This window comes from Carassius carassius, chromosome 35, assembly GCF_963082965.1.
Source record: "Carassius carassius chromosome 35, fCarCar2.1, whole genome shotgun sequence".
In the NCBI taxonomy this organism is placed as follows: Eukaryota; Metazoa; Chordata; class Actinopteri; order Cypriniformes; family Cyprinidae; genus Carassius; species Carassius carassius.
In genome coordinates this window covers 22,480,445-22,535,763 of record NC_081789.1, presented here as the reverse complement: position 1 = coordinate 22,535,763, position 55,319 = coordinate 22,480,445, and the positions used below count along the sequence as shown (strand labels likewise).

The following is a 55,319-nucleotide window of genomic DNA, read 5'->3' as shown; positions in this document are numbered from 1 at the left end:
AGCACAGTTCTTATTTAATTATTGCAGATGTCAGAAAACATGCACGTATGATTGTGGCTTGTGGAGGTGTTAGGATAATCTTATTCAGACCACTATGCAAAGAGAGACCAGACCACACATGCAGCTTGTTGGATCTTAAATAATGTGGAGCTTCCTCTTCACTTTTCTCCCTGAATGATAAATGCATTTCAGATGTACAGTAACCCACAAGCTGGATTGAAATCTAATGTGCATGCAATTGCATGTGTGGGAACAGAAGGCCTCATTACAGAGATAATAATCTCCACGTCTGATCTTACTGAGCTTTGGTTAAAGGCACAGTGGTGGCAGTTCATAACTTGCTCTGTGGGAGTAAAACCAGCAGCCTTCTGGTTACCAGCCTTGAGCTTTAGCAGTTCTTATTAAATTAATGTTTTTATAAATAAAGATTTACTCACCCTCAGGCCATCCAAGATGCAGATGAGTTTGTATCTTAATCGGAACAGATTTGGAGAAATTTAGCATGACATCACTTGCTCACCAATGCTCTCCAGTGAATGGGTGCCATCAGAATGAGAGTCCAAACAGCTGATAAAAACATCACTATAATCCACAATAAAAATAAACCACATGACTCCAGTCTGTCAATTAATGTCTTGTGAAGTGAAAAGATGTGTGCTTTTCAGAAACAGAAGACATTTTTAATTTCAAACCTTTGCTTCCGGTCAAAATACGAGTCCATAATGCTTCCTCCAGTGGAAAAGTCTATCCCCTGTTGTCCTCACACATCAATTCACCAACATATTTGTTTAGTACTGTTTTGACTGTTCTGGCTTTTAAACAATGCTTGATCTGTGCATATTTTTCTCCTGATTCAGGCAAAATGACTTTCACCAGAGAAATCAATATTATGGATAGAGGACTCATATTTTAGCCGAAAAAAAAAAACAGTTTGAAGATAAAAAAAAAACTTTAATGATGAATTTCTTAACTTTATCGCTTCAGAAGATGTTATTTGGTGGACTGGTGTAATGTGGATTACTTGTGGATTATTGCGATGTTTTTATCAGCTGTTTAGACTCTCATTCTGACGGCACCCATTCAATGCAGGGAATCCATTATTGGTGAGCAAGTGATCCAACGCTAAATTTCTCCAAATCTGTTCTGATGAATAAACAAAATCATCTACACCTTGGATGTTATGAGGGCAAGTAAATTTACAGCAAATTTTTATTTTGGGTGAACTATTCCTTTAATCATCTGCTACTTCAAACAGTCATTAAAAGAACAGAGATCGAATTACTTTGAAGAACGTGTAGTGTATGGGCATGCATTATTACTTAAGGCTAGAATGGTGATAAATCAAAGCTTTTGTAGGGTTCAAAGTTGCTACCTTGATTTGCCGCCCTCGTTTGTGACCCAAATACTTTGTAAGAATTTACAAGATGACTAAGTCAATTCTCTGACTCATTACACGCTGATCTCTAGAAGGTTTCAGGATGTATCATGTTCACCTCCTAGAGATGAATAAACATGGAGTAACTCCTGAAACTCCAGGCATGCAGAGTAAGCAGGTCTGGAACACAAATTTCTGACCCAAGTGGTCCTCTGAGTCTCTTATTTTCTAAGTGGAAGCAGACGCCTTTCAACATGTGTTTCATGGCTTGCTGCCAAGATGTTATACAACGACTAAGAAGATGCCTTATTGCTATCTTTGTGAGATCTTTATGATAGGAATGTGGAGGTCGATTTGGAAATGTCGATTTTTTTTTATTATTTACATGAGAATCATTGTATATCCTAACCTTCAAAGTGGGAAAGAAACTATTTGTCAGTAAAAAGGTGTAAGTTAATAGTGTTCAGTCAAACAAAGAGCAATGTTTACATTTCCAGAAAAAAACCTGAGCATAAGAAACTGCAACTTTTTCAAGTTTTTCACGAACATGGGAAAATCTCATGATTTTTTTTTTTATGTCATGAATGTCACTTTAGGGGCTCTGCATGTGAGATGTGAAAGTATAATTTTGAGTCATCTAATTTATCTATTAATGGAAAAGCATTATCTGACTTTTATGTATTTATTTTTTGCAGTTTGATGTAATATAAATGATTTGATATAAATTATATTGTAAACTGTAGAAATACAGAAATGTCAACACAGTTAAGAAATAATAAACAAAAAAATGCAGTTTATGATTGAATAATGGCTTTTTATTAATAACATATATTGAAATCACTGAGCTTCAGTCTCACAATCACATAACTAATAATATAACATAATGTGCAATAAATTCCCATTGCGCTTGCATGGGCTTATTATTTAGTTTGTCGGATCATTTGTGAAATGATAGAACTTGCTGTTATGGGAAATTGATTCATATATGAAACCCAATCCAGAATGATACACTTTTTGACTGAATGTGTATAATGGAGAAAGAGATAGCTCTTTCTAAAACAATGGCTCTTGAACTTGTTGTGGATGTAGTTCATGGATTACGTAGTTATTGTTGCCCCACTAAGCGTCTGACTTCCTCTAATTGTTATTATGGAAATGACATTCCTTGTTACTGAACTCTTTTTCTTATCTTCTTATGAGTTATATGAAATTGTGATTTTGATAGGCCTAGTAATTTGGCAACAAGCCACTGCAATGATTATATTTTATCTGTTCTTAAATAAACTTTTATATTCAACTATAAAAATTAACAGGACTCGGCTTTAAAACAAGTAGCATATGGACAAGAAATATTGATATTGAGTCAGAATCATAATTTTACTTGAACATTATGTTTAAAATAGTTTTACAATAACAGTGCAACAATAATACAGTAATATTAATGAATTAAATCCTGAGGTTATTTCCTCTACAGTCAAGTGCCATTTGCGTTTGTTAAGTCTACAGTGTTATTCGAGACATGTGAAAGTCTAGTGCTGGTTAAATTTCCAGTCACATTTATTTGCAGTCACAATGAACTGATCATATCAATATTTATAGCGTTCCTTTGAAATTTCACCAAAGTTTAGCTATGTGCAAATGACTAATTCAATTGCATATAAAAAGGAGCATGTTTTACCAGCTAATTACAGGAACCAAAACTGGTGTTACCTCACTTAAACAGAATTTAATATTATCTATGCCCACAGGGAACTATGTGCACGTTAAAATAATCAAGACTCATTTTGACAGCTATGATGTATTGTGGCCTGTTTTAGACAATGCATGTTGGACTGTTTGTGAAATCTGAAAACACTTTTCCCTTTATTATATTTGGCTCAAATATGAAAGTTTATTTTTTGATAAGTTCAATAATAGAGTTGAAAGAGATTATCACAAGTATTTAATCATCAGGTTTACATATATATAAAAAATGGCAATAAATCAGTCTAAGCTTTGCATCAGTTCACAGTTTACAAAAGCCTTTTGAGATGAAAATATTCATCTAGCTTCTCATCTGGAAAAAAAAAAATCTTTGACAGTGACCTTCAGACCAAAGGTTCAGCTCTCTCCTGGGGTGAATGGTGTTCTATGAGTATTGAAGAGCTGTGGTGGTCCCTTTCGTAAGCCTTTAAAATGAGTGTGACCAGTTAATTACGGATCTTAGACATTTTCTATTTGAGGACATCAAAATACACAGAGCACAGAAAGCTGACTGCAACTGTAAGCAAACATAAAACACGTCAGTCTGAAATCATTCAACCAACATTTTAATAGTCTTTGTAATCAGAGCAGTATGTGTCTGGTTTGCTTATTAAATGAAAAGATTAGATGAACTCTAGTGGAAGATCCTCTTAGCGAGGGAACAATGCTGGGACTCACTGGGGCCTCAAAGGGACCAAATCCCTCCACTTCAGTTGTGAATTCCTCATGGAACTTGAGTTGTCATCTTCTTTTCAGACAGTGTTTCAGGACTCAAACAAACTATCAGACTTAAAGATCAGATATAAAAGATTTTTTTTTTTTTCAGTTTTCCAACCACATTCTGCTAACTTGTTACTTTGGTTAAGATGCTCTGAATGATTGATAGGTGGTTGCAAACGCTGTTCTAATCTCTAGATTTGACTCTAGAAATAACTTGATGAAAAACCTGGTGTACTAAAGGTTCTACATGCCTTCTGTCACCTGATCGATATTTCAGGCCTTTTAATAAAATTCTAATTATGTCTTTATGTTTTTGGAAGTAAAATATTTTATTATTATTTTTTTAATGTAAAATTAGCTTTTTTAATTATTATTAATATTTCACCATGAACATTTATGGACAGAAGCATCCTATGGAATTTTTACTTGATTATCCATATATCTTTTTTTTTTTTTAAATGTTAAAGGCTTTTGAAGAATGTTTATTATCAAAATTCATTGCATTATATATTTTGCCTTCATGATAGAGCTTTGATCATAAATCTAAACATTTAAATGTCTTAAGATATTATTGTGGGATATTGTGTGACAACTGATATTTTTAAGCATTTTATGTACGTCGTTTACTTTCCTTTACTATTATAAATATCTCATTCAAGATACAAGCTAAGAATTTAAACTTGAACATCATCTGCACAAAATTCCATATTTTACTCAGTTTGGGCCTCGGAATAAAACTAATATGTATTTTTTTTTACTCCTTAAGTGTATCAACTAGCAAAGCCTGTATCAATTATCATAAAACAAGTTTTTAGATTTTCTTTTATGTAAGGTTCAAGAAATTTTCAGTTTCTGAAAAACTGAGTATTATTTCATTTGTCATTTTTTACATATGGAACAGTATTGTAAGGTGTTACCCCAGGATTGCATTGCTTGATGCTATTTGTTTACAGTTAAAGGCTAAAAATAGTAATGGAACTCTATTGGAAATAAAAATATGAATTTGGTTTGAATATTCTGGGTGGCCAGCATTGATAATTCCCCTCACATCTGGGAAATTATTGAAAATAGTGTGCAGCGGTAAACCAGCTAACCATGCATCAGAAGTTCGCATAATTTCTGCGGTCCCTCGGTCTCTAGAGCTCATGTCTAAATCACTTCTGTCCGGCGTTCAGCTTTTTCTCACAGTACTTCAGACACTGGACTCCAAAGGCTGTCTAGTTTCCTCTGAAGGAGGCTCGGAGACCCTCATTTCAGCCAAATTCTGTCTGGGGCCTCAAGGGAAACGTTTTCAGGGAAATAAACTGGCCTTGTTTAGTTTCACAATGGATTAGATAAGGAAGAATCACTCAAACAACATCCTTGTATGGCAGGTAAGAGCCAAAGCTGACATCACAAACCCCGAATGGATTTGAGGAGTGACATCTTTATCAGGCGTGGACATAGATGGGGGCCTGACAGGGTCACTGCATTCCAGAGGCTTCTTCATCATGGCCGTCCACTCGGAGCTGCTGACAGGACATGACATCACTGTTCTGCTCACTGCAGCACTATTATAATGAGTTACCAAGGGGAGTCACTGCTTGCTCATGTGGTGCGTGTAGGATGGAGATGGCACAGTATGTTAATGTGTAGGAGCGACACTGAAGCATATTAAGATCACTCCTCTCTGTGTTACTAAGTTCATGTGAAGGTGCTTTTCTCACAGACCTTTGCTTATATTTTAAGATTTGATTCATGTCAAAATCAAATCTAAAAATATTAGACATCCTCCGCTAAATATTCAACAGTAGCCTACTGTAAATGAAACCAATGCTTCACCTGAGTTTTGAATTTGAGTTCAGAGTAGACTGTATATCATGTGCCACGAAATAATAGCAAAACATCTTTGCAATGAGTCATCCTCGCAGGCTTCAGTTATTCATGTATCGACTGAAAAACATGAGTGACCACTTTATTAAAAGAACCGCTTCATTCTCAAACAAACGACTCTTATAAAGCGGCTCTTTTTTATATGATCAAAACAGTGTAGCCCAACTCACGAAATATGACTCTTATGAAGTGGTTCACTTCTTTTTAGTGACTCAAAGACTTTTATGAGTTGCTTGTTTTAGTGAATCAAAAACTTACAGCGTACAGCAGGGTTCACAAATTGATTAAGGCTACTTATTGAGCCGGTTCTTTTAAGAGAATTAAAACCATAGGCCACAGCTCGACCGGTGTAACCCAGTTCATGAATAAATCTCTAATGAGGCTATTCTTTTGGTGAATAAAAAAATACAGCCTGATCATTGTAATCTGTTTCAATCTGTTTTTTTTATTTATTTCTTTTTTTGTTGTGTGACCAGTGTACTCCGAATCTCAAACAAATGACTCTCATGAAGCAGTTCTTTAAGTGAATCAAAAACATACAGCACAGTGAGTGTAGCCCAATTCCCGAACAAATTATTTGGTTTATTTAAGTGAACAAAAATGAGGCTACAGAGCATATGTGCAGCCTGATTCACATAAACATTTTTTTTTAAATGAATAAATAGACAACTAACCAGTTTAAAAAAAAAATGTTTGTCTACAAAACGATAAAAGTAAGTGTTCAGATTATTTTCAAATAGATTAAAACATCACAAAAGTTGTTTTATAATAAAACGGTTGTGGTGAGCACTGATTTACGATATCAGAAAACCATTTTTATTAGTTTTTAGTTTGCTTAGTAACAAATAATTTTTTTAAATATTTATTTTATTTGTCAAACTAGTTTTCAAAGACCTTCAGCAATTATTCTAATCATGAAGCTCACATCCTTGGTGCATGACCTACTCACCCCACATTCATTAAAGCACAACTAATTGCCTAAAAAGGGTTTATGGCAGAAGCGAAAGGACTAGGATGGGCATTATACCTCTCCCCTTTATCAGTGTGATACATCAATAAGCTGTCTCACAGCAGACAGCTGTGTCAACCTGAAAGTTGCTCCATCCAGCCTACTATAGCCAAAGCAACAGTCACATGAACAAAGCCGAAACAAATAAGCAAGGAAGTTGCCGAAATCTTGAGTGCCTATGTAACTAGCCATACTAAAATTTGTTCATGGTTACACATGCAAAAAACTTGTTGATTGCACTTTGCTTAGTAAAGTGGGTCAATAACAGCATTAAGGCACCTGATCCTCTCCTTTCACTGCTAAAACTGTAGATTATTTAGTGTCACTGCTTATTGCTCCCTGAGGGCTGGATACACCCTGGTGTTTTTGCCAGATCCATATTCAACAGGAGCTTTGTGCAAATACAATGTCGACCTGCAACAGGACTCTTGGCATGTCTTAATCCAGACAAACTGGATGGGTTTAGTGTTTGATCTGCCAGTCACAAGTGTTTGGATGATGTGGAGGTTGAACAAGTCGTTTTGAGAATTTAATTTCTAAACTGAGAAATGCTCCAAAGCGACTGAAAATAACTGTAAAATCTGTTACAGCTGAATCTTAATGCACTCCAATATGGTTTAATTATCATTATAAGTCCTAATTTAATATCATGCGTATAATGATGTTTGAAACTAAGAATGCTGGTAAGCAAAAAGGCCCTTTCTGAAGAGAAAATAAAAACACTATGGAAGTCAATGGAACCATCAACTTCTTGGTTTCCAACATTCTTCAAAATATCTTCTTCTGTGTTGAACAGAAGAAAGAAATTCATACAGGTTTGGAAAAACTTTGTGGAATAATAAATGATGGATTTTTCATTTTGGGTCAACTTTACTAGCTAAACATGCTATTGCTGTGCTGTTGGAAAGAAGGAAGAGGTTGTTACTGAGAAATGATTGACTGAAATCAGTGAGAGTTATGAAGTCAGTGATGTCTGTGTGAAATGGTCAACATTCATTTCCGGTTGCATGCGAAGGAAGTTGTAAGATGTCAACAGTAATTGTCTGGAATCTGGTCCAAAGGTCAAAAGTCTCTGTCCACAAACAACTTGTAAATTCTTGTGTTATTAATGTGAGACATTTTAAACAAGACATGGAAATCTTGTAACAGATGGTTTCTGGTGGGAGGAAGAGAGCAAGATATATGTGGTATATAAGATCTTTAACATCAAAGCAGTGCATGTTAACACTAATTATCATCAGACTCTATTTTTGTCGATGGCTTGTGTTGTGGAATTTGAACCACAATGCCCTGCACAGTCTGTCCCCTCGTGGTACTTTTAAGAATTATTACAGGCAAACATACCACACCTCATGGCCCGTGAATGAACCGTTTTTAAAAAGCCTATTTGGCTGCATTGCTGGGAATCTGGCTGTACTCAGATAAGGCATTAGATAAATAAAGTCTGAAATCTGATGACTGAAGGCTAACCTACATTGCGACAGAGTTATTAATCATAGCATTGTTGACCCTGGACCACAAAAGCAGTAACAAGTCGCTGGGATATATTTGTAGCAATAGCAAAAAATACATGGCCTGGGTCAATTGATTTTTCTTTTATGCCAAATCATTATGATATTAAGTAAAGATCCATGAAGATATTTTGTAAATTTCCCACTGTAAATAAATCAAAACGTGATGTTTGCTTAATATGCATTGCTAAGAGCTTCATTTGGATGACCTTAAAGGAGATTTTCTCAATTTTTTATATTTTTTTGCACCCTCAGATTCCAGATTTTCAAATTGTTGTATCTCTGCCAAATATTGTAGCCTACTATCAAGCCATATAACAGATACATCAATGGAAAGCTTATTTATTCAGATTATTTATTTAGAAAATCTACCATTATGACAGGTTTTGTGGTACAGGGTCTCTCTCTCTCTCTCTCTCTCTCTCTCACACACACACACACACACACACACACACACACACACACACATACACACACACAGTGTATTAGTGTAATATTGCTTAAATTCCAATATATATATATATATATATATATATATATATATATATATATATATATATATATATATATATATATATATATATATATATATAATTATTATTTATGGCTTTTAGAATATTAGTATAGTATTATAATTTTCTCAATATTTGAATCTTAAATTAAAGCTTAAATTCCAATTTTCATAATATGTATTGGGTGAACAAGGAAACACAATAATCTATCCTTTTGTGCATTTACTATTCTATTCCATTCCATTCCATTTATTATATTATATTATGTTTATTGGTAAATAATAACACCAAATAATTATGATGTTTTAATTAAGAACACTTATTATTTGTTTGTTATTATTATTTGCTTATTATTATCTTCTTCTTAACTCTTATTAAAGGAATGCATAAGAGATGTGAGAGCTGATTTTTATCCAGGAAACGCTAATATAATGTTTCCTGGCCCTGGTCCGGAAAGTATCCATCCTCTTCCTCTGAGCCACAGCCCATCAAACCAGCACAAACCACGTAAACTTGAAGAAACTGAAAAATGGGAGATCTTAACATCTTGAAAGCAGCCGTTGAACACAATGTCAGATGTTAACTGACAGTTTTCTCTATATAAATGCGGTCTCAGCTGCGGGTGGTCTGAGTGTGAGCTGTTGTGAAAGGTTTTTGTGTCTCATCTGATTACAGTAATGTAGCCCTGAAGAGCCATTACTATTACATAATATAAACTCATTATGACAAACACATCAAGAAATGTTGCAATCAGAGGTGGCAGAATAGGCCGCTAACTTGGCTGGAAGCAATCAGACAAATGTTTATAACAAACGAGCTTGTGACAATGAGTTTAAATCATATTCACTGTCTGTCTGCCAGTTTACAAGACACACAAGTGGAAAAGTTAAGTGTACAAGAGCAGCACTGCACCGGATCACCACAGACAAAACAACTGAGGACCATTTCCATGAGACAACAAACACAAGAATTTCCCATAGAGTATAAGAGAACTTTAAATAAATACACCGGAAAGATTCCATGCAGCGTGTTGTTTATATTTGGTTCTGAATTCAGGAAATGCCGTTCAAATTCACATCGTGGAATATCAGTTCAGTTTAGTCACATTAATTATAGGTGTTATATTTACTAAATCAATGATTTTAAAGCTAAATTGTTATTTAACATTATTAAAATGTGTTTGAACCATTTTATATCCTATATTTATATTGATTGAAAAGTCTAATCGCAAAAATGTGTTTAGTTCGAGGCAATTTGTTATTATGTACCGGGTTAAATGTAAACATTTTATTAGTTATATTTAAATTTCATTATGTAGATTTGTAACTTTTTGTGTGTTTCATAGCTGTTTACTGTTTAAATTTTACTAAAAACAAAAACAAAAAACGATTAAGCTCCATAGTGACAATTAACCCCATATTGTGTGACAACATGCCCCACTAATAGAGTGTGCTGAAAATAATATATATATATTTTTTTAAAAACATTAAAAACCCCGTTCCGATTAGGTTCGCTTTTAAAAGCTGCCAGTAGATGTCACTGTTTCTAAACTCCTGAGTAAAAGTGTGATATAAAGTTTGTCCTTTATGACTTTCCGTAGCGGCTGTACGTGTAATGATCATTCCATCCATTCTCCAAAAATACAGCACTTCTCCAGGTTTAGTTTATACAGTAGTTTAAATGATAAATCTGCGTTCGTTTTTGACAGACATGAGCCTACTAACATCTTGAGCCTTGGTTGTTAGAATCCCTGATAGAGTTTAGTTTGGTAACTGATGGCGTTGCTGTATGTTGTGGTGAGTCTAGTGTTATTAACAGTCATCATTTTACGATTATTTGGGATTTTGCGACATGGTTCTGAATATAAACCCGGACAGAAGGGCTCTGTGTCAGTCCTGGTGGTGGCAGGATCAGGTAAGAATCAGTCTCTTGCATTTATTTATTTATTATTATTGAATGTAAAACAAACCATAATGTGATTTATAATTGCAGAAGGAAAACGTCACCAACCATAACATGTAAAAATAGATATCCTGTCGTTTTTAGAAATGCAAACTGTCTGTGTTTTGCTTTCTTTCATTCATTCATTCATTCATAATAGTTTATCATTTAATCATTTTAATATTCCATTTAATCATACAATCATTTATAATAATAATTTAAGCCACTTATATATACATATATACACACGAAATAATATCTATCACTCTATCACTATTCTTGTTTTTACATAATAATCATCATTTAAACACATATACATATCTCATTGTTTTTTAATTTTATTTATTAGTCATTTAATATATATATATATTTTTATATTCGTTTTCATTGTTGTTTAGCTTTGATAAAAGGTTGATTATAAAGGTCATATCCATTTTATTTGCCAACTAGCAATTTACAAATTTTGAATTACCTATATTGCTAGTTGGTAATAATAATAATAATAATAATAATAATAGTTATTATCATTATTATAAATCTTTCTTTTCTGTTTCACCCAGGAGGACACACAACAGAAATCGTTCGTCTGATGGGGAGTTTATCTCAGTCGTATAACCCTCGACACTATGTGATCGCAGACACAGATAAAATGAGCGAAGAGAAGATCCGAGCATTTGAAGCGGAGCGGGAGAAAAGCGGTTTACCCTCGCAGGTTGATTGGTCTATCGTAAATTTATTTGTACACCACTAAGGGGTTTATTCACCAATAAATAACCATTCTGTCCTCATCCCAAACCCATATGATATCCTTTCTTCTGTGAAACTAATTGTGGGAAGTTTTAGTTTGTGTTTTGACACGTTTTGACCAGCAGATGGCAGCAGATCCTCTGTTTCTTTCTAGAATTTTCAAATGACTGTGGATTTGAAACGATAAATTGATATCAAGTCAGCCATATACCCTCATTTAATCAGGTGAACTGTATAATGTTCTTCTGCATATGTTCTCACTAAACACCCCCCGTTATATTTTCCTCTCTTTTCTAATCACAGTTCACCATTCTCCGGATTCCTCGCAGTCGGGAGGTGCGTCAGTCGTGGAGTTCCTCTGTTTTGAGTTCCCTCAGCGCTCTGATGTCTTCTGTCCCGCTGGTCTTTAGGCTTCAGCCGGATATGGTGGGCTCTCTCTCCTCTCAGTCATCCCACCATCATGTCCTATTAAGTATTAATTTCCTTTCTTCTGCAGGACGTTTGTGTAACGCCCCCCCCAGAAATAGCACATTCATAACATATTTATGAGATTATGCGTAAGGGCAGCCCAGCTGTGTTTTGAGGATGATAAAAGCATTTTATTGAAACTTAAATGGATATTTAAATATACAGTATGTTATGGATTTTAGATAACAATATACTTGGATGTCATTAATATTAGTTTGCATTATCGTATTCGCAAATGTTAAGTAGACAAGTGTAATTTATTTTTCTAGCACTTGCAGTGTGCAATTCAATACAGTGAAGACTGTAGTGTTATTATTTAGATCAGTTATTTCCGTTTCAGTTTAGTTCAGTAACTATGTCAATATTGCAAAGTTATTGCATATTTATCAATTATGAAACAAGTTAATTTAAGCTCTAGGCAGCTCTACAAATAGTGCAATTATCCGGCTCAAGTAACATGTACATGTATTATATTGTATTATAAATGTGCTGTATTGTTAATCTTTCTTTAATGCATTTCTAAAGTGAATATCTGTAGCCACATCAGTCCTTCAGATTAAAGCTGTGGCGTCTTTTGCCCAGTCCCTAACCTTGAGAATTCAAACATCCTGTGCACTGTTTTGTAAAACATAACTTTTTATAAATATCTCCACCCTCTATTATTTATAGTTCAGATCATCTGCAAAATCTAGTCCAAATTCTGTAGTTTTGCTTAAGGTTTAACCTGAGAAATGCAGTTATAGTGTTAGTGTTTTTAAGTCAGCACACACACTTTTTCTAGTTTCTATACTAACTGTGGAGGGAAATTCTTTGGAATGGATTTAAGTATGGTAGAATGTGTTTAATGCAAACTTATTGGTAGCTGAAAACATTACCAGATTAGCCAAAAATGTCTGCATAAAATGTGAACAGACTCTGTTTACAGTACGTTCGTATTGCGTGTTTCTGGTTTTTGTGAATGATCCATCAGTGCATGTTATGCCAAGGAAGCCAAATGTTTGTTTTGTAATGTTTCATTCTTCTGAATTAACTCCTTTTTTATCTGATGTCACCAAGCCCTCATTTTTCAACTGCTCAACACAGAGACCACTAGACTCCTGTTAGATAAAATCAAATCCTTCCCTACCTTATGATCATTGAATATTAAAGTTGCACTTTGAAATATGTCACATTTTAGAAGTAAAATTGGCTTCAAATACTATTGCATGTTGACTTTAAAACAGGGTAATGATGGGCCTTTCAGATCTGCAGGCACCGATTCTGTGTAGGCTTGATTAATAAGTGCATGAGAGAATGTTATGTTGAAATTGAAACATTCAAAGACGTGAGAAATGCTAATTAAACCGGGCTGAAATCCCTAATCAAGTTCACCCAAAAATCAACATTCGGTCACCATTGCCTCATCCTCATGTCATTGAAAACCTAAAATGGTGCAGTCAATGTGATCCCACATTTGGTTTTTGACCACTAAATATTGGTGATATTCAACAGTCTGAATATGGAGCCTCAGTGAGGTCACCATATCTCTAGGACTAAATGGTATTCGGCCTTAAAAGAAAAATGAAGATTCAAGAAGAAAAATTAATTAAGGACTAGAATTTAATCCTGTTGCGATATCTTAAACTCTACTTGAGTTATAGGCATGCAAAGTTCGGAAATCAATGCACTCAGACAGGTATGTTCAGTGTAGTTGTTTTTTGACAGAAGGAAATGAGATGCATGTCTAGTTTCAACATTATTTGTTTTTTAGACATTCCTTTTTAAAAGAAAAGAAGTATAATTTTTATGCAGAGTGACTCATATTTGGTTTTTGACCAAAGGAAATCTGTACAATTTAACAATTTACCCTTGACGCCATATTGAAAGTCCAGTATTTCTGGAAATGAACCATACGGGGCCTTACAAATGAAGATGCCAAAAGGAAAGTGTGTTAAGACGCAGTATCTCAAAGGGCAGAAAAATATATTTAATACTTCTTGAATTATAGGCATGCAAACTTGCTGCTCTTTCTCCATTTTTGAATGGTCACCTTTGGCACACAGACGCAACAAAGATGGCTGAAGGCAACAGATTTTTCTAACACACCTACCAATCTCTGTGTAAAAATAGCATAATGATGCTGCCTTCCTTCTGGAGTCATTTTAACCCCCTGTAATTTGGCTCTGAATCCCCTCTACAAGTTACTCAGTGAATTCATCAATGACATTTAATATTTTGTCTTTCATCATTTTACATGTTTATCTTTCTTAAGAAAAAAAATATTAGCAAAATCAAACATTTGAGCTGGGGAACTCTGGTCGAGTTGACACCGACTGACCCATTTTCCTTTTTTGTGGTTCATTTTTCTTCAGTTGACATTTATGTCAAGTATCGAAAATGTTTTTGGACCCCATCTGACTTTCAAAATAGTTTTTTTTGAAAGTCATACAGGTTTGGTAAATGCTGACCGAATGGTCATTTTGTGTGAACTAAACCCCGCTTAACACAAAAGCAGTTGTTGTTGTGCATGTCACGCAGCAGCACCGGGAATGTTTAAGCAGGAGATGAAGACATTTTTTTCCTTCAGCAGATGATAAGACTATCGCATTACTACTGGAAGACTATCTGCTGGATAAACAAACACTAGTCCTGCTGATTCTCTGCTTGTCTTCAGCAAGAAACAGAGAGAGAGAGAGAGAGAGAGTTGCTGGGAAAACTCTCAAAGACAGATAAAGGAGCGAGGTAGGGGGTTGATTTAGTAAAAGAGAGAGAGGGATGGGCAACCTTTAAGCCCTTTTTCAGGAATGGTCTGTAATCCAGGGCCTCTTTCTCTCTCTCCTCCTCCTCCTCCTGTGGTTGTGTAATGAAGGGTTGTGAGCGGAGCAGCCGAGGGGTCTTGTTCTCAGGATGAGGCGAGACCTGACTGGCTCCTCGACCCGGCTGCTTGACTCCTTTCCCCCTGGGGGCGGAGCCAAGCAGCATCGGGTTTCTGTGTTGCTGTGGCGACCCGGCCGAGAGGAGGCGGAGCATGACTAAGCGGCCGGCGCTGCAGTGCTCGAGCAGTAGAGCTCAAAGGTCAGAAAAAAACAATCTAATCTCTCACAGGCGACCACGCTATAGTATTCTCTTAATCTCATGCTGACGTCATTTCCCACTTTTCCAGTCAGCCGAGTTTATTTAATGGGAAAGATTTGTACAAACTTGTATCTGTTGTCACGTTAGTTTCATGGTAATAGAATTTAGATAAAATTACTTCATCTCATAAAGTAATGTCATATTTGACCCTGAAATCAAAAGAAAAACAAGATAAATATTTGTTTTATTTATTTAAATTAAATTGTATATGAATTTCTATGATCATATATTTAATCTTTTGTTATAAAAAAAAAATAATTATATTGTGTACATTGTGTTTATATTGTATGTGTTCGGTGTGTGTGTGTGTGTGTGTGTGTGTGTGTGTGTGTGTGTGTGTGTGTGTGTATGTGTGTATGTATGTATTAGGGCTGGAAGATTATGGCCTAAAATCAAAACCTTGATTGAACATTTTACCTCGATTATGATTAATGAACGATTATTTTGTTTCTGTTTTGTTTCTTTGCCCTCATAGTTCACTGACAAGGTTTGTTCTGTAAGCAGGGCGGTAGCTGGGGTCAGCGGGGCCAGGGTACCAGTGAGCCCTGTTTGAATGTTTAATTTGTATGTTCGTTCTGTTTATTTGTTTGTGCTATTTACACAGTGTTTAAGTTTTTTCAAGTTTGTAAGTGTGCAGGTACAGAAACCGAATAATTAAATGTAAAATAGCACTGTAAAAATTAAACATACAGTCAGATAAATATATTCAGACACCTTCAACATTTCTCACATTATCAGTTTATTTGCTATAGTTTAGAAAATGGTAATAAAATATGACAAGAACTCAAGAGTTAAACTGTCAGAACAAATTCATCTTGATAATATCAGATAACTTTGATAGAAAGATATGTAATGGATTACAATCAAACAAAACTTCAGACAACAGTGAATACTTTTTTGGCCAATGACCAAGCAATGATTAATTGTGTTCAGTCTGTGGTGTGTGAAAAGGTCGCATAAGCAATTCCGCAAACAAAAGGTCGGTTCAGTGTTACTGTCTGTGAGACGCGGCTCTCTCTCTGCGTGCGCACTGAGCACAGCCAGCTGCTCAGTTCAGCTTTTCTGCGTCTTGTGTTTGAATGTTTTAAAGTCTTTTGAATGGTTACATTTGCAAGTGGCAACCCTTAACACGTGAAAATGATATGCTTTCGTGTCGACATGCAGCAGCGTTCTGTCAATTAGTCTTGCGTGTGTGAATTAGTCTGGGGGTTGTAAATAGCATAGTTACTTAAAAATAGAAAAATATGCTATAATAAGTTTTGAGATTCTAAGCTACTTTAGTAATAAATCACAGGACTGCGCTGACAACTAGATTCTGCGTTCCTCTGTGTGCACGATCTTCATAGCTACTGTTTATATGAGTGTTCGTGCCACAATGCAGCTGCGCGAACATGGGAGCTCACTATAATAATACACATCTGATCATCTAATCGCTTGAATGTCCAAACCATAAAACAAATACAACTGACAAAATTTTGTGAAGACGCAAGGCTCACCGCTCGCGTGCCATCACTGTGTGTTGAACCGGCGTTCACCTCCGTGTTTTGCTTTTATGCCACTGACTGGACGGGGCAGAGTCATGTGGCTACACACACGGTAGTATGCTTTTAAGGGGGAATGATTAACAGGTTTAAAAAACCGAAATAACCGACATGGGAAAATTAAGTCGGTTAGAGGTTCTGAATTTCGGGTTCGATTACTTTTCGATTAATCATCCGGCCCTAGTATGTATACTATTATATATATATTTTATGTATAATTATATATTTACATACAATTTTACTACAATTTAATGCCACATTTCTAATTTTCATGTTTTCATCTAATATTTATATTTTATTTAAATTCAGTTTATATCAATTATCAAAAACTTTTTTTTTTTGCTTTGTTTACAGCACTGATTCATTCTTTACTCTTAGCTCATTTCTCATTAAAAATTTAATTTAATTTAAATTTATGCGTTTAGCAGACGCTTTTATCCAAAGCGACTTACATTGCATTCAGGCTTTCAGGGCTTGTACGGTGTGGTGTACCGAATGACCGAATGCAATATTTTGTGCGGAACATAGGTACATATTCGTGTTTCCACACGAACATATTACGTGGCGGAAGTCTCCGCGTTCAGCGCAAATCCCGTCCTGCAGCTGATTCTAATGTTTTCAAAAGGCATCACGTGAGTATGAACATCACTACAACTAGGAAAAAAATGATTGTAATTCAAACGCAGCTCCCGTCGGCATTTAAACAGACCTTTTCTCTTAATTCCGATCGGTCCAACGCAATACTGAAATCTGAGCAGGTCTAAAAACTGAAACTGTTGATGCTGCACTTCACACTTTGGAAAAGTTATATATATATATATATATATGTATGTATATATATAATTTTTTTTTTTTTTTTTAAATATGAGCAGGCCTACACTGTAATCATAGTTATTTATTTATATTTTATTATATTTTATTGTGATATTGGTTTGAGACTGAGAGTGTTTTATTTAGTGGAGAACTTTGCAGCAGTATTTTATTTCTTATTTTATTAATATTATATATTATTAAAAAGTGTTTAAAAAAAGTGTATAGTAATAAACATCCTGCAGTTTAATGTTTGCATTTCTTTCCCTTACTGTACCGAAAATGAACCGAATCGTGACTTTAAAACCGAGGTACGTACCGAACCGTGATTTTTGCATACCGTTACACCCCTAATATATATATATATATATATATATATATATATATATATATATATATATATGTGTGTATGTTTAAAAAAACGTTTTTGTTTTGTTTTGTTGTTTATTTGGAATGTGAAATTACAATATAAGTACCAGGTGGCCTTTGATCTGGCCCACTCTGACAGCAGGATTTCCTTTTTAGTCCCGCAGACGTTGTCTAAGATCTTCTTTAGGGGGTCCGGCACCCCTATTGTGTCTGCGTGGTGAGAGATGGTCCTTCAGCATGACTCAAATGTCAGCTGTTTGTTTTAACCAAACTTGAGCATGTCAGTGAGAGCTGGGGCCCATTCGTCCACATACCAGAGTGCAATGGGGGAAGTGGGGGGTCAGGTCTGAAATCCAGAGGTGAAGAGGAGGTGGACTCAGTCCTCTTATAGCCATAAAAGGAAATAAGTGCGTCACGGGTCCTCATGAGCTCCAGATGTGTCAACACAAGCCAAGTGTCTGGGCCTGGTTCTGCATGCCGCGAGGAGCAGTTAATAGTGAATACTCCTGTTCACTATTTACAGCTTATGTTAAAACGTCAGTCTAGACTCAAGTGTGTACATCTGTGTGACTTTAATAAATATTTGCTTTTGTTTGTTTACTTATCAGATTTGGCAATAATGTGGCAAAAGTCTGAATTAGTTTAAAACGTAATATAGTTGCATAATAACAACAGCTTATTTTTACTAAGACTGTAATCTAAAAAAAACGTTTATCAGATTGTTTTAATGATTTATTTTAAAATAGCAATAGAACTGATTACACTGTTTTTTTTTATATATTTAGCTTCTTTGCTTCAAATTAAACATAAAATGGTAATTTTTTAGGTTTGAGCAAGAATATTTTTGAGTAAAAAAACAAGCAATATCGAAAAGATGACTGGCTATTTTAATGGAGAGGTGGAACTTTTGTTCATGCGGCTACTGTAATGAGTGTCACAATTTCTGTCATTTTTTTTCTTATTGTTTTAAAACTGTCTGTCTGTCTGTCTGTCTGTCTGTCTGTCTGTCTGTCTGTCTGTCTGTCTGTCTGTCTGTCTGTCTGTCTGTCTGTCTGTCTGTCTGTCTGTCTGTCTGTCTGTCTGTCTGTCTGTCTGTCTGTCTGTCTATCTATCTATCTATCTATCTATCTATCTATCTATCTATCTATCTATCTATCTATCTATCTATCTATCTATCTATCTATCTATCTATCTATCTATCTATCTATCTATCTATCTATCTATCTATCTATCTATCTATCTATCTATCTATCTATCTATCTATCTATCTATCTATCTCCTCTCTCTTAGACTACCATTGACAAGTTTAAACTTGAATTGGTCCTTAATTTGTTTTTCGGTATCTTGATCAAATAAACTAATCTAAACAGAAATCTACCTTATGCAATCAGATTGTCAGAGAAATGCATTTAGTTTCTTATTTGATTCCAGTTGTGACGCGAATCCAAAAATGAGCAAGAATACGGGAAAACAGGAGATCCACAGATTTTGTGAGAGGGGGAGGAGGTTTGTACGATTAACAATAACAAATAACGAGGTCTGGACGTTTTGCGATGGACATCCCCTCACATTCCACACAGACTCCTCCCTGATCCTGAGGTTTTTATTTGACTGCATCTCCATCCATATGTTTCTTCTTAGCCTTATTTGGAAATGCAGCAGACAGAGCACTGTATGTTTTATTTATTTAATGTTCATAAACATACGTATGATAATTAGTGATGGATAGATCATAAAACAAGAACTGCATGTTAGAATATGTCAGGATATGCATAATGTTCATAAACAAGCAGTTAGTGTGTGTAGTCCTAATCACAAATCTAATGTCACATTATATAATATAAGCAATAATGTAAAAAAAGCCATGCTAGATTGTTAAAGAACTCAAACTTTTATACAACGTCTTTCTTTAAATAATTAAAAAGAATTACAATAAATTAATTGGAAATTAAACACAAACAAACATATATACCTGTATGTTTTTATATGTATTTATTATTTTACAATCAAATAATCTAATATATATATATATATATATATATATATATATATATATATATATATATATATATATATATGTATTATTTATTTTAACTCCCCAAATATATAATGTAATATATAATTTTTAATTTAAATGTAGTTTTCTATTTTTTCACAATTTTTTTTTTTTTTTTTTACAAATGCAAGTGTGTCTATACATTTTATGCTATTATATATATATATATATATATATATATATATATATATATATATATATATATACACGAGTACCCTCGTGATGTACTTATGTACTTATTATACATACTATATCCCCAAATTTACATCAGTGCATAATCCTAATCACACATTCCAATATACAAACTATTAAAAAAAGTATATAATAGGATGCTGCCATTAATGCAGTACACAGACAAGTAAAATAATGGTCCTCTATGGGCGTTTATGTGGTGTTGCTACTCTTAAGATACTGTATAGATGGCCTCAGAATGAACTCGTCCGTCATTTAGCCATGTCACCTGCAGTCTGGTCTGTGCTGACTCATCTGAAGCCTGAGAAGTTACAAAACCAGGTAACAGTTTAATCTCACCTGGAGCTACTCACTGTGTGATGTGGAGTAATAAAGTGGCCCCACCTCAATGACCTCATTTATAATTACTTCTCAGCACTTGTCTGTGCAGCTGTTATATGAACATGTCTCACAGAGGAACAATGATTCCATAAGACCTTTGATTTATGAAAATGTTTCAGCATTAGTGTATAATCCCCACTGGCTTTAGATAAGCAGCAGTTTAACATGCACTGGCCATCAACAGCTATTGATGAGAATTTCACTTTCCTTGTATAACTCACAACTGAGCACTGTGTTTTATGGTGCAGTAGAAAGGGTCGAACTAGTGCTTCTGGTTGTTGACACTTTTAATGTTGGCCAGGCTCTTTTATTTAATATATTTATATGGATTGCACTTTTGATATAGCTATTGCTATGTTTGCTCAGATATACATTTCAGTTTTTTTTTAAGAAGTCAAGGTTGGTGGAGCAGTATTTAGCTGTTGTGTTTTAGTTCTTCGCACCTTCACGATTACTAATGGCAAATGTTTTTTTTCTTTTGAGAAAATGCAGAAGAGCCTAAAAAGAGTGCGCCTCATATACAGCGTTCACTTTCAGTCTTTCTTCTCCTTAACACACAAAAAGAGAGAGACTTGTGAAAAACAAAGTTTTTTTTTTTTTTTGATGCGCATTCAGTGCCCCGCCGATCTGACAGCCCTGAAATTGTATTTTTCTGACACTTGATTTATGTCGTGTTGAAGTTTCACATAATGGCTATTTAAATTTGCACCACTCTGATGACAGACTCAAATAGCGCTCTGACAGCTTGGCTTGTGTCCATAGCAAACGCCCGCCAATCTCTGTACACAGTCCAGCAGCCTTCAGAGCTGAAGTCAGCGTCTCTCTGTTGGGTGACAGTAATCTCATTCCCCGAAGTGCACTCGCAGGTGTGTGTGAAATGTAAATATAGGCCGAGATGGATTGCCCACCTGGTGGTCTGTCCCTGCCCATCCCCATCGCTCATCTGCCTCCAGGTGCAGGATGGGAAATGGAGTGTTTTAGACTGGTTGGAAACTGGCAATAAACTCAATTTGAGCACCGGTGGGCCTTGAAGCAGACAGAAATGAATTGAAGCGTTTGTGGGTGGAAACCTCCCTCACCTCTGATGTTCTCACTTGGGTCGTTGTCTTCAGTTCCTGCCGCGTATCGGTTTCAGCTCTGAGCAGACAGAGGCTGGATTTTTCCAGTGTTAATGTGTCTGAGCAGTCGGTGTAAGATGATTTCTCCAGACCCCATGGCTCATCTCCACCAAAGTCTGACCGCCTTCCTGTGCCGCTCACTGTCTCCAGTTTTGAACCAGAAAGCTCATATTTCTCCAACTCAGAGGACTTTACCCTGGCGTATTTCTGATGTTGTGTCTTAGCCTATTTAAGTCAAATCCATTTATTTTTTATTTGTATAGCACTTTTCATTGTCCGAAAGTAGCTTTACAGAAAATCGTCAGTCAAAATATTTTTTTTTAAGTGTTTGTCCACAAGTTTACCTCATGTGGTGGTCTCAGAAAGTGAACTTATTTAAAGATAACATGTTGCATGTTGACTAATCATGGATTTGTAATTCTTAAAATCATAATTTTTATTTGTTCACTCTTAAATTCTTTATGGATTTTGAAGCTATTATTGTAAGAAGTGTTTTATGCTCACCAAGACTTATCAAAAATGCCATAAAAATTTTAATTTTGTACAATATTATTACAGTTAATATAATAATTTCAACTACCTGTTTCTATTCGAGAATATTGTAAAATATCATTTATTCCTGTAACGCAAAAAAAAAAAAAAACTTTATATATTACCGTATTAACGTTTTTTTGGTTGGGGGCGGGGTGGTGGGGGTCAATAAGGTAAGGTTAAATTAGTTAGTTAATGCATTACTATAGGTATTAACAATATTTTTACAGCATTAAGATTGTAATTATATGAATTAACATTAGTCAGTGTGTTATGAACAAACATGAATTAACAATGAGCAATAGTTTATATTTATAAATAAACAAATCTGGATTAACAAAAAAAAACATAAATGTGTTCATTGTTAGTTTATAATGCCTTAACTATAATGTTAATTCCTTTAATCTTGAATTGTAATATATATATATATATATATATATATATATATATATATATATATATATATATACAGTACAGACCAAAAGTTTGGACACACCTTCTCATTCAAAGAGTTTTCTTTATTTTCATGACTATGAAAATTGTAGAGTCACACTGAAGGCATCAAAACTATGAATTAACACATGTGGAATTATATATGGAATTATATACATAACAAAAAAGTGTGAAACAACTGAAAATATGTCATATTGTAGGTTCTTCAAAGTAGCCACCTTTTGCTTTGATTACTGCTTTGCACACTCTTGGCATTCTCTTGATGTGCTTCAAGAGGTAGTCTCCTGAAATGGTCTTCAACAGTCTTGAAGGAGTTCCCCGAGAGATGCTTAGCACTTGTTGGCCCTTTTGCCCTCAGTCTGCAGTCCAGCTCATCCCTAAACCATCTCGATTGGGTTCAGGTCCGGTGACTGTGGAGGACAGGTCATCTGGCGCAGCAGCCCATCACTCTCCTTCTTGGTCAAATAGCCCTTGATGCCTTCAGTGTGACTCTACAATTTTCATAGTCATGAAAATAAAGAAAACTCTTTGAATGAGAAGGTGTGTCCAAACTTATTTATTTATTTTTTTTCTATTATTTATTTTTTTATTGTGTGTTTGTTTGTGTTTCAGGTGCTGTGTAACGGTCCAGGAACGTGTGTCCCACTGTGTGCTGCTGGGCTGCTCCTGGGCATCCTGGGCCTAAAAAGAGTCTTGATCGTCTATGTGGAGAGCATCTGTCGTGTGGAGAAGCTGTCTCTATCTGGAAAGATCCTCTACTACTTTTCTGACTACTTTTTTGTGCAGTGGGCACCACTAAAAGACAAATACCCAAAGGCCATCTACTTGGGGAGACTGGTGTGATCCCTTTCTGTCGACTTTTTCACTTTTGAATTGAGAATTACTTTACATTTTGATACTGTTCTTCAAGTTTAATTCATTCCTATGCAGTCACTGAAGTGCTGAATACACAACTATGACAACTATCTCTTGAGTTTTGTTTTTTTAAGCCAAACAAACATGATAGGCTGATGAGATGTCCTGTTCTACCTTTTACACCTTTGAAGTCAACAATACTAAACCGAGAGAAGTTTTTACACATGCAGGTGCTTCTATTAGCATTCATAGTTTCATAGTTTTCTTCATGCACCACTTCATGGAAAACAGTATTTGGCTTTTGATCAAAGGTTTGTCCGTTTCAAGATTATACTGTCATTCAGATAAATAAAAGACTTGTCTTAAATCTAGATTGTGATACCTCATTCTTAAATGTGAATGCATTTTTTCTTAGTGTTGTTATGAAATATTTTCCAGCTCACTACGCATTTCAGTGGTACTTCATTGTCTTCCTGTGCTGGTATGTGATTCTAGAGGAAATGGTGTGAAAAAGAGACTAAACAGATTAAAAAGCTGCAATTCTTAGCAGTAGTGTTTATTTTATGTGTCTATAATATCCTGTTCTTCTTGTTTTTAGAGATGAGACGGCACTCTGATTCCTGCAGCATGAGGTAGAGCGTAACCTGGTGGTTTCTTTTGTCTTGCATAACAAGTTCATACAGGTAACTTAGTCATTTACTTCTTAGCATAAGGTTCTGCGACTGTGATGTTTCTGAACAGCTGCAAATGGATGATCCCATCAGACATGTCTGAAAGGTATGTGATGTCATGTGTAATTTGGTTATGAGCATAGATGATAACTGTAGCATTGCAGAAATAAAAATACCATTTATCCACAATGAAATAGATTTTTAAAGAAACAGTTCACCCAAAAATGCCAATTTGCTGAAAATGTACTCGCTCTCACGCCTTCCAAGATGTAGATGAGTTTGTTTCTTCATTGGAATAGATTTGCAGAAATGTAGCATTACATCACTTGCTCACCAACAATGAAAGCAGTGAATGGGTGCCATCAGAATGAGAGTCCAAACAGCTGAGAAAAACATCACAATAATCCACAAGTAATACACGCCACTCCAGTCTATCAATTAACATCTTGTAAAGCCAAAATCTGACCATTTATGGAACTTTTTGGGAGGAGGTACAGGCACCAAACACCAACGGCAAGAGTAATTCAGCATAAGAGTTATCAGGAAACACCTCACCCATTCATTTTTCACTGGGTGATACATCACCAATATCATCAATATGTTTATTTCAGATAAATCACACAACATTCTGGCATTTTGTTTATACTTATGTTATAAGAAATTTCCATGAAACGAAATCAACCTTAGAGAAAATGTCTTCCTTGTTGACACTGCACAGGTTGAGTGACAGTGAGAGATACTGATCTCCTCAGAAAACCGCCTCCATGATAGTTGTTTTTCCTCGTGTTGTTTTCTCTTCAACCTTTAAGACAAAAATAACCCTGACATTACAGCTCCACCCAGTACATCAAACTCAAAGCATCAACTGCTCATTTAAAGCTACTTGACAATACAAAAAATGGCAACACAGAAATTGGATGCATACACTTGGTGTCTTTTATGATAGACATGGTTTGATTTCTGTTGATAAATTGTGGTTACTGGCATTTTACCATACCATAGTTAGTATTACCGCAGTAATCTTATTTGATTTTCTATTCTTCTATTCACTGTGTGTGTGTGTGTGTTCACTGCTCTGTGTGTGTGCACTTTGGATGGGTTAAATGCAGAGCACGAATTCTGAGTATGGGTCACCATACTTGGCTGAATGTCACGTCACTTATCACTTATGTAATCTGTAAGCTTCATTTTTTTTAATTGCTCTGCATGCTATATGTGACCCTGGACCACAAAAGCAGTAATAAGTCATAAAAGCAAAGATCATGTTCCATGAAGATATTTTATAAATTTCTTACTGTAAATATATCACAACTTAATTTTTGTTTACTAATATGCATTGCTAAGGACTTAATTTGGACAACTTTATCCCCAAAAAGGGCAAACCCATAAAGAGACATCAGAAAATTAATTTAATGCTATTTTCATCTTATTGGGACCAATTTTTTTTTTTTTTTTACTTGATTCTTATATTTGATTTTAAGGTTTGTATCCCCCAGGATGTGTGGCTCCTTCCAACAAACAAATATTAAATTATTTAATGTTGAACAAATCATTAATGCACACTCAGAAATGTAGTAAAATTTTCATTTATTTCATTCAATTTCTTTTTAAGTTAATCAGTGCTTATTATTAAGATTCATAAGAACATTTTTTTAGATAATTCTTAATATATATATATATATTATATATATATATATATTATATATATAATATATAGTTTCGTTTTAATATATTATTTGGATGTAGCCTACTGCATTCTTATCTGTTAAGCAATAAGGTTTGTAAATTGACAAAAGTTAACCGTGAAACGTTTATCTTGTTATCAAACTAGCAAACATAAAAACTCGAAGAAGACAAAGAAAGTATTATTACTCCATATAACTGTAGAGATAAGCAGCAGCTCTCCAGTAAAGTGAAACTCGATTAATAGTTGTGCTAGGAGGTGATCTATTACTTTCGGCAGTGGCGCCAAGTAGAGCCAGAGAAACAATAGGCTGTTTAATATGCAGAATCGATGCTTCTGATTGGCTCTAGCGGCGCATAATTTAGCTCCACCCCAAATTCTCGATAGAGGATACAAGTTTTTGCGCGAGTCGCTGTTGTGGAAGAAACTCACTGAGCGCGGATTATTCAAGCACGCGGAGCGCCGAATCTTCTGTAAATTACTGTGATTTTACTGCAGCTTTAGGACTTAACTTCTCTCGTTCCCTGTTGGTCAGTACAGTGACTTTAAGATTTTTTTTTACAAAAGTGAATCATGACGCAGTTTAACAAGGGACCAGCCTACGGATTATCCGCGGAGGTGAAAAACAAGGTAAACTGAACTTTATTTCTTTGTTTTAAATATTCTTACATTTTTAGTATGTATGGTTTAGAATAGATGATCTCTGAGTTTTGGTTTGCATTATAGAAACAGTTATGAGTATTACTGTGCTTTAAAAAAGTAGGCTAGTTTATTTTGCATTATTCGCTACAAATGTTAGTTTGGCATTCTTGAATGGTTTTAGTTTAAATGTTTGGGGGTTTTTTTATATACGTGGTATTGATTATGTAATACTTGAAAACTTTAATAGGCACGACACAATTATAATTGGAGGTTGAATTCAAGTGGATTTGAATTAAAAGCACATTAATAATAATAATAATAATAAAAGTAAATTATGATTTAGATTCTTTTGTTTAGTATTGATTTTATTAAATGGAAAATTACTCTAACTGCAAGTTAGCATCCCTAGATACGTTTCTGATTTCGTATGGTTGTGTTAGAGTAATCATGAAGAAAAAAAAGAAGAAAAAAAAATTAAATGAAATCCTCAAATAGATCTTTGATTGTCCAGAGTTTATAGATGACCTGGTCAGAGATAATCAACATGTTTTTTTTATTTTTAATATGACTGTCATATAGGCTGGAAAGCTTATTACTTCTGGAATAAATATGTTGTTAAATTAAAGAAAATATTCTTATAAGGAGCAGGAGGGTCATTTTAAGGAAACGTTATGAAGCATGTCTAATCTTTAATATTTTAGCAGTGATAAGTATTCGTGATTTGTAAATCATGAGTCAAAATGATCAGACAGGATGTTGCATACAATAACATACGTAAACCAATGAATTAACTTAAAAAGACCTACCACACACAAACATACATGCATACAGAACAGATGTCTTAAGCATGACACCATCAGTGCTGAAGAGAGATTTTTGATTCAAGTAATCTTAGGTAAATTCAACTTTTTGTCACGCCTGAACAATCCTGGTAGGTTTCTGTGTCTTTCATCTAACCCCTTCGGAAGTAAGGATTTCATCTTGGAATTTTAAGCATTCCTAAAACGTGACGACAGTGCCGGAACAGCTGTGATGTGTATAATCCTGCTTCATTCAGAAGAGTTCAACTACTCGCTTTGATCTGTCAAAGGGTGTATTGCAATAATGTCATATTTAGCTCAATGAATGAATGTAACTTTTTTTAGCCAGATGCTTTACAAGAAATATTTCACCCTGAAATGTAAATTATGTGATTTATTTCCTCATGTTGTTTCAAACCCGTGTGACTTTTAGTAACACAAAGGGAGAAATACTGGTTGCTTATTGCAGTTGCAAAGAAGCTGGAGCCTTCAAGCTTTATAAAAGATGCAAAACACTAGTCGTTATTCTCTGATAATTTTCTCCCCTGGTGAGTGGTAAACTGATCATTAAGTTAGTGATTTGATAAACTGGATGAACTGATTCATCTCATAACAATTAATTCACAAATGTCTCTCATGAACTATGCATGATACTTTTATGATGCTTTCTTGTTTTATTTTGGAGCTTGACATTCAAATTGAGTTCAAATTAACTTTTTTCCATAGCAGAAAGAACGTCATACAGGTTTCAAAAAACATATGTCATGAGTATGACAGAATTTGAATTTTTTGGCGTTCTTTAAGCTTTTACAATGAAAAGCATGTGGCTAAAACTACAAATTTGATCTTGCTAGTGTAGTTCTAGGGACTAGTTCCATTACACCATTTCCTCTCTTTATCCATGACTTATTTTCCATTTTACCCTGCTGGACACTGAAAGACTGCGGAAAAAAGTGTTTGCTTTTTTGCATGCTTACAGTTTGAGGTCAGTAAGAGTTCTGAAGATTTTTCTCATGCTCATCAAGAATGTATATATTTGGTCCAAACTACAGTAAAACAGCAATATTTAAAATATTTTAAGTTAAAATAACTGTTTTGAATGTATTTTTCAAATCTACTTTTTCCTTTGATGGCAAAACTGAATTTTAAGCAGCTATTACTCCAGTCACCAGTGTCACATGATCATTGCTTAATATTATTTTAGTGCTGGGCAACAATTAATTGCGACTAATTAATTAACTAAAAGCCAAGAGCTGTTTTCTGCCTTTGGAAATGTGGGAAGTCAAAGCTCTTATGGTGAGATCTAGACACATCGGTACATCAGCCTGTAAATATCAACAAATCTCCTTGTCAAATAGAATTATTCCTTAAAATAAAACTCACAAATGACATAATGGGAAAGGATCTTTTCCCAATCAAATTAACGACCCTCTATGGTTATGTAATAGCAGACACAAGGGTCCGTTCATTACGGTCTTGTTGCCAAAGCATCATCCTCTGCTCAAGTCCAGCACAGTGGAGATATTGTTCAGACTGGTTTATTTTTACACATGGAAGAGATGTCAATTAGCAACCTATTTTTATAATGGCCATTCGTGTTGCATTATATTAATCATATCAGTTGTTTTTGCCATGTTGTTTTCCCCGGACAGTGGGTAGAGACGGACAGCGATTCCTGGATGAGAGCTTTTGCAAGCCATTGAGAATTTGGTAGCTCTGTTTAGTAGTTAAATACTTTCCCTTGTATGTTGAATCCACAAATTTTCCATTGTCAGAACTTTGAATATGGAGTTAGACATGCAGGAATTCCCCCTGAAATGTTTGGATGTGGTTCAACAGACACCTTGATTCTTTCAGGCATGGCAAAAGCGTTTTCAGACTGGAATAAATTCATATTATTCTTGGCTCTCATGCTCATCTCATTCTGCATCTATCTTAGCGTGCATGTCTGTGTTGCAGTCTTGGAAATATGCCAGTACTGGGCCCACAGCAGGTCCTGGGACAGGACGAATGTCAGAGCAAGGAGGTCACGGTGGTTTTTGGGTAAAACCTGACCAGGTTAACCTTAGGGCTTTAATCTGTCGCTCTCTAATACCACATTCCATGTTGATCCTCGGCGTAAAAACACTTTACTGCCATACTGTGAATGCTGATGGGTATGCGGCCCAGTGAGGGGCCATTACATTCCCTGCAATGTGCTGATCAGCAATATTTTCCAGGTTTGGTTAAGGCTCTGTGAAGTGTGGCCATGGTTGTTAACCCTGTGTTGCCATTTTAGGAACAACAGGAAAGCGTGTCTTCCTGAAGCTATTGTTTTGGGTCTATTGTTCAGCAGGATTTTATAACAGTGTAAACATAGACCAGACTTATTGAAACACTTATTTAAAAAGATTATCAATGTCTATTGAAGGTTTGAAAGCCTTTTGTCCAAAATGTGCCTGTGAACTGAACTACTTGCACTACTCCGCATTTAAAATCTTTGTGAAAAATGTGTCATTCTGTCATTGTTATTTTGAGTGGTGATTAAGTCAACAATCATCATCATTATTATATTTTTATACTTTGGTGGAAAACTTTAGTGACTAATCAGAACTCCCTAGCTATTACCTAGCAACCACCTAACAAAGCTGAAAAACTGTGGTTCCAAAGATCATGTGCATTTTCTTCACAAAATCAAGTTTGAATGGGCTCTTTTGACTTAGACACCTAGCAACCACTCCATACCAACTACTATACACCATAGCAACTACTTTGCAACCAATCAAAGCACCCTAACAATCACCTAACAATGCCCTAGAATTGTAGTTACAAATATTACACACATAAAAAAAAGTTAAAGACAAAGTTTGGATGTAAAAAAAAGCTTGTTTGACTAAGTAGCCGCCTAGAAACCACTCAGAACACCCTAGCGATCACCTAGAATTGTGGTTCCGAATATTACACACATTCTCTTAAAGTGCCGCTATTATGCATTTTTGACTATTACCTTTCATGCACTGTGTCATGTTGCTGTATGTAAACATAAACTATCAGCAGTTTAAGTTGTGAAGCTGACTAAAAGTTGTAAAGTTATTATCTGTCAAATAAAGAGTCTGCTCGCAATCGCCGAAACCATTCGTCAGGAATTTGAATCTCATTTTGTTATGGCTCTACACCAATCCAGAGCTGTAGAGAGCGCTCTCTATGGCTCTGGACCAATCACATAGAACTGCACCATCTGACTATTCACAGCATTGAGGGCTCACGGAAAGGAGGGGTTTAGAGAGACTGATTCTTTTAACTGCTTCGCCCGAGTCGTTTATGAATCATTTAGAAATTAGGTAAAATGAAATGTATTTTCTGAGAAAACTAACATGTTTTTTGACCTTGCATGCATGTAAGCCTGTTTTAGGAGACTCATATTAGCATATTAGCAACCTTAAAAATGGCATACAGTAATAGGGAAAAAGAAATGTTGAGAGGATGGGCTTGTTTGACTGAAGCTAGTAAGTAGCCACTCAGAACGCCCTAGCAATGCCCTAGCAACCAATCAGAACACCCTAAAATCACATGGCAATCATTAGAACAACTTTGAAATGTAAACATTGCTAACATGTTTTTTTTAGGATAAATGTCTGTCAGTTTGTGACTTAAAAAGTTCCTTTTCAGATCTGAAAAACAAGCTGATTTCACAGGTATAGTAGAGCAAATCTTTCCTCATTGTAGCTGGGGTATTTCCAGAGCACATAGTTAAATTTTTGCCTAATGCTGGCTGGACTAGTTGCTTGCATGCGATTAAACAGGCATGCTTGATTTCAGCACAGTACTCTGTATTAGTCAGAGAAAATAAAGTCAGAACATTTGCTCGTTTACCAAGTTTGTTTTTTGCTAAGTTAACTATTATGATGCCACAGTAAGTTATGCACACTTTTGAATAATTAATTATTTTACTAATAGAGAAGTGATGCTTAGTTTGTAAACAAATGGGATTTTTTTTTTTTGAGGATTGTAGATTTGACTGCATGTTGCTAAACTTTGTGTTTGTGTGTGTTTTTTAGTCTTTACACAAGGTGAAAAGGTCACCCCTCCCCTCCTCCGTTGTCACCACTGTTGACATCGATCTCTCAGGGACTGTTTGTCGAATCGATCGCGTCGCATCGCGAGTCCTTTCACTCCCTGCCCTTTTTTTAGTCTGATGTTTGCTCGCCTTTTGTGCTGTCATCAGTAAGCTCTCAGAATTATGAGTGGGGGAGGAGAGCTAGAGGTCGGTCTCTAGCGGGATCGGCCCACAACCTTCCAGAATGTTCTTCTTCCCCAAATGCCTCTAACATCTCCATCAAGGGGTCACTTTTCCATATTTTCCTCTCTATTTTTTCTACCACTGGCTGGTTTCCCAGTGGACTGGAAGGAAAGACAAGACAGACACATGGTTCTCCAATCTTTGCTCAGTTTCTCCATGGAGTTCTTCTGTTCTTTCCCCTTCTTTTGTCAGTCTTGATTTTTTCCAATCCGTGTCTAATATAAATCACCCTAGTCAATGGCTCATTATATCAGAGATATAACCTTCTTTGTCTCCCACTACGTCTGAAATCATCCAGTGCTCTTTTGAACTATTTGGAACATGCCAAAAGTCATGCAGTTCTTCAAAGATGAGAGATTGTGTACGGTTTAGCTTTTTGTCTGTCATTATAGGAGAAAAGTCATCTCGGCTGACCTCAAATTGCACAAGGGACCTGCCATAACACCCCACACACCATTTTTTTCTAGTGGTCTCACATTCTGACTCCTGGGCTGCAGTGTGGGAGGATATCTGATTGAACTTCAGCTTGCCGAAAGGCCTTCTATGGAAGTTTATCGGGCCCCTGAGCTATATCTTCAAATCCCTTAGGAGGAATAAAAATAGGCACAAATGAGACAATTGTATAAAGTATGTGGACATCATAGCTCAGATACTATGTTGGTAATAGATTTGCCAAGACACCAAAGTGATTTTATGCTTTTATCCAAAGCGACTTACAAATGAGTACAATGGAAGCAATCAGAATCAAAGAGCAATTATACGCAAGTGCTATAACAAGTCTCATTTAGCTTAATACAGTACATGTACAGTAGCAAGGATTTTTTTTATTTATCAAATAAATAAAAAGAAAACAAATAGAATAGAAAGTGATTTGAATATTATTATATTATATAATATTATGAATACCATAGTATTTTCATACCCTACGGAGCTATTTTTTAAAATTATTTTGAAAATTAAAAATGATATTGTTAATTGTTATTGTTGATATACTTGTTGATATTAATGTTATTTTGTTGAATAATAATCGGGTTCAGTAAGATTTTTTTAAATAAATTAATACTCTTATTTAGTGAGGATGCATTAAATGGACCCAAAATCACAGAAAAGACAATTATAATGTAAAAACAAATATATATATATTTATTTTTCAAATAAATGCTGTTATTTTGAACTCTTTATAGATCATTCAACACTGATGATAACAATAAATGTTTCTTGAGCAGCAAATAAGCATATTTGAATGATTTCTGAAGCATAGTGTGACTCTGAAGACTGTAAACGTTAAGTAGTGATGGTGAAAATTGCTTTACCATTGTAGGAATGAGTTACATGTTAACACAGAAAACAAGTACAACATTTAATTACATGCAATATTTCACAGTATTACTGTTTTACTGATTGCTCAAATAATGCAGCCTTAGTGTTCTTAAGATACCCCTTTAAAAAAAAAAACGTACTGACACATTACTTTTGGCCAGTAGTGCAAATAAAGCACATACCTGTATGTTACCTGATCAAATACTTTTCACAGTGTCTCCTAAACATTGTACTAGACCAAAAAACTCTGAATGCTAATATTTCCCTCCACTTCTGAGAAGAAGCAGATATTGCAATTAACCTAGAACCTGAAACATAAGCTAAACAGTAAGAGGACTCTAGCTAGATATCTCTGTGGAAACTCGAAAGGGTTAGGACTGTGTTTGTGCTGTAAATATGTTTTGAGATAGCAGACAGAAGGCCATGAGGAAAGCCTTTATCATGTTTTGGTGGGAAAGAGAGACATTTTCTGTCTTAAACACCTCATTCTGAGAATATCTTATCCACCCTTTTTCCCTGTAGGTCCTTTTGTCCCTTTCTCTCATGATCTGTATGATAGCCGCATTTAGCTTTGTCTTTGTACAGTCTGACCCTGAATCCTAAACTCGAAATGGAGTGATAGAAGCCATTTCCTGGAACTTGTATTGTTAGCTACTTTAAATCAGTTTAAACATGCTGTATTTAAATTTAATTATTTAATATCCCCCCAAAAATATGTAAACTATTTTTGAAGGCTTATACTTGAAGTTAAAGTAATAGTTAGGACTCATGAAGAAGAAAACAATTCTGTATTAATAAGAAGTGCTCAGTGAGGCATGTTTGACATCTACTATTACACATGCTTGATTTTAGAGATTTGAATAACTTCTTACTTTGATGCCTCAAATTACTTTACTAAGATTTACTTCATCACCTACTGCACAATAAACAGACTTAACATTGACATTTTGTTCAGGCATTTTGTAAAGATCTGCTGTTAGTCATACTGTATTTGTCCCTTCTGAGCACATTATTCAATGTCAGCTGGTCAACAGTGCTATTTACGGTCAGAAAAGTCCTGAGAAAGAGCGAAACGGCCAGAATAGATTCTTGCTGTGACTCTTTGTGGGAATTTTATGCACAATCGCACGTCGGTGTTGCCTCACATGCTTTGAACGCCATTCTATTCACAAAGGAGAAAGCCAAACAAAGCCAGATATGAGTTTTTATAGGCAATCCAATTTAATTAGGCTGCATTTGATGATTTTACATTAGCTCTTATCCAACATTTAAAATTCAAACAGGCCTTTTAAGTGTTTCAAACTATTGTTTTGGTGTGTTTTTCAGTTAAATATTCTGTGTGAGGATAAGCAAAAAGTGTATTGACATTACAAAAGTTTAGATAAGCATGTATGCTGACACATTACAGTAGAATCTAAAGGAAGATTGTCCAGGACACATATCTGTGATCCTGCAGAGCCGGTTTGACTCATAAATGACTGATGTGTGTTGGCTGACTCACTGATTGGGTTATTTCTTCTCACAGATCGCACAGAAATATGACCTACAGAAGGAGGAGGAACTTCGTTTCTGGATCGAGGAGGTGACGGGAATGCCGATCGGAGACAACTTTCAGAAAGGGCTCAAGGATGGCGTCATACTGTGCGAGTAAGTTGGTAAACATAAACATAAATTGGCCGTGCGGGCAAGGTTTCCCTGCTTAAAACAAAAAACAGTTTTAACAAGCCTAAGCTAGTTTGCTGGCCTTAGAGTTTCTCACAGGCTGGTCTGTTGGTCAGTTTTGGGAACATTTCAGTTGGTCAGACTGGAAGACTCCTTGTCTGACCAGCTAAACACTATTTGTGGCATTATTAAAGCTCGTTTGAGCATCTTGGCCAGACATAATGAAATGGCATACCAATGGCATACATTTGGGCTGAGACTATGTTTGGGTGACCAGTATGAAAACAATCATTATTTTGCCAATTCCATTGGGTGATGCTAGTAGAATCGAAATTACCTACTTTACTCCTCTATTGTGCCCATTGAAGATGCTTGCAAAAAGAAATTAATTGAAATCATTCATTGTTTTTATTCTTTTCAGATTGATAAACAAGCTTCAGCCTGGATCGATAAAGAAAATAAACCATTCACAGTTAAACTGGCATAAGGTAAATTTCTCAGAGTCTTCTACGGTCTTTGTTTTCATCCAGATTAGCCCGTTTGAGAAGTAAGAAGCACTTTCCTTTCAAAGTGACTTATAATACAGCATACAAAATCACATTGTTGGCAAATACGAAGAAAGGCAGATGCTGTTAACAACTGCAGAAACATATTTAGTGTATATAAGCTCTAGTATCAGAACTCTTTACATGCTGTAAAAATAAATGGACCCATTAATGCACTTTTTGACTCATCAACTAAAACTAACTCCTTTATCTAAAAAATGAGGTAACCAATGATGTTATGGAGAAATATACCCTTTCTGTTACCATTGTACCCTCAGCTAGAGAACCTTGGGAATTTCATCAAAGCCATTCTGGCCTATGGGCTGAAGCCCAATGACATCTTTGAAGCCAATGACCTCTTTGAAAATGGGAACATGACGCAAGTCCAGACCACACTTCTCGCTCTGGCCAGTATGGTACGTTCTCAGTTCTGCTCAACCTGTGTCTTACATTGAATATTTTGTAAAGGTCTTGTTGATAAAAATTAAAAAGTGATTTAAAGAAATATTAAAAATAAAGGGTTTCCTTGAGTAAATATAAATAGGTTTCATTAAAAAAAAAATATTGACAGCCTAAATTTTGCAACTATAAAATGTTTATTTCTTTTTCAACAGGCAAAGACCAAAGGCATGGAAACAAACTTTGACATAGGTGTGAAATATGCAGACAAGCAGCAGAGACAGTTTGATGAAGAGAAGATGAAGGCTGGCCAGTGTGTCATCGGACTTCAGGTTATAGACACTATTCCTGGAACTTGTTGAATGTTTCTGCATGAGTGGGTTTAAAGGAAGCCTAATTATTGAGAACTGGTCATTCAGCTGATCCTTTTACCAGAATGGTACTCAAGGATCATTCATTATGAGTTTTGAACCTACCTGTACCACATTTCGGTTAAAAGTCCAGATTAAAAACAGCAACTCAATCAATATCAGTGCAGACATGCTTCTGGGAAGGTTTTCTAAAGATAAGGGTTGATTGCAGGACCAGATTTTTTTGAGAAAATTCAAGTTAAATCATCTCCAGGGGTGTTTTTAACCCAGGTGTTTCTGACTTTTGTTTCAGATGGGAACCAACAAATGCGCAAGCCAGGCTGGTATGACCGCCTATGGGACTAGGAGACACCTTTACGACCCCAAGACACAGACAGAGAAACCCTATGACCAGACCACCATCAGTCTGCAAATGGGCACCAACAAAGGAGCTAGCCAGGTATACCAAAACGCAGACATGTATCAACAATATATCAAACAAAAATTATCAAAAATGACACATTTACCATGTGTCTGTCTCCAGGCTGGCATGTCTGCCCCAGGAACTAGGAGAGACATCTACGACCAGAAGGCAGCTCTGCAACCAGTGGACAACTCCACCATCTCATTGCAAATGGGAACCAATAAGGTAGCCTCTCAGAAGGGTATGAGCGTGTACGGCTTGGGACGGCAAGTTTACGACCCCAAGTATTGCGCCACCCCTACAGAGCCCATGATTCATGCAAACGGCAGCCAAGGCACCGGGACAAATGGCTCCGAAATCAGTGATAGTGACTATCAGGCAGAATATCAAGAGGAAGAGTACCAGGGTGAATACCACGACGAGTACAGAGGGCACTACAACGACCAGGGCATCGACTACTAGAGAACGCTGCTGCGCTGTTAGTCAAAGCAGTATTAACATGATGTATATCAACAGAGCAAGTCTTTTGCTATGCATTTTACTTCTCACAGTTACCCCTTCCCTCCCAGCGCATGTGTTTGGGTAAACAATCGTGAGTGGTGATATCTCAAATCTGCCATCTTTACAATGGTGAAATTGATCTTTTATAGTTTCTTTTATAAAGTGTTTTTTATGAAGTACGAAGAACTGTAAAGAGAATTTTCTAGTTTTGCAGTACGATTCTTTGTTTTACACCCTACGCCTTGTGTTTTGAGTTTATTTTGGCCTTGCATCTCAAGGTTAAAAATTATAGCTAGTTTTAAAGCTCATCCGCCATTGAAATCCCGCTCTGCTCCAACTGCTATAGACCGAAAGCCTTCCTGAAGACATTCCTTCCTAAGTCATTCAATTTGGAGTCATTCTGTTTAGAATTCCCAATGCCTGGTATTGTTACAACCTTACAAATGTTAACGTTTTAAAGATTAGCTCACTGGACGACCCAAAAAAATCCCCTATTGCTTAGTTTTTTGTGCCATAATGTTGGAAAATCTTTCCCATTGTATTTATTGTCCTGCTTTTCATTATAAATCTTCTGTCATGTGGTTCTCTTATGAATAAATTCTAAATTCTTATAAATAAAGTATTGAATGTCTACTATTATTTTGACCATTATTGCCTTTACATTTAATTATAGCTGCTCGGTTATCTATACATTTTAACTGATTTCAGTTTTATTAGGATTGAATAAAACATTTTCTCCTTTTTCCTTGTAGTCAGACTGGTTATCTGCTGTTGTCCTGGTGAGGTGTGGTGTGGTGTCGGCAATGGCTCTGATTTTGTTATTTGGTTTTTTGCTCTTGTATCTTTTATGAGGGTGAATTGAAGTGGCACAGGGCCTTAGATGTGCGCTGGCTCTGCCCAAGTATCACAACGCAGCCATAAATCATGTGTTTTTGAGGCTACCCTCAGAGGCGTTTGGAAGCTGCTCCTTGTGTCGATAGCCCAGAGTTTCTGGAAACAGTTATATAACCACAAAAAGCAGCGAAAAACAATCTAAAGTAGAGCAAGTCAGTGTTCAAGCACCAGTTCATAGAACGACTGCATTTTGTGCATATGTATATGTATGGGTTTTTAAACGAGTTATTGAAAAGCACCTTGTTTGTGTCCTGGGAAATAAAATAAAAAAAATCATCCTCTGCATCTTTTCTTCCTAAACCTTCAATTAAGTCAATGAAATGAACTTGATGACTTTACAGCTCAGCTGATGTCAATGGAGGGATTTGGAACGAGTTGCACACCACTGAATTGAATTACGCTTTCTGCATTCTTATTGGCCGCAGTGTCAACCAAAACGTGACGGAATGGTAAAATTGTGATGGAACGTTCCAGACGTATTGGACCAGTTTAAGTTGGGTTGAGGCTGCAGACTTGAATCGAGAGCAGAAGAGGAGAGAGCAGCAAATAACATGTTAGAGTTGCATGTTGCTTTCTGGGTCAAAACATTTGGTTTCCATAGTGATTTGAAGGCCAATAATATGTAAGAATTCTCTTCAATGCGTAGTCACTCCAGTGGTTGCAGTTGTAAATGATGAACCGAGAGTCCACTAATTTAAGTAACATGTTAGTGCTTAATCTGGGTATCAGTGAACTCGGTTGAACTGCTATTGTGTAAGTAGTGGGTCCACATATGAGGGGAGGACCACATAAAACTACCCATGTGTACAGGACAGTGACCAAACAGCCAATCGCCTTCATGAGAAAGCAATGGCATTCACTCCAGTGCTGCCCCTTGCCCCTCCCGACTTTGTTACGGCGGGATAATCAGCGCTTTGTGCTGGCTGCGGAATCTGGGACAAAAACACAAGACTCAATTAGAGAGAAGGTCCGAAAAAGACTGTTAGCGCAGAAACCTCTGAAAGCCTTTAAAGGCAGACGGGAATTCAACTGGTGTTGCAGCTTTTGTATGCTGCGTCACGCTGCTAACTGTGCCACCCTGGTGCCAGTATAGGGGCCGAGGGCCAAAACCTTGTGCAGTCTATGCCAGAACTTCAGAGAGGGTCATAAGGTAGTTGGTGGTGTCTGCTAAGGCAAGCATCACTATTATTACTGCTCATAGAAACCATAACACTAAGTTTTTAACTTCAGCATGTAATTCGTCCTGCACTGTTTGTGCTACAGACATAAATTATGCCTCAAATCATGCAGGAAGTTGTCGAAAGGTATGCAAGTACTTTTCTTCACTAGCAGATGTTAAAATAAACCAAAATTACCACGGATTTACACTAAAGGAGGCACCAGAACCAACCTGGCAACCTACCAGTACTACCAATAAAGATTCAGATGCCAATCATGATACCAATAATGATTCAAGCATAGCAAGTGTTGCAAAAATACAGTTTCTGATAGAAGAAACCAAAAGTGATGCAAGATATGAGCTATGCTGAAGCTTATGTTTCACAGAGATAAAAGTAGCTCCCAAAAAAAGAAATAGGCTATAAAAAATGTGGTCAGCTGTGTAGAGGCAAGCTGTGGACCTAAAAACAATGAAGAGTAAAAGATGTGTTGAACCAGCCTGGAGTTCATTAGCAGATCAGCTCAGTTCCTCAGGCTGAGCCTCACTGCAAAGGGCCTGGAATGAACAGAGCGGGGAGAGGATGGAAAACAAAGATACACTGATCCACAGACAAACACGCTCCGAGGAATTGTGACTGCTGATCACCATTAATTCATTACTCGCAGTTGAGAAAACAGGCCTGGTGAGAGAGCAGTGGGAGTATGTGGGTGAAGATTGTTTGTTTGTCTCTCCAGCCCAATATGAAATGCGTTCAAGCAGACAAAACTAAACAAGCTGCCCGTTTTCTGAAAATCTGGCTGCGTTTGCTTTAGGAATGCATTATATCCATATAGGATTGCCTCAGTTTTCTTTTAACCAAACCATTTAATCAATTTAGATTTATATTTCGCATTATTACGATCATTATAGTAGGTGAAAGATTGAGAAGTGGGCTTTAATGAGAACCACAGATGGTTTAAAGCTGCTCTCCCAGTTTAAATTTCCCTGCATACAAGCTGAAACCATGTGTCTGTGACATCTGAGACTTCCTCACATGCCTGTGGATATTTTGTTTTTTTAGCAGAACGCTCACTTTCCCTGGCCGCTCCGAGTCTCTGAATTTCAGAACGAGGAGTTCAGTATAGATTCTTCTCCTTTCAAATGCTACCAAGTGGCCTCTAGCCATCTCCATTTATCCCCCAGATACTTAACTCTAAAAGGAATGGATCTTTTCTCGACGGAGAGGAGGAAAACCATGCTGTATGTTGAAATGCCAAAGGTTTACTTTATTAATTAAAAGGAGTTTCTGTTATAGTACCTCCTGTTAATCTAAAGCAGCTGGATTTGAGTTGGGAATTATATGTTATCTTCAGAAAGCCCCAAAATAACTTACTAAAGCCCAGGTAGACAAAGGCGCATTTACAGCAAGGTGAGCACGTTTCTGGACTATCTGTAAACAATGCCACATATTTTATGACATAAGGTGAACAATACAGGCCACATTTCTCCAGCATGATGTGAACCCTCTCATATTTAGTCAGCTTATTAAAAGAAGGTACGACTTCCTCTGTTTTACAAGCAATTAGTTAACTAGTTCTATTTACAAGCGGAAAACAGCACAGGCCTGAATTATAATCGTCCCAGAGTTCATCAGGGGCCACACAGTGGAAACCACACATGGGAAATATTACCCATTTATAAAAGATTTCTAAATAAGTATTTAATATCAAATATATAAATATTTATAGAAACTTATATTCAGAACAGAATAAAAAAAAGCTAATTGCACCTTTATACTTTTATACTTTATACTTTATAGTTATACTTTTTTAATTTAAATAATAATATTTTTTAAATTCCATGGCAGGAATAAGCTTCCATAGATATTTAACTCAACGTGAAATCTAAATTGATGCTATTTACTTTCTAAACACACTTTACTGGACATATTACTAACTAACCAACTAACTAATTCAACTTTTCATTGAAGGCCTAAATGGTTCTTTAGAGATTAAAAATACTCTTGACTTTATTTTAAATCAGGATATTGGTTGCTGCGTTCTTTAAAATTCCACCACATGGATTGTTTTTCTAAAGAACTGGACTGTAAAAATTCTTTGTAGAACTTAAAAGAACTCTAATGCCTGCAAAACTGGTTTTGGTTCTATTAGGAACCTTAAAGAGTGTAGATGTAATGCATTGGTGGATGTCATATGAAAGCAATGGAAGCACATTGCAGATGCATTAACTTTAGATTTACAACAACAGCAACACAGGCATTTACAGCCCCGGGGATTATGACATGCTCACAATTTCCATAAAAGTGCTGCAAGATGAATTGCCAACCAGAGAGGAATGTCTTCGCACATTGAGGAAAGAGTAGCACACATGTGAACAAAATCTGAGACAAAGTGGTAAAAAGGAAATAGGCGCTCACTTTGGCAGTGAATCCACTGGAAGAAAAACAGACCTTCTTACTGTACCTTTTTTTTTTGGTGTGACTGGCTGGCATTGTGCCACAAAGTCCAGTCTGTTGCATGAGCCATTTTGAACGGCTTTGTTAAAGAGGAATTCAGCTGAAGATCCCAGACCTCACAAGTAATGCAAAGGTTCTGGAACATTACATAACCTAGCTATGAATGCATAAACCACTGCTCTTATACTCTCTCTCTCTCTCTCTCTCTCTCTCTCTCTCTCTCTCTCTCTCTCTCTCTCTCTCTCTCTCTCTCTCACACACACACACACACACACACATCAGTATTTTTTCAGACTGCTGGACTGAGGTGGAGTTGATCCAAACAGAGGGTTGTCTGTAACTCTGAGCCTGTTTTCCTTTAAGGCAGGAATGTTCCTCTGGTCAAACAATCAAGTTTTTGCTTAGGTTGTCGTGAATGAACAGAACTACTTTGGATTAGTTAGTGGTTCTTGCTAAAGGTTTATATATATATATATATATATATATATATATATATATATGGTATGTATTTGTAATGAATTTATATAGTCATACATACATTTAAGCTAATTTTAAATATCTAAACAAATGTAAATATGTCGACTGATATGTATACGATGCCTGATTGATCTTTCGCCAGTGGTCTGACAGAGCAAATCTTTATCCCCCCTCGGATCTACTCTGATTTCTCCATTTCAGCCATATTGGCATCATAACTCGATGTGTTTTGCTGTAGCCTCTGTCTAAAGTTGGTAAAATTATCTTTGTTGTGTACTATATATGTATTATATATAGAAACTTAAGTATATATATATATATATATATATATATATATATATATATATATATATATATATATATATATATATTAGTGCTGTTAAACGATTAATTGATTAATCACATCCAAAATATTTTATTTGCATAATATATGAGTGTGTACTGTATAATTATTATTATATATATATATAAATACCAAAACATGCATGTATTTATGTAAGAAAAATATGTTCTTTATACATTAAACTATAATAAAATAAATAACTAAATATAATAATATAAATGTATATACATGTAAATATTTTCAATATATTAAACTATAACAAAATAAATATAATGATGTAAATGTATAAATGTATATACATGTAATATATTGTATGTGTTTTTATTTATATATAAATAATACATCAACACAGTACAAATACATATAGTATGCAAACAAAAACTTTTATTTTGGATGTGATTAATTGCGATTAATCATTTGACAGCACTAATTTATATATATTTATATGACAAAAACAAGAAAAAATATGTGAAAAAAAAAAATGAATATAAATTCACCGTTTAATGATTACTATACACATAAGTTAACTTTTAAGGAAAAATTGTTTATAAATAAACTTAATAATGTTTAAATACTTATATTAAAATGTCCAAGCTAATTAGCTACATGTCAAATAAATATGTTTTGGAACAACATATTTTGTAAAAAGCACTTTCTAAATCTTTTTTTCAATTAGAATTATTTGTATTTTACAATTAGTTTAATATAATTATGAATTATTATTTTATCCACAGTGATGCAAGTGCTGGCTAAACTTAAAATAGAGCCTGATTTATGCAACAACATATCCACTCCTAATGATTTCCTCCTGAGGCCCCAAAATTGATTCCAGATAACTTGACACTCATAAATGTCTTCAGGCAGTTGGAGTTCAAGAAACTGCATATTGTACATTGGCAGGCAGCACAGAGACTATTAATAAAAAATAAGCTCAAAGCAGCTTTTACTCAAGTCAGGCCTATTTCATTGTTCCTGTATGTGTTAGTTAAGTCAGCCCGCTCTCTGTTTCCTCAGGAAAAGCCTCGGAGGATGGAATCCTTTCCTCATGGAGCCTGATAAAGTGGAGGGTGGAGTGTGACACAGATGGAGGAAAATCATGTCACTGGTGATGGATTTCATTTACACAGGATTTGGCATTTGGGAAGTGAACGATCTGGAACCATGTTGGGTTGTGAAAGTCAATGCTAAAATTAAAGGTACTTTATTAATCGGATTACAGTAATTACTAAAGACGTCTCATTTGGGATGTGGGAAGTGAAAACTCTTTATCAAATCTGTGCTAGTATTGCCCCTGTTCAAAATCACAATCACACCACTAGGGGTGAACTGTGTAGATTGACTGCTCTCTGGTGGTGAGTAGAAAAAAAATTCATTTTTATAATTTGTAAAAAATAATGTGTTGTAACCTCTTGGCACCTGTACAGATGCTGAATCATACTTTGTCCTGCCCTTATAAAAGTTTGGCACCTGCCTGTGTGTGGACCACAGGCTGTGGTGCGAATTTATCATGCATTTTTGGAAATATACTGCCAAACGTGTTCTAGTTTAAAGCCCTAGTTTATTCACCACAGGGGGTCAACATTTGAACAGCCCACCTGTTTGTTCGGTCAATATAATGTGAACTTTGTGTGTAGGCTATATACCAAACATCAGGTTAAATTATAATCCAAATTTCTGAAAAGTAGCTTTAAAAGTTGCAGTTGTCTTTTGTAAAGTGGCCTGGTGTGGGAAAATAACTATAGGGCTTTTTAAAATCACCAAATATAGCTACAATTATTTTCCAATTTTAAAAGAAACTTTCATCTCTGACAAAGCTTGGATCATCCGTGGGAAACCCCTTTTACCTGTTGTCCAGCATATTCATGAATGGGGGGAAAATAGAAAAATAGAAAAATGGATGGTGCTTCATTGAATAGTTTGCCATTTGGTTGGAGTGCAGTGGTGTGTGGTTCTGACCTATATCTATTTTTAGCTGTGTGGGACAAAAATAAAAATGGCTCAAATTTTTCCAGATGATCATCTAAATCTGTCCTGCTTATGGCAGAAAAAAGAGAAAAACAAAAATGACCAAGAGGAACCTTTATACTTGGGGGGGTTCCGCATGAAATCAAAATAGCACATTGCTAGTCTTGATGTAACCAATTGATCCGTGCAAGTTAATCCTCTGAAGAAAAAGACTGCTATGAGTGAGAGCTAGAGAGGAGGAGCGCAAACATAAAACCATGCCCTCTATTCAATATTCCATTTCAGATGGAAATACGTCACTACACTGAAATAAAGTTGGGACCACTTTGAAATTTCAGTGCTTAGCTACATTTACGAACAGCAAAAATCAAAGAAAGGTCTCATCGAGTGTCGTGAACGAAAAGGTTGTCTAATTAATCTTTTAGGTGAGCAAATTGTTCTCGACTCTTAAAGGGATAGTTTACCCCAAAATGAGAACATAATTTAATTAAGAATTGTTAATGTAGAATTGTTGAATAAATTATTTTCTTTTTAATTTGTGCACAAAAAGTAATCTGGACTCGTAGCTTCGTATAATTGAAGTTGAGCCACTGATGTCACATGAGCACCTTTCACGCTGCCATTCCGGAAAATACATTTGTAATATGTCCCGGCAATTGTTCCTGGGTCACTAGATTTTGCCCCTTTCACACTGCCAGTGATTACCCGGAATATGTGCGTGCATTCACTCTGTGTTTCACACACAACCCGTAAAGGTCCCGTAATGACACGTGACATCAGGATGTGAAAGTTAACGCTAGGAACGTTAACTTTCACTTAAGCTGGCTAAGGATCTCAGATTCAGCACGGATAACTGATCTCTGCTTTATTACAGTTTGCACATATTTTTTTAGTTGCGAACATTGATCTGCCTTCAAAACACCCGCTAAAAGTGTCTTCACTACGTCATACCCTTTACAGCATTGGTTCTGGCTTTTGTTCACACAGAGCTCATTCTGGGACTGAACCCGGCAATGTTACTAGGTCCCCGACCCAGTAATTTTCCGGGTCCAACGTGCAGTGTGAAAGGGGCTATGGACTGTTTTACCGATGTCCTTGCTATGTTTCTGGAACTGGGAACATTGCTGTCTATCATAGAGCTCTCAGATTTCATTAAAAATATCTTAATTTGAGTTCGGAACATGAACATGAGGATGAATAATTAATGACAGAATTTTCAATTTGGGGTGAACTAACCCTTTAACCCTTTAACTTTTTTGTTCACTTAGGCACTGAATCTTTTCCTGACTCACGAGCCAAAAGTGGACTGTAGGAAAGCATCACATTGGTTGGATCTACTAAACGAATCCACCCCTTCAGTGTACCTGACTTCGAAAACACCAAATGAAACATCTCGTTCGTAAACGAACACAGTTATTATATAAATCATAATTTACTAGAATGAACTAGACTCTCATTCAAGAAGAGGAAGAGGAAGAGGAAGAAGAATTAATGTTAGTGTTCCTGTAGCTCAATTGGTAGAGCTTTGCGATATCAAGCGCAAGGTTGGGGGTTCGGTTCCCCGGGAACACATGATAGGTAAAAATTGATAGCCTGAATGCAGTTTAAGTCGCTTTGGATAAAAGCGTCTGCTAAATGCATACATTTAATTTTAATTTAATTTAATTTTAAATTTAATGAACGTGTACAAATGACAAATGACATAGGCCTAAAAATGTATTATTTTAGCTCGATGAAACCCGGCAGCGGACTAATGGAGGAGAGTTTTTCTTTGCAGGGAAAACTCTTATTACATTTCCTGACAACTCATTTTTTTGAACGAATTAGTTGAGAGAATGATTCAGTCACTCAGGGGTTATTTTTTTTTGCCACCTATTGTTACGGGTGTAACGATAACCTGCAGAAACGGCCCCTGAATGAATCTTGTTAGTGAATACATTTAAAAGACTCGACTCGCTGATGAATCAAACTTCCCACCACAAAAGATGACAATATCCGTGTGTGAATATCTCTTTAAGAATGAAGCTGAAATTGGATCCTCTCGTGCCCTTACTTCCACCACCACATACAGCAATCATTCTCAACATGCTCTCAACGACGCGCGCTTATAAAACCCACTCGGATCGCAGATTGAGATTATTATAAGGACCACCCGTTTCTCTGTTTGATATGAAATCATGCATTTCATTTCGCCGTGGAGGGAGGAAAATCATGCATGTGTCTAATTGACGAAAAACAAGGATTTATTATCAGCCCATGTTTTCAGACACCATGCACAACTAGCCAGCAGATACCATTGATGATCGATAAGAGGTAAACATATGGTTAACGCATGTATTTCGTTATATTAGATCATATTTTAATGCACAAGCGTTGTGTTTTCAGCCAGCATTGCGTTATGATTTGGGCTAAAGAAAGCAGCAGGCATGTTGATAACAACACGAGTCAATATCCGTCCATCGCAATGTTTTTTACATAGCTTTAGTAGAGATGTGATTCAGGATTTGTGTTAACAGGCTGTCAGTGCTGAATTGCGGTTTTTGATTTATATTCAGCAAGCAATCATCTTAATAAAATGTTCATCTAAGCACAAATGTACATGTATATGTGTGGATGTGTTACACAAGCAATGCGGTTCAATGCTGCACACCAGCTGGAGTTAAATGACAGAGTTTATTGACAAACGTAGGCTACAATATCATCTAAAAGCCAAACTCTTGAGTTAATATTTGAAAATTCATATTCATGCGTGCGAGTCTACGGTGAAAATACATGTCAGTATGAAGGGAAACATTTGTTCAGGTTTGCGAATAGAAAACATTAATTTTCTCTGTATTTAATGTACATGCTATATGCAGAGTTTTTAACGAATTCTGCATTTTTCTTGAAAAAAAAAGAAGAAAAGTTTCTGACTTCTAAAAACTAATTTTCTGCGGAGGTCTTTTATTCTGCTCTTCCTTATTTTGGTTTACTTTCAGTTTTGAGAGCTGTAATGTGTGTACAGTATATACAGATACCAAATGAAAATGATTTATTTTTGTTCTTTTATAAATCTAGTTTAAAATGTGTAATGTTCTTAGAAATGTAATATTTGTAGTCATGCATTGTTTTGGAAAACATTGATGCTATTTTTTTTTAAAGGTTTGATTTGATTGGCTCTTAAATGTCATGTGGTACAACTCAAGCAATGTTAAAAATTCCTTTGCTGACAAAAACTAAGACAAAAACAAATTTGTAATTAATAGATCTGCAATCCATTGATCATTGTACTTTCATAAAATGGGTATTGACATCAGATACTATCATTATACCATGGTATCTGCCATAAAGCATTTAGGCCAATATTTGATAGTTTATTTTTATTTTTAAGTAAAAAACAAAAAGAAAAAATTCTAAATCGTGGTTTTTCAGGCCTTTAAAAAAAAAGAAAAAAAAAACTTTTTTTTTTCTGTATACATATGTTTGCTTGTGTACTTGGTCGATTGTGTCTGGCTGCTTTTGCACTGCAGTTTCCTCATGGGTTTAATAAAGCATCCATTTAGCTATCCATCCATTATGAGCCTTTCTTTGCGCAGCAGATCTTTCATTCATAAGGCAGCACTGCTTCTCTTAATATATGATGCATTTACTCAATGCACTAAACTAAAGCATGCCAGCAGTGCAGCTTTGTCAATGCTGTGATCTGCCACCCACATGACAAACCTGTGCACCAGTAAGGACAGCATGTTAATCTACTCGGTCATACATTTTTTAAAAAGTTTTTATTAGTGGCTTATTGTTACTTAAACTGCATGTTCACAAATGAGATGCATGCATATGCAGCAGAAATCCTGTGATCACCCTTAACTGCTGAACTTCCTGTTACTATTGCTTTATGACCTCTTTGGACGTCTGCCCTTCACCCATATAGGAACTTTAAATACACCCACCCTCACCCCTCCTCTATATGTGCATGTTGCCTATTGCTACATAAAGAACATCTAAATTTAGAAACCGCATGTTTTTTGACTCCTATCGGCACATGAGGAGATGTGCTGATGTCAAAGTCTCTTAGTTTAGTTGTTTGACCATGTCTGAAATAATGTTGACTGCGACTCAATTGATTATGTCCGCTTTAATTCTTGTTATGCATTCATTAGATAAGTTTGCAGATTTTCCACCAGCTTTGTTACAGTAATAATTTGTTACAGCAAAATATTGTAACTTGATAAACTTCTTGATTCTGTAATCCACCTATAGTATTTTTCACATATAAAGAAATCGTTAAAAAATATAAAATAAAAAGGAAGTAAATGCTAACTAACAGTGCACTCTGTAATCTTGTAATGTTTTGCACATTCGGAATCATTTTCTTAAAGACCGGGCAATGCAAATTTTACATTAACTACACATCATAAATTGAAGTTAATGAATATAGCACGGTATAGTTTGTTTGTAATCAATGATTTATAGATTATGCTCATGTCTACAATCAGAACAAACAGGACAACTTCTCTGCAAAAAAAAAAAAAAGACAAATATTAGTCAATATATCAGTGTACCACTAGTTTCCTGCACCGTGATTCCTGTTTATTGGTCAGTAAAAATCTGCTGGATCATGCAAAACGCAATATTTTGCATTATCCGGAAATCTTTGGACGGCTTCAGGGCTTTTCTTTCTCTAGTTTGTCTAGTCATGTAGCAGCAATTAAAAAAATAATTTTGTGTTTCTAGTGCATAGACACAGCCAAGTTTCATTAAAAACCTGTCTTGCCAGCGGTGAATTCTCTCTTTAACTAACCCAATATAGACACATTTGATGAACCAGTGGTATATTTTGGGGTGGAACCGCTTTTTTTGTCCAGTCATTGGGAGACTAGTGTTGGGAAACCTACAGTTTGTTACCACTAGTGGTGAAGAAATGACACAATTCACCTTTTGGGATATTGATTTTAGGGAGGTGGGATTGGCTATTGTTTGTTGTAGCAATAAGAGCAAGTTAAGGCATGTGAGGATGTGTGAATGACCTCCTGCGTGAAATTTGTTTCATTTGCATCTCTGCTGATATGCAGATCTCCTTTCGTGACCGTTGGAAGTCTGCAGTTGTTGACATGTAAAAACATTAGAGACCGTGTATGTAAGCTGCAGATGACGGTTTAACGGCTACATCTGCCATTGATGTGTCAATGTTGAGTGGACATTCATTAGTTGTTTTTTGTCTTTATTGCTTCTCTGCTGAAAGTTTATAGTGTAGATGACCTTAAAGCAAGTAAACAGATTAAAAGCCACAAAAATCCAATTTCCTGGTTTTCAAAAGTGTGTCAGTTTCTTCTCACTACACTCTCAGTGCAATGGGTTCATGTTTTGTGTTTTTCTCTCGTGCTTTGAACACTTTTAGCCTCAGGTAAGAGTGCGATTCATGTTTTCCATTAGCTGTTATGGGCCAGAGGTCTTGAAAGTAGATCAGCAGGAGATTTTATGAGCACTTAGATGCCTTGTGGAAGATGTAAAACGCTTCTTCCTTGAGGTTTCTTGAATTTCCCGGTATCAAGGATATATATGTACTGATATTAGTAATATTGTGAAATATTATATAAATTATATATATTGTTATTATTATTTTATTATTTTAATGTGTTGTAGTGCCAATTATTGAATAATACAGTGAATTAAATGCTTGTGTAACTTCTAACTAGATTTAGTCCAGCTAACCATTTAAACATTAACCCAGTGCCTTTTTCTCAGATGATTAACCATATACACTTGCAGGAAAAAAGGTACAAAAGTTGCCACTGGGATGCTACCTTTTCAGAAGGTACACCTTTGTACCTGATTTACCCCTAAAGGATGCAAGATGTTAACTTAAAGATGCATATAGTATTACCTAAATGGTACATATCTGTACTTAAATGGTGTACATTAGTAGTTACTGCTCCAGTTACGAATTTTGTACCTTTTTTTCCTGAGTGTATGAAAGACACTTTGTACAGGAAGTGAGAAAAGCGCAGGCGAGCATGAATTCGATCTACTGTATGTCTTTTGCTCTTTGTGCTGAATGATTGAAACGCTGTGATTATTTTGGCCCAAGGTTTATCATTATGGATCACTGCTTCCTAACTTTGTGCCTCAAAGGGGACATGTTTTTCATGGCACCAGACTGCAAGAGAAACTGTTTGAAAACATGACGAGGACAAGGTTGACATTTAGAGCTAATCTCAATATGATTTGTACATACAGTACTATAAAGGATTACGTCTAGTGCCATTAATGACAACTGAAGCCCACTTTTGACTCCAGAACAGTTGTCTAACCATGATGTGTAACATGTCTTAGATTTTGGACTGTGTTTTGGAATGGTCAACCAACTCTTGCATCACTCTTGGCAGCATTAATATCAACCAATATGATGCTTTAACTAAGTCTGAGAGGACTGATACTGTGACACTTCCCACAGCCTTTATTCGTTTTATGAGTGCAGATAAAGACGTGGGTTTTGCATCACCTCGTTTCCCTTTGCTAGCACAGTAATGGTAGAGGGCATGTCTGTTAAACATTTACTTTGCTTTTCTCCTGGAACGGTGAGTTTTCCGTCGTGTGATTTCAACAGGACACTGATGTTCGTGTGTAATTAGAAAGTGTTTTTCTGCTCTTTCTCTTTCAGTGGGGTCGGGTGGCCATGGACCCCTTCAGCCAGCTGATCCTGCTCATCTCGGTGGTGAGTTTTTGCACTTTCCAGTGGCTTTTTCACAGCGTGAGCCCCTGGGTATCGTCCAGAATCAGCCCTGGCTTCCTCAAACTCACCCACAAACAGAAGATCGAGTGGAACTCAAGGTACACAAACATGATTTGTGCCGTCTGTTGGAGTGCTGGGACTAGTTCTGCATTTTTCTTTCCATGTATTACCTTCTCATGTTCAGTGTTTCATAAGTTTAAAAGAGTAAATGTAAGCTGTATGTGTTTGATTCACTAAAAAGAACTGGCTCACAAGAGTCATGTGTTTAGGAATCGGACTGCACTGGTTGCACTGAGTGGTTCTGATTCATTCAAAGAACTGACTTGGAAGACTAATTCATTCAGGAATTGCATAAACATAACTAGTTGCACTGTATGTGTTTGATTTGCTAACAAGGTCCGGCTCAAAGTACTCATTTGTTCAGGAATCATTTAGAAAACAGGTCAACCTGTGTGGTTTTAATTCACTTAAAATAAATTACTTATAAAGAGTTGTTTAGGGATTGGACTACTGTGGTTGCATGGTGTGGGTTTGATTCATTAAAAAGAACTCCCTCAAAACTAATACATTTGGGAATCATTAAGATATAACTGGTTGCACTGTATGTGTTTGATTCACTGAGAAGAACTGTTTCATAAGAGTCATTATGATTCTGATTCCCTATTTACTAAAATTCGGATTCCGATTATAAAAAACAAAAAAACAAAAAGATTCTCAATGGAATTATTTTCTCAGGAATCATTTGCAATATCTCCGCATACTAAATGGTTTTGATTTACTTAAAACAACCAGTCATTTGTTAATAAATCATATTACACCGTTTTAAAAAAATATATATATTTACTAAGAAGAACTGGGTCAAAAGACTCAATCATTTAAATGATTCCTTAATGAATGTTTTTGATTCACTGAAAAAAGAACTGTTCGCACTGATCCACTAGTTCATAAGAGTCATTTGTTTAGAATTCAAGCTCCAATACAATTAAAACTATGATAACCATTCTAAACAGGCAGCTTGTTAAATATCACCAGAGGATTCGCAGCGGTGCTTCAGTTATTTCCCTGTTAAATGACTTCACAGAAGATTACACTGTAGAGATCGAGTTGTAAGCTTTCACTCAAAATCACTAATGTCTGCATATGCGTATAGAAACTGGCAAGAGGCGAAGATGGCAGCGATAATGCTCATTTCAGCAGGCTGTCAAGAGAACAGCCAGCTGGAGGAGATCTTTAGATTTAGATTTTAGATCTCTAGGACACAGCGCCGAGTTGATTGACAGCAGCCAATCGCTCAGTTTCGATTGTTTTAACTTGACATTATTCTATGGGAGAAGCAAACCACTGTTAACACTGCTGTCAAGTCATAAAACCTTTTGCGTCTCTGCAGGACTGTGTCCACGCTCCATGCCCTGTTGGTCGGCCTCTTCTGCCTCTACATCCTGTTCTTCGATGAGGCAGTCAATCATGACCCCGTATGGTGAGTGCTCGACCTCTCATGCTGCATGCAGGGCATGCTGGGAAAGCGCTGCTCTTCACAGATGAGCAGGATGCTTTCCGTAACTGTTTTAAGGTGATCTTGCAGTAATCTCAGTGCCATGTCCTGATCTTTACCTCTACAGGGGAGATCCTGCTCTGGTGAAGATAAACGTGAGCATTACTACAGGCTACCTCATATCTGGTGAGAGCTTGAAAATTGAAGTGGATTTTTAGTTGATTGCTTTTTGGGGGGTTTCTAGTAGATCGATTATATTTAAATTGTTGGTCAGGCTAGTTTCACCAAAGAAACGCCTCAGTAGCCACACTTCACCGTCTCTGACCGTATTAACCTGGTTGCAGATGATTCTGTAAATTCTCTATTATAATGTCATGTTTTTGAAGGATGATTTTTTTAATTTTTTTTTAATTAAATTTTTATTAAAAGCATTCACTAATTTAGTTAAAAAAAAAAAACAATTCCTATGACTTGTTACACATTATTTGACCAGTGTAATGCATTTATGTATTTAATGTACATAAGCTGAAATGTGACAAGTTTATCAGTAACTGATGGAGAAAGACCCAATACTATTTTTTGAAAAGGCTTTATGATAACAATATTTCAGAATATTTATTTTAACATTTAGTATTATACTTTATTTTTTAAGTTTAACAATTAACAGTTGTATTTTTATCAACTAACTTTAACAAAATGAATGAAACGCTGTAAAAATATATTGCTTATTGTTATCTAATGCATTAACAAATATTCACAAATGAGACGGAATGGTTAATTATTAATCAAAATTAAATTAGACCTTTTATTATAATATTTTATTTTAGTCTCAGTTTTCAAATTCATTTCAATATCTGAAAATGTTTTTATGGCAGTTTTTTTTATTTTTGTTAGTTTTCTCAAAAAAATAAATAAATAAAAGAATATAGCCTTGCAGCCGTCAAAGGTGTTGGCAGAGACTTTATGGAATCCTCTGAAATAGGATAAGATGGCCACAGAGAAGAATTTTGGTGCAAATGTCCCTATATCAATGTTTTCTTTTGAGATGTAGGTATATTATTGGTAAGCCGTGTTATTATTAGTTATTTGAATGTATTAAATCACTTGTATGCTAAATTCATGTTCTTTAAAGAAGTTCTGACTCTTATTGCCTTTTTCTTTCTGTGTTTTCCAGATCTGCTGCTTATATTTTACTATTGGAGAGCAATAGGAGACAAGTTTTTTGTAATCCACCACCTGGCAGCATTGTATGCTTACTACTATGTACTGGTGAGTGCCCTGTTGTCCCATAACAGAACATGCAGGCAAGATGGGAAAGAGACAACCAAGAGTGAGCAGTGGTGTGTCAGGTGTGCAACTGGTGCTGAAAGCTCTGTGTTCATTGGCTGATGCTCCACCACACGAGCGTTCCCTTATAACATAGCACTAAACTATAAACAGAGAAACAGGATGGCCAGAAGCTGAGAATCTGTATCCTATATGTTTGACCCCGTATGTGGCCTGTGACCTTCTCTGATTGTAAAAGTGTTTAAAGTCAAGAAAACATTTTCTTGTCCTTCACAATGTATGCAGTGTCCTCATCTGTAGAAAAAAAAAATTATATATATATATATTTAAATATTAGAGATGAGTCATGTGGTTGATTAGCTATCCAACACCTAATTTAAGTTGTTTACTGTTTTTTTAAAAAAACAATTTAGATGCTTTAAATAAATGGTATGTTGACCGCATGCATCGCTTTTTATTTATTCACCATTTACTAGTTTGCTAGGTACAGTTGTTTTGAAAAAAAGTTGCATTTTATCTGATGTCTTAAAAATCCAACTTTTAAAACTTTTATTAATCTCGATATTGAGTCATTCTGTGCGGTTTTGTTGTGCTCTGTCTAGTTTTTAACACCATAACCTTTCTTTTGTAAACCGCTTCTAAGAAACTATTTTGCTCATCCCTAGTTGCCATGGTCCTTGTTAAACTTGATATCCAAATAGTTGCCAGCCCAGATCTTTAACCACTAGACTGCACCACTGAGGCCACTACTGTTCACTCTTGGTTCATTTGTATGGTTACCCTCTAGGTCACCAGGTTCTGTAGCTGACTATGGTTATTATAATGATGATGATGATGTTGATGGTATTTTTTGCATGGAATGCTCATTGACGGTTATGCAGAAGTCTATTTTCTCCTCCTCTACTTCTCTGACTCCCCCCTCAGCAACTCTATTGGTCAGACTGTACCAGATTGGATTGTGTGCATGTATTGATGCTCTCTGCTCCTGTGGTGCCTTTGGAGCATTTCCTGTGTGCATGCTCTGAAACCTTCCCCTGCTTTGAGCCGATCTTCCTCCTAAACTCTCCCTCTTTCTCTTCTGAAACCTAACGTCCACGTCTCAACTGCAGGATGAGTAACAGCCAGAAAGCGCTTGTTTGTTGGGCTGATCCACACTCACGATATGGGAAGGTTTTGCTGAATAACAGGTTGATCTGGTCCTCTGCTGAATTCTAAATAACTATGCATTTAGTTTACATGTTGCACAGGTTATTACTTGTGCCTTTTTATAGAAATTAACCAGACATTAGTTAAAAATGAACCTAAACGCTTAAAAAATAGCATCTGTTGATGCTCAGTTATTTGGCATGGGTCTTTCTGTAATATGGGTTTTACAGAAAATGTCAATAATGGCAAGAACACCAGACAAATAATTTGTTGTTAATAGGTTCATAAATATAAAGAAATTATAATACATATTATTGTAATTTCCATCTAAATTAATATACATGTTGGGATGTCATTTCAGCAACCGGGTAATAGGGTTGTCGCAATGTCCAATAAATACTATGCTTTCACTATACTTTGCTCCTTAATTACTCATTTATTAAAATGTATTTATAATTTATTATAAAATCATTCAGAATTATTAGAACTATTATTATAGAATCCTTCAAAAAAGCTAAAAATCTTTTTAATATATATATATATTAATGTATGTACAGTATGTATATGTGATTGTTTTTATGGGGCAACATTTTTAAATCTCAAATCTCCATAACATTTTGAGGAGATTTGAAAATTTTAAAAAGATTTATGAACTTGTTATATATTATGTATGTCAGGACACTATATATTTACACAATGATAAATAAATGAAATGATATATGTTTATTAAATGTAACATTTTGAATATGAATATACCTTATATTAATAAGTTATATTATACCTAATAACTATAC

The 55,319-nt window shown here is 35.7% G+C and overlaps 3 protein-coding genes across 3 annotated transcripts in view; all 3 read left to right on the top strand.

Annotated features, from left to right (window-relative positions):
* Window positions 1–10,330: 10,330 nt before the first annotated feature.
* alg14 (ALG14 UDP-N-acetylglucosaminyltransferase subunit) lies at window positions 10,331–23,689 on the top strand. Its single transcript, XM_059524969.1, has 4 exons — window positions 10,331–10,656; window positions 11,244–11,395; window positions 11,734–11,856; window positions 23,076–23,689. The coding sequence occupies exons 1-4, from the start codon at window positions 10,518–10,520 to the stop codon at window positions 23,304–23,306; spliced, it is 645 nt and encodes a 214-aa protein (XP_059380952.1). The 5' UTR covers window positions 10,331–10,517; the 3' UTR covers window positions 23,307–23,689.
* Window positions 23,690–26,075: 2,386 nt separating this feature from the next.
* On the top strand, window positions 26,076–37,214 carry cnn3a (calponin 3, acidic a). The gene is made up of 7 exons (XM_059524968.1): window positions 26,076–26,303; window positions 34,240–34,361; window positions 34,798–34,864; window positions 35,200–35,337; window positions 35,536–35,652; window positions 35,984–36,130; window positions 36,215–37,214. The coding sequence occupies exons 1-7, from the start codon at window positions 26,247–26,249 to the stop codon at window positions 36,554–36,556; spliced, it is 990 nt and encodes a 329-aa protein (XP_059380951.1). The 5' UTR covers window positions 26,076–26,246; the 3' UTR covers window positions 36,557–37,214.
* Window positions 37,215–45,850: 8,636 nt separating this feature from the next.
* Window positions 45,851–55,319, top strand: part of tlcd4a (TLC domain containing 4a) — a 15,338-nt gene continuing 5,869 nt past the window's right edge. Inside the window, exons 1-5 of the mRNA XM_059524967.1 lie at window positions 45,851–46,201; window positions 50,529–50,698; window positions 51,988–52,077; window positions 52,220–52,278; window positions 53,267–53,361. Coding sequence (XP_059380950.1) covers window positions 50,544–50,698; window positions 51,988–52,077; window positions 52,220–52,278; window positions 53,267–53,361 — 399 coding nt within the window. The 5' untranslated portion in view covers window positions 45,851–46,201; window positions 50,529–50,543. The remainder of the gene's footprint in view (window positions 46,202–50,528; window positions 50,699–51,987; window positions 52,078–52,219; window positions 52,279–53,266; window positions 53,362–55,319) is intronic.

Excerpts from the sequence above, each read along its gene's own strand:
- alg14 (XM_059524969.1), top strand. The coding sequence starts at position 10,518 with ATGGCGTTGCTGTATGTTGTGGTGAGTCTAGTGTTATTAACAGTCATC. Across the intron at positions 10,657-11,243 it reads CCTGGTGGTGGCAGGATCAG|GAGGACACACAACAGAAATC; the intron begins GTAAGAATCAGT and ends TGTTTCACCCAG. Across the intron at positions 11,396-11,733 it reads AAAGCGGTTTACCCTCGCAG|TTCACCATTCTCCGGATTCC; the intron begins GTTGATTGGTCT and ends TTCTAATCACAG.
- cnn3a (XM_059524968.1), top strand. The coding sequence starts at position 26,247 with ATGACGCAGTTTAACAAGGGACCAGCCTACGGATTATCCGCGGAGGTG. Across the intron at positions 26,304-34,239 it reads CCGCGGAGGTGAAAAACAAG|ATCGCACAGAAATATGACCT; the intron begins GTAAACTGAACT and ends TTCTTCTCACAG. Across the intron at positions 36,131-36,214 it reads CCAACAAAGGAGCTAGCCAG|GCTGGCATGTCTGCCCCAGG; the intron begins GTATACCAAAAC and ends GTCTGTCTCCAG.